Raw genomic sequence first — 56,269 nt, forward strand, 5'->3', positions numbered from 1 at the left:
CTGAGCAGTGGCAAGCCCAGCGGGTGGCTGGAGGGACACTGGGCAGCAAGGGGCGTCAGCAGCGGCAGGACACCGGGTGGTGAAGGCCTGGGGAGTGGCAGGACGCTGGGCAGTGACAGGATGGATGGACAGCAGGGACCCCGGTGGTCTAAGTAGGTAACAGGACACTGGGCACCGGCAGACAGGCAGACGGGTGACATGCTTCGTGGGGATAACAGGGACAAGAGCAGCCCGGGCGGGCAGCAGGAGAGGCACAGGGCACAGGTCCGGAGAGTGACCGGGCAGTGACAGACACCGAAGGTGACCTCAAACAGGGCACCGCCAGCGCGCGAAGTCCCAAAGCGGCGGCAGACGCCGACCGTTAACGGCCTCCACTAGGGGGCGGCTGCCGGCAGCCCCGGGAGGGCGTGACCGCCACTCCCACGTGACGCAGCCTTTTGTCGTAGTGCGCTGGGTCACGTGAGGCGCGGGTGGGCGCGGCGAGGCCGTTTGCGCCTGCGCAGTGCGGGGCTGGCGGCGGCCCGTGCGGTTGGCGGCCGGGAAACCCCTCGGCGGAGCGCGGACGCAAGGGCGGCCGCGTCGCCATAGCGAGTGAGCCGGGCCTGGGAGCGCTGCGTGCGGGTGAGAGGCAGCGAGCCGAGCCGGGGGTTGCGGGGGACGCCTCCCGTCGTCCGCTAGGGCCGTGAGGAGGAGCCGGGCGGCCGCGACCTAGTTCAGTCGCTGGGGGCCGCGAGCCGGAGCCGTTGCGGGGCGGCCCCGGGGCCTCGTAGCGCTGCCGCGATGGAGCCCTGAGGCCTCCGCCAGTGAGTCTGCCTGAGGCCTCGGGGCCTGACCATGGCGGAGCGCCGCGGCCTCTGAGCGCCGCCCGAGCTCAGCCCGCGCTGCTCGCACCGGCCCTCCCCCGAGCGCTGCGCGGCGTGGAGGCCGCGACGCCGTCCAGCCGCGGAGCAGGCAGCGCCTGGGCCCGACCATGTCGTGCGTGCATTACAAGTTCTCCTCGAAGCTCAATTATGATACGGTCACCTTCGACGGCCTCCATATCTCCCTGTGCGACCTCAAGCGCCAGATCATGGGCCGAGAAAAGCTGAAGGCGGCCGACTGCGACCTGCAGATAACCAACGCGCAGACCAAAGAAGGTGCGTGCGGGCGGCGGGGCCGGCGGTGGCACAGGCCGCTTCCTCGCGGCCTGCTCTTTGTGGCTCGACCCCGCGTAGCGTGAGTCAGCCCGGGGCCCATCCCGCCGGCGGAGCGGGGCTCCGGCAGGGCAAGCGGCGGCGGGAATCGGGCCGGGTGGGAAGCGATAACGCGCTCGGGCTGCGATCGTTAGCAGCGAGATGTGCTGCGGGCCCGGCGGAGCGGCTCTTTTGTAGTTTGTGCTGCTGACAACCGCTTTCCTGTGGGTGTTGTGGACGCAGAGCTAGGCGTAGAGCAGTGCGTGGTCAATGTACGACGCAGGGTGCTTACGAAAGTTTGTGTTTCCTGGAATTTACCTAACACAAGAAGCCGGTGTGGGAGGAAATCTTATCGCTACAAACTTCGCAGATTTCTGTGGAATCTGGCGGCGAAAGCTGAACGTGATAGAAGTAGAGCAGATGGCCGATTTGAAAACAGTGGTTTGGGAGGCTTAATTGTCCTCGACTACTTTTACCTCACTTCATCGAAAAAAAACCTGCCTTTGTGCCCGTTGTGGGAATTATTCCCTAGCAACATTTTGTCCCGAGTCACAATTTATGCAGACCTTTTAAAGCCATTTCGCAGGGCTGTTCTCGGTCTCTCTTTCCAGCTTTGGAATTTTTTTGTAGTGTAACTCCCTTAAGGTGCTACTGAGCATCATTTCATCGTTCATTTCTAACCGTGGTTGGAGGTTTGGTTTTTTTTTTCTTCCTGAATCTGTCTCTCAACCAGATCAGGGCAGTACTGAAGTTTTCTGGCAGAACATTTTTGGTGATCTTCTATTAAAAAAAAAATGCCCTGGGTGAAATCATAAATCCCTTTCAATCTCATCGGTGGTGCTTGATTCTCAGAGATGATTGTGCGGTTGAGGTACTTTCTACAGTATTACAGTTTGATACTCTGACCTCTTGAGAAGTCTGAATGTGCTTGAAGCCTTTGGGGTGTGAGCTTTTAATAATAAAAAGAGTTGTGAAGTAGTTTCATTCCTATAAACACACAAATTTTGTTTTTCTGGTGCTTCTGTGACCCCAGCAGTCTTTTCTTTAGAATGTGTGCTAGTGTTTGGTTTTGTTTCCTCTCTGATGTATTTAAACTTAAACAGAATGATCTGTGACCTTCAGCCTTTCAAGTGGTTGGATCTAAAGCTCTCTGTTTATCTGCAGATACTGAAATTTTCAGGGGAAGAAACTTAACAGCCTGAGCTTAGAGGGGTCATTGGGGTGCCATTGAATTGTTTGACCTGTGTAGATGGAGATACAGTTCAGAATTCTTGACTTTTTTTCTGGTACTATTGGCTAAAATGAGCATTTGTAAAATGATCAATTTTGCTTTAAGGGCTTTGCTGGAGAAGGGACTCTTGAGTCTTCACCTGCTGATGCGTTTTCAGCTCCATGGATGCTAGCAGGCAGCAAGGCCAGCTGGCTGATGTCACTCCTGTAACAGCCAGGTCTGGGTAAAAGGGCCTTAAAACCATCATGTTGGGTGGTTGGAAGGTGTGATGGAACCCAGCTATTATCACCAGGAGAGAAAATGTTTTGAAATGGGCCAGACAGGTGGCTTCTGTTACAGCACAGCCAGTGAGGAAATAAATGAGGATGATCAGAGTGCTGGAGCACCTCTCTTATGAGGGCAGACTGATAGAGTTGGGGCTATTCAGTCTGGAGAAGAGAAGGCTCCAAGGAAACCTTATTGTGGCCTTCCAGTAACTGAAGAGGGCCTACAAGAAAGCTGGAGAGAGACTTTTTAGGGTGTCAGGTAATGATAGGGCTAGGGGGGATGGAGCAAAAATAGAGATGGGTAGATTCAGATTGGGTGTTAGGAAGAAGTTCTTCCCCATGAGGGTGGTGAGACACTGGCACAGATTGCCCAGGGAGGTGGTGGAAGCCCTATCCCTGGAGGTTTTTAAGGCCAGGCTGGATGTGGCTGTGAGCAACCTGCTGTGGTGTGAGGTGTTCCTTGCCATGGTAGGGGGGTTGGAACTGGTTGATCCTTGAGGTCCCTTCCAACCCTGAGAATTCTATGAAATCCAGGCAAAGTTTTAGTAGAAAAAAATACAAACCTGTTACCTCATGAAGTGTAATTTGAATCATACCAATTTTACCAAGTGTATTGCATCATTTTCATTCCTAATCAGAATCCAGGGAGGCAAAGTATCTGCTTCACTAGGTTAAGTGTGGTGTTGCCTAAAGGTTAAAGAAGGAATATTCTCTATACTCTAAAGAGCATTGCTCTTGTTTAGCAGGGACAGGACCCTCCTCTGTAAGTTTAGTTGCACTTCGCCCTTTGTAGAATGAGTATAACATTTTCAATTGTGACACAGAAACCTTACTGAAGGCTTCCTAAGGGTGTTTTCCATGTGAAAACACAAAAATTGAGACATTTGGAATTCTTAGGTGTGTACACAGGGGTTTGTAGCTCTTTGGAGGAGTCTTGACTGAATTTGGAAAGTCTCTTGGAAAGAACAAAATGAACCTGGAGCTTGTGCAGATGTTTCTGGGTGTTCTACACTCTTAAAGCTCAGGAACTATTACTCTTCAGAATGGAAATCTAGTAGTAGAGGTGGGGGGGGTTAGGCTATGCCTTTAAAATCTATTTACAGATTTTGAGCAGAAAAGTAGAAAAATAGAAACAAGCCACTATTGGGTGTAAAAAGGAAAACAAAAGATGATTGTAAACAAATTCATTGGGTAAATATCCAGAATAAGAGGAGCTGTTCCATAACAGTTCTTCCCTCTTCTGATCTCAGCTGGTTTTGCTTCATTTGGGAGAGACAATGTGCTCTGGCTGGCCTTGGCTAAGCCTAACTTCTCTATTCCTTTCTCTTGTTCTTTTTATACAGGGGGGGTGAGGGGAAGGCAGGCAGGGAGAAGCTAGTAGCTTCCCCTGGTCCTTGGCCAGGGGGGTCCTTGGGCCGTTCATTAACTGTAAATATCTGTGTAATATTGTAGACACTGTGTATTTTGTACATATTCATTGCATCCCTTTGTAGAGTGTAGATTTTGCTTGTAAATACAGCTTCTAACTGAGTTGGTCTGGCAAAAGTTAATGCTGGGGAGAAACTTCAACCCCCAACAAGAGGCAATGCTGATACAAAGAAACACCCAGGATTTGAAATTCCAGTGGGCTCTTCCTAAGATGCTCTGAAGGCAAAATGGATGGTTTGGGCCTGTTTAAAAAAGAGGTGGTGTCTTGTGTCCCCTCTTCCATGCCTGCTCTAGAGGCATGTTCTGTAAAAGCAGAATTCCCTTCCAAAAGCCTTTGCTCAAGAGTGATACATTTAAACTTCCCTCCTTTTAATTGGATCTGAACTTCTGGACCTGGCTTTCCTAATGGATATTCTCAAAATACCTGGTAGAGCTGCAAAGTCCAGAGCTGAGGTCTCTTAAGTGCTTTTCCCTGCCCTGGAACATTCTGACTTGAAACACTTGTAGAATGTGCAGTTCTGCATATCAAACAAAGCACACAAAAAAGGAAGACCAGAAAGGGATCTCTGAACAGCTCTAAGAGTGTAAGACTGAACTCAGACCTTGCTGGAGTTGAGTGAGCAGCATGCACTTGACAGTTTCAGTGTGTCTTTGGCCTTCAAACCAAGCTTGTACCAACCCAGTGGAGTCCTGAGGCCTGGCAGCTGGTGTATGTGTGCAGGGAGGTCGGGAAGCAGATGTAGCCTTTTGGAGCAGACACTTCAGCAGCATCGAAAGCCTGCTGTTGGCTGAGCCAGTTTGTGCTGCAGTGGTCATGTGGGGGTTACTGTGCACCTCAGTGCAATTCATTCTTGGGCTGAGTTCCACATTTCTTAGGTTGAGGTGAGGGTACGTGGTACCCTTTCAAAATCATGATGGTCCAGTGGGGCTCCAGCACTGCCTGTCTGGGGTTCAGCTCTTCTGCCTCTGCCACAGTGGGTGTGGGACCTCAACTTGGTTAATACCCTTTGATTAGGTCCTTAGGGCAGACTCTGTTAGGTTCATGACCATGGTGTCTCCAGCATTGCTTCAGCTTTCCCAGACAGGCTGAAACACCCAGCAGTGCCAGTAAGGCATCAAGGCATTGGGTGGTCTGTGTAGGATCAGATTATTGATTGAAAGCGTGATAGATGTATTGACTGATCCTTTCTAAGCAGTAGAGATGCTCTTTTGGAGCACAGCTCTGTCTGAGCTCCATGAACAGTCTGCCCTACCAAAGTAGCTCATTCCAGAAATGAGGAGAGACCGGTTGTAAAAGAGATGATTGATTCATCTTGTGTTGGAAGCTGCAGATCCAGAAAGCAGAACGTCCAAGCTGTTAATCAGGATGTTTTGAGGCAGTGCTTTCAGTGCCAGCTACAGCGATGGTTTGTTTGTCACAAAGTGTGCACGTGGTGGTGATTAGAACAGAGCTAAAAAAGCACAGAATGAGAAAGCATATTTTTAGGCACTAGGGAGAAAATGTGTTCTTGGGAGTTACTCTGTGTTCTGGTAGAGACAGTCTGGCATGTTAGGAGCCATTCTCATCCCTTAACTCTACACAGTCTGCTCCCAGTTGTATAAAAGCCTAATAGAGTGGGGGGGGAGGAGGTGTGTGGGGGAGGGCCATTTCATATAGGTTTTTGTTCTGATGAGCTTCTGAACGTGCTCTGGGTGAAGAGACTTCTTCAGCTACTGCTCAGAGAGATGCTTCTGCTGTCAGACTCAAAATGGTGGATTAAAGCAGGCCATCAAATAAAGTAGGGGCTTCTTTCAGGGACTCATTGCATACATGTGACACAAGTGATTAAAACTAGCAAGTTTTCACAGTTACAGGTGAATTTAGACATGGGGTTTTTAAGTTATCTGTTGACTGTGAATCAGTACAAACTGCAGAGCACAACCTGAGCTCTTAGTACTTTCTGCAGGAAGAAGGTTCTGGACATTAAATCAACTAATGCAGTTGTTGATTTAAGCTTCCTAAGCCCATGTGAGGCAGCAGTCAAAGTAGCTGTTGTTTAACTTGTCTGCTTCCACTTGTTCCTTGAAATCCTCCTTTCCCTTGACTCTTAAGTGTGGTATTTTCTTGTAGAAGAGATACCAAGTTCTAGACTGCTGTATCTTTTGCAATCTTGGCTTTATACAATATCCAAATCCTCCTTTGCTTTTGCAGGCTTTCTGAGTTACAATCATAGAATGGTTTGGGTTGGAAAGGACCTCCAAAGGTCATGCAGTCCACCCCACCCTGTAGTCAGCAGGGACATCCTCCACTAGATCAGGTTGCTCAGAGCCTTGTCCATACTCACTCCAGGGATGGGGCCTCAACTGTCTCCCTGGGCAACCTGTTGCAGTGTTCCAGCACCCTCATGGTACAGAAGTTGTTCTTTACATCCCATCTAAATCTGCCCCTCGTCCTATCACTGCAGGCCTTTGCAATCAGTCCCTCTGCAGCCTTATTGTAGCCCTCTTCAGGTACTGGAATGCTGCTCTGAGGCCTCCATGGAGCTTTCACTTCTGCAAACTGAACAACTCCAGCTCCCTCAGCCTGTTGTCTCGGCAGAGGTGCTCCCAGCCCTTTGGACCTGCTCCATCAGGTCCATGTCCTTCCTGTGTTGAAGGCTGCAGTGTTGGACACAGTTGATTGACTCTTTGTTTTTAATCCTAGATTGGTTTGTCAAAAGCCCAGCAGCCATTCACTGGTCATCACCAACAGTAAAACAAGTTTAGTGCTGTAAGGGACTAGGGATCCATGGTGTTGCTTCTGCCTTTAATGTCGCTGTTAGAGCTCTGCACGTGTGACAGGCTGCCTGGTTGAGTGTGCTGTCATGGCTCCCTTTGCAGATGTGGAGTCATGTGGTGACACAATGACAGTGCTTCACAGGTCCTGGCTGCCAAGTCTCTGCTGGGGGATGTTGCTGCCCTCAGGGAGTTGCTTTCTGCTGCAAGATGCCAGTTTATTCTCAGAGCTGTTAGGCTAAGCTGGCATCTGTTAGAAGTCCAAGTGTGCCAAGAAACGTTTTCAGGGATCTCAGGAGTAGCACTCCAGCTCTAGTCCCTCAGTGTATTGTTTGACTTCAGCTTTAACAAAATAGGGCAGTCAAGCTGGCAAAGCATCTGGAGAACAGGGCTGGTGAGGAGCAGCTGAGGGAACTGGTGGTGTTTCACCTGGAGAAAAGGAGGCTGAAGTGAGACCTCATTGCTCTCTACAACTCACTGAAAAGAGGTTGCAGTGAGGTGAGGGATGGTCTCTTCTCCCTAGTCGCGGGTGATAGAAGGAGAGGAAATGAACTGAAATTGTGCCAGGGAAGCTTTAGGTTGGAGATGAGGAAAAATTTCTTTGCTGCAAGAGTGGTCAGGGATTGGCACAGACTGCCCAGGGTGGTGGAGTCACCATCCCTGGAGAGATTCAATAAACATGTGGCCACGGCAGTGGTGGGTTGATGGTTGGACTGGATGATCCTAGGGGACTTTTTCAACCCAAAGAGTTCTATGATTCTGTTAAAACTTCCTTAACCAAAATTTATTCAGTTCATTGCATTGAAGGAAGAATAAATGCCTCAAGCCAGGTGGGTGTCAGGTCCCTCAGAGCTAGCTGTGCAGTGTGGTCAGCTGTGTGTAAATACCCTTCTACCTGTTCTCTGACCCAGGGACCCAGAGAGTGGCATGGCTCTGGTACCAAGTATGACCACATGCTGTGTTAAGTGTCCTGTACAAATGAAGCCTTTACCAAGCTGTTGTCCCTGTTCAGTTGATCCATTTAAATGTGGGAAGACCAAGGATTAGTTTCAGCTAAATGACTTCTCAGTTTTCTGCAAAAGCATCCAGTCAGTTGGAAAGAGAAGGGACCTGTTCATTGTGGTGGTGAAATTACTTCTTCTGGTAGGTTTTGGTCTGAGGGAGCTTGCTGCCTCTAGGAATAATACACTGAAAAAGAGAGATAAATTGGGACATACTCATATTGTGTGTGTATCATCACTGGGCAAAACCACCCTGACAGAGCTTCTTTAGTTTGCAGAGCATCTTTCTGATCTGCTCTGCAGATGTCAGGGCTTTCCATCTTTAAGTCTGTAGGCAGATTACAAAGCATGACCCTGGAAGTGCCTCAGAATACATAGTCACATCCAGCTTGTGGCAGTACAGTATAAAAATCATTCTCATGGAGAGATTTTTAAGCTCTTTAAGCTCACTCAGTCCAAGTCTCTCAGGTAGTTGTGTTTTTTGTTTGGGCCTTACATAAAAGGTCAGATTTTCCTTCTCTTCAGAAAGCTACCGTGGTGTAAGCCAAGGCAGAGTGTGGATAGCTTCAGGCACACACCACTTTCAAAAGGCTTTTCATGGCTGTCTCCATAAGTAATGTTGTTTGAGTCTCCGCTGTGCAGTGAGTGCATCCAAAGGATTCATGTCCCTTTGGTTAACTCAGACTAGCTGATTAGCTTGAGGGGGGAGATACCACTGCAGCTTGAGCCAGTTCTGCCCTACTTGTGAAGACAAGCTCAGAGAAAAACCCCTAAATTTCTGTGATCCACATTCTAGCACTGCCAGTTTCAGTTCCACTTCACTGTAAAGCACTGAGTGGTGTGTGGGTGGTGAGGGATGAAGCTTCTCTCTGTCCTATCAGCTTTGGGCATGGGCAGCAGAAGGGCATCGATTTTAGGTGGCAGTGGTGAAAATGCTGGCACAGAGTTTGCAGGCAGTCATTAAGTACCTGTTCTGTTGCAGGACAATGTAGCTGGAAGCTGATTTAGGCAGATGAGACTCTGCTGTGGTTTGGGTTGCTCCAAAGATCCCTTGGTTTTATAGCCTAATAGTAGCAAAAGCAACTCCATGTAGGTCATGAACGAACCTCCTGCATTAGCAAATTGTCCTTCAGCGAGCTTTGAGACCATTTTCACCTATGGCCTGAAGTTGTGCCAAGGGGAGGTTTAGGTCAGATACTAGGAAAACTTTCCTTCCTGCAAGAGTGGTCAGGAATTCAAACAGACTGCTCAGGGAGGTGGTGGAGTCGCTGTCCCTGGAGGTGTTCAAGAAATGTGTGGTCATGGCACTTTGAAATGTGATTTAGTGGCTGTGGTGGTGTTGGGTTGATGGTTGGACTCGATGATCTCAGAGGGCTTTTCCAACTCAAACAGTTCTGTGATTTTATGGTTTTGCTGTTAGCATTGGAATGATTTAAAAAGAACTAAAAAATATCTTTAAAATACAAAATAAAGAACTATATGATAAGAAGAAAACTTTTTGCTGCTTGTGTTTGGTTATCAAACCTGAAGGTGTTTTGAGGTACGCTGTTGGTGTGTTGGGACGAGAGAGGCACAACGCTACCTGTGGAATTTGCTTTCCTCTCCACCCAAGGGGCTGTGAAGGGCTGTGTGATTGTGCATAAGTACCCAGTTTTCCCAGCTGCCTGATTGTGGTAGTTGGAAAAGTTCAATTCTCCCCCCACACTTAAAACTGTCACACTGATGTTCTGCTGTGCTTCTGGTGTTTGCAGAGTACACGGACGATAATGCTTTGATTCCCAAGAACTCATCAGTGATCGTGAGGAGAATCCCCATTGGAGGAGTCAAAGCCACCAGCAAAACATACGTCATGTGAGTACCCCCAGAGCATCCCAGGCTTTGCCAGAGGGCTGGCAGTCTCTGCACTTTGTCATGGATGTTGATGTACAGAGGCATTCAGATTGTGTCTGTCACATTAAAGCTGCTGCAAGTTTTTGTTGGCATGGGGTAGATTTTCACCTGTCTACCCCAAAGTAGTCTGACATAATGTCTCATCCCAGCAAGTGTTGTAAGGCAGGGCTGGATGAGGCTTACTTTGAGCAACCTGGTGTGGCGGAAGGTGTCCCTGCCCATGGCAGGGGGTTGGAAATAGATGATCTTTAAGGTCCCTTCCAACTCAAGCCATTCTGTGTTCAGGCCTGCTGGGACAGGGGGTTCAGACTCAAGCAGAGGTCACTTACTAGATGATTCTGTTGAGTTTGCTCTTGGGGTTTATGTTTATAGAGACCCAAGTTGTAGATTCTTTCCTCTGTGTGGGGATATTACTTGCTGGATGTGTTTGCTTTTGTAGCACAGACACATTGTAGTCTAAATTCCCCATCTGAGAGGAGTCCTAGTCTCACTGTTTGGCTGTGTCTTGCATTTGAGGGTGGGCAGCACATGGCAGGTGTTGATTACATCCCAAACCCAGAGGTTTTGTGTAACTACAGAGGCAAGACTGAGGGTTTCCAGCTGTTGAATCACCCACACAAGAAGTTTCATTCCTGAGGGATTTCTCTTAGCTTCTTAAAAGCAAAGTGTGATTCAGGCAGGAGAAAAGGACCAATATCCTACAGTTTATTGCCTTTGTGTGAGTACTCTGAAGGAATAGTTAATGCTTTCCAGACTCAAAGCACAGGAGATGCTTGAGCATATGACAAATATTGTGGCTACTTTTCTCTAAGTCTGGTTTGCCCTAAGCTGATAACCTCTGCTCCAGGTTGCAATTCTGGGTTCTTAAGATTTCTAGAGGACAGAGTATCAGATGTATTAAGGGAACAGATCTGCAATCCTGACCACAGTGTTATTGCTGACCGGTTCATCCAGCCCAGTTCTGTCAGCTACATTCACATTGGTTAGTGGCCATGTTCTCCAGCCTTCTTGGAGATGCCTCTCCCCCACAATCAGACATTCTTAGCATGTGGTTTAGCCATGTCTTTCTCTTGTTGGTTGTCAATCAATAAAGTATTCTAATGAGTTAATGTGTCTGGAACAAGCAGTGCAGCAGCATCCTGGTACCCATGAAGCATTTGCAAATACAAATCCCTGAACTGATATGGCTCTGTTTGTAAACTTTGGACATACTACTGCAGCAGTTGTGGCAGCGCTTACCTACTCATTGTGGATGCCACAGCTCTGTGGCCTTGTTTGGGGCTTAATTGCAGTACCTCTGCTTAGTGCTGTCTTGTCAGTGTCCTCCATGGCTGGCTGGCACCTTCCCCCAGTATGGTAAAGCTGCTTTAAAACATGGGGAGAGATGCTGATAGCACCAGAGATCAAATAAACCCCTCCACCTGGGGACAAGGAAAGCATGGCACTACTATTCTAGTGCTGAACATCAGCCAGGCTGATGAGCTTTCTTTCAGCTAGAAACACTGCAGAAACCACTGCTAGAGTGGGTGGTGTTTGGGGGAGATGTGTGCTGTAGTGGTGGAGAGGCCTTCAAAGACACCTTGTCACTCGCCCTAGAGCATGTTCCTCCACGGTAAACGGATGAGGAAAGCATTGTTTGGTAATCTGAAGGATTTCCTTGCACTTCCTCATCCTCAGGAGGTCCATGTGAGCCTGGTGGTATGCTGGCAGTGGCAGGAAGCACGAGCCTTAACTATTCATACATAAATTCCACACCAGCCTTTTGAGTTCCTCTCTGCTCATGGGACACTTGGGATGATGCGTGGATTGTTTGTTCCCTGCACTAGCAGTTGCATGTGCGAGGTGTGCTGAGTAGCATGCAGATACAGCTCCCTGAGTATGTGGAATCTCAGCAAGGTTTCAAATGTCATAAATATTTCCTAAAAGACTGTTAGCATTTTCAAGATTATCTGCAAGCAAATTCTGGCAATTAAGACCTTTTTTTTTGTCACAGGACTCCTAAATCGCACAAAACCCTAGAAACTTCCTTCAGGTGACATTTCTACTACTATTTTTAGTCAATATAGCATTTGTAACAAGTTTGGTGTATTCTGGCACTTGATGGTTAAATGCAGTAGATATCTGAACACAGTGCTTGGGCTTCCACAGAGAACCTCTGTTCTGAGACGATGCTGCTGACCTTTTGATGTTACTCCTGTGTCAGATGGCTGAGTTCCGTTTCACTTAAGTGAACTTGCACTTGAGAGTGTCTCAACTGTCACTTTTCTTGGAAACTTTCTTAGTGATTAAAGTGCTTGTAGTAGAGACACAGGTTAGCTAAAGCTGCCTTTGCATTTGCTGGTGGAGTATTTAAGAGCACAAACCTGCAGTGCAGGCTTCGTCTCTTTGGTACTTACGTAGCAGAGACGAAATAGCTGAGGGCTTCCTCTTGCACTGTTGTGTTCTCTTTTGTAAGTCCTCATCTGTGTCAAAGCAGAAATGGGATACTGGGGGGGGTGGGGGTGGTTGGTTGAGTTGCACTAAATGTACCAAGAGAACAACTTTATGTATGCAAATGAATCTCCACGCTCCCTAGAGGATGGGAAGGTGATGAGAGTGCGGGTTGTGTGGTGTGCTTTCACTGCTGTGTGCTGTGCAGCCGGGTGCTGGCCTTGCCACGCTAACCGCCTCTGTTTCTTCTTCTAGAAGCCGAACTGAGCCAGTGAGTGGAACATCAAAAGCAGTATGTAAAAACACAATCTCACACTTTTTTCTACACACTGCACTTAATTCTAAGCAACGTAGCCTTTCATTAATAATTCCCCAAGCCTTAACTTAAAAATCTACTTTTCCAGTCAAACCTAGTGTATGTTGTCAATACTATGTATTTGATCCAGCCATAGTGAACAACTGAGTAACTTGCACAGTTCTGATGTGAATATTGGTTGTATTTCATATTGAATCTGCTAGAACATCTCCTGTATGACTCGGGGTTGTACAGCTAATGTATGGTCTGGTTTAGACCCTGTAGGCTGAAGGTTTGCACCACAGGACGTGGTGCCATGTTCTACATCTGTCTGTCTCTAGCTTAGTAATATGTATGTTTGTATAGGTTGTTGTGTGCTTTTTGTTTCTTGCAATAAAATTGTTTGGAGTGTATTTTTTGCCATTCTCACATTGTATCACTTAGCTTTTGGTTTTAAAGAACTCTTTTTTTTTTTTAATTACTATTATTATTATTTATTTATTTATTTCAATATCTTTTTTTTTTTTTTTGGCCTAATGGTTTTTGAGACTGTTATCAAAAACCACTGAGAAACCATTGTCAAACCTGGGACTGTTTCTTACTTTTGCCTTGGGGATTCCGAAAAATACCAAACCCAGCGTATCCCACGCATTTTGAGGACAGCTCTGTGCAGCTCAAACCATCCCTTGCCATTGTCCTTAACTCCTTGAGTATTTGTTCCTAAAGCTGTTGTAACCAAAGTGCTATTGTTTGGGCCCCTCCGAGTACATGAATGTCTTGCACAGGTTGCCGGGGGTTTGAGTATCGTTGCTACACAAAGTGGTATTCTAAAGTTCTGCCTTTCAATCTTTTCCACTTCCACCTGCTGAAGTTTAGTCTCCTAGTTTTGTCTGCAAATGAAAATCTGGAGTACAAATTTTGGCATAAGGTTAAAGCCTGGTGCCTTTGTGGGTGAAAGCCCCCTGCCATTTTTCTCCTCCCTGCACTACATTTTTGGTTTTGGGTGACCTGGGGGTCGGATGCTGCTTTAACTTCCCCAATTCAGCCTTTCTTTAGTATACCACCACTTTGAATTGACACTTGGGCAAGGGGCAGCATTTTTCTGTAGGCTTGAAAACGTTGCTGTTGTGCTGCTACAACCTAAATAACACGAAAATACTTGACTGGTGATGGTCTAGATCTCGATTTGCCACTCGGGTCGAACGCTGTGTGTAACTCCGCCTTTCAAAAAAGTCCTTAGAGTATAAAAAACAACTGTGTGCTTTTTGATTTTTCATCTTTATTTTAAGTATAACTGCTTTTTCCTTCACTAGAATGGTGTGAGGCATTACACTAACCCTGGATCATTGGATCTGATCACTCAATAAGCTGTTAGGAGAACTTGATCTAGAAATTCCTGAACTCTGGGTCTGTGTTCTGTGAAGAATGCAGCCTCTGATTCCCATGGAATGCTTTACAGCTCCAAATTCAACACTCTGTGTGTGTAGGTCTAAAACCACCAAGTCTAAATTCTGCATCCTTATTCTATTGCTGAACAATTTGAATTCCTTTTTGGACATGAATGCCTCTCATTGTGAGTTTGAGTTAGTTTTAACTGGCCCAGTGACCCTAGCAGTTAATGTAATGCATTGATGTGAACCACGTTGATAGTATTTGATCTAACTCAGATGGGTTTTAATTTCTTGAAAACAGTTCTTTTTTTCTTTTTGTTTACTAGCATGTGTATAAACACCAATCACATGTTCATAAATAAAGTTAACATTCTTTTAGCCTCCTGTGTTCCCTGGCATGTCTGTATTATGTTTCTAAGTAGCATCTTACCACAAGCTAACATAGGTGTCTGAAGGAAGAATCCTGGAGTGGGAGGGAAGACTTAGTGCTAGTTACAGATAACTAAAGGAAAAGAAAGGCAAAAGCAAACCCCTTCCCTGGTGTGCCCTGGCTGGAACTTGATTTGGGTTGTGGGTAGCCATAGAGAGGAATCTTTGCATCAATCTTTCCAAGTCCTGTCTCTCACTGTAACAGCAGAGCAGCCTCAGGCTCTTCTAGTGTGGGAGAAGCTTTATTCTTAAAGCTACCTCAGGTCTTGGCCTAAAGTGTGGGGGTTGTGTTTGGTTTTTGGTGGTTTTTGTTTTGTTTTTCATACACATTCCTGTCTGGGTTTTTAAGCAGAGCCTGGATCTTAGTGTGGTAGGAATAAATCCCTGGAGAGTTTGCCAATTTTTGTTTGACAGTGAAGCAGCAAAATGAAAATCAGTGAAGATTTTTTTCCCTCTTTTTTTTTTTAACCAAGGGCACACAAAGCTTCTCCTTTGGCTCTCTTCACTTTCTTGCTCTTCTGTTAGCTGGCAGCCTCCACTTGCAGATCTGTGCTGCTGTCCTCCTGTTACTACAGCCAAAGCAAGGAGGTGGATCCTTTTTTGGGTTAGTGTTGCTATTTGAGTCACTGCAAGGATCACTGGCTGGTATTTGTCCTTGGAGGCTGCCAAAGTACAGAGAGTCATGACCATTGTTTCAGTGCCTTCAAGCCTAACCTTGGAGTGATCCTTCTTGGCTGCATCTGTAGCTTAGCCAAGCTGATGGATTCTAAGAAGTTGCTCTTATTCAGGTGTAGCACTTCAGCATTGAGATCAGCCTCTTCCTTCTCTGTCCCCTTTCCCACTTGATTTCTGTTAGTTCTTGCTTAGTCTTCTGCAGAAATGGGAGTTAATACATTGTTGATGCTGGGGCTTAGGGTTTTCTGGGCTGTTTTCAGTTCTTCTGCAGTATTAGGGCTGTATACAAGTTTCATGGAGATGGTGTTTGTGCTTGACTGATTGGAAGGAGTGGCTGGAGATACTTGAGCAGAAATTTAACAGCAGAAAGAAAGATGCAGGGATGTAGGATGACTGGAAGATGGCCATTGGGCAAACATACTAACTAGTACATTAATTCTATTTGCTTTTATAAGTCTTCAGTAGAAAGGAGTGCTAGCACCTCCTTTAAGAAATGAGACTGTTGCCTGCAGGCCATGCAGTAGCTGCTTCCTAAAAAAAATGCAAGAGCTCATTAATAGTTGATTAACTGTTATGTTTGAGTTACAGTCAGTACTGGACTGCTTAACTCCAGTGGAGAGCTTCCCTAACCTCTCCTTTGCTCCTGCCAAACCACAGAATGGTGGTGGCTGTGCCTGCCCTGAGAGGGCACAGGTCTGTTCCTCCACCTGTGACAAGAGTGGCACACGGAGCTGCAAAACACTTGTCAGGCTTTCTTTTTACAGAATGAGGTACAAAATGTTCTGGCAAGAAGGAAAGCTGAGTGTTCTGGTAAGGCTTGCAGTGGGCAGCAGGTCTGCCCTTCCAGAACTGGGCATTCCTCTCCCAAGGCATACTTCCAAGCACTGCTTAGTTAGTAGTACAGTGATGATGTGTGTGCTTCCCTGCACATGCAGAGAAGTAATGATTAACTGGAGTGAGGAATCATCATCTCCATGTAGATTTATTACCTTTTTCTGTCTTCCTGGAGTCTGGTAAAACAGCTCCCATGAATTCTTCCACTTCATCAGGTAGTAAAGGACAAGAGCTTTTGCCAAGGAAGGCTTTTAATCTCTCTTCTGAGCCATTCAGTGACCTCTTGAGGAGAGCTCTTCAGTTTATCCTGTGAAACTCTGGTCTACATTTTTGAGCACCTGAAGACATAAGCAGTGATTTTAAATGGCTTTCTGATGATGTTTTGGTTTTGGGTTGGTTTTTTTTTTTTTTGCTATTGGCAGCTCCACTGCTGCTTGTGGTATAATACAAGTTAGTATATTGGGAAGAGAGCTAGGGAAGAGTTACCCTGCACTCCAGTCACATCCTCTCTGAACACTGCACTGCTAACTGCTGCCTGGGGGTTCCACTCCTGCAGCTGGGAGGAAGGAGTGGGGTTGCAATGGAGAGAGAAAAAAAGAAAGACAGGACTGTGCTCTGAATCCATGTTTTCCTCATCAACAGGATGCTTTACACCTCCTTGCCTTTGTTCCTTTAATACTGGGCTGCTGTTAAAAAATGGGTTTGGTCAATAGTAAGTTCCACAGCAAATTGTCCCGCTTCCCAAAGCAATCTGGACAGTGTGGGCTGTGCTCTAAGACCATAGAAGCAATCCATTTTCTAGACTACTCCAAACACCTCCATTCCAATGGTTTGATCTGGTTTGGGTTTTTCTACATGAAGTGGTGGGGTAGCTTTATGGCTGATGTTTTAAGATTGGTGGTTGTTATTTGGGGGTTGTGGGTATGGGGAGCTTGACATTTTTAACCTTGCTGCAGGAGGGGCACAGATCCAGTTTCAGGGCTGAGGTGCCTGTGCTTTATTCTGCCAGGCAGCTGCTGCCTTCCTAAAAGCAAAGCCATGTGCATGGTGAGACATGAACTAATTCAGTTACAAACCACCCTGAAGTGTCCTGTAGTGATGCTTCCTTCTCAAAGAAATACTGGGGTTTAAATCCTCCTCAGCTGAAAATTGACAGCTTCTTACCCCTTTGACTCGTAAGCAGCTGTCAGCTTTTGACAGAGGTCCCTCTCAGAGATATTCTGGGGCAATAAGTTGATCTTGAGAGGGCTTGGTTATTTCAGTTCCTCCTCGTTAGCCACATCCAGGCTCCCTTAAGCTGCCTTAGCCTTTAAATACAAACGACCTGGGGTTGGAAATGCCTCTTGCAATGACACTCAGAGGGTATAGTGCAGATTTACAGACTACTAGAGGTTAACTGTTGCTATGTTTTGACTGTAGAACTTGAATATGTGTTTAATTTTTTGTGAACAGATTGATGACTCTTCTGCATCTATTTCTCTGGCCCAGCTTACTAAGGTATATATATATATATATATATTCTTGTCAAATACTTTAAACAACCACCCCAAAAAAACTGTTTGCTATCCTATTTTTTAAATTGATTCTGTGATCTCTAGCTGGATAATTGTTGTAATTTGAACAGAGCTTTAATTTAATCCTTTAACCACTTAAAAGTATTTATCTCCTTTAAACTTGCTCAAAAGACAAATGTGTGTATATTTGGATAACTATCCTGTAAAGAGTAGTTCCCAGTTTGGGAAGATAGAAGGGGAGTACCTTATCAGCCTCAACATAATGTTGCAGTATTACTCATCCTCAAGACCCACAGAAGAAGCTCTTCAGAAGCTGTTTACCGTTTTTTTTTTCCATACCTTTGGTTAATTTTCCCGTTGGAAACTAACACAATTTTTACAGAAGAATTTAATTGGCTGTAAGTTATGGACATTGCATTGGAGGGGAGGGGCGGGGTGGGGTTTGCAACAGCCAAACTAGAAGCCTTTTCTGTAACATGGACAATTGCATGGCTCTCTCTGAATTGCTAGTCATTACAGTTGCAGATCCACCCTTTGAATGCTGCACAAGCTCGCCCATTGTAGTAGGTTTGCAGTGGACACCCCCAGCTAATTTGTTTGAACGCAGACCGTGTAAATTGTGTAACTGTACCTCATTGTTTATAGGAATATACCAATGTGTGTGTGTGGCATATTAGCAGCTGTGACCTTCTGAAACTGTTGTAATGCCATGTTTTGCTCTGGAACTGCTTGCATTTTTTTGCTCACCGATGTGTAACTTTGTCTGGGAAAGCACTAGTGACTACTCCTGGGGAGAAGGCGTAGGGCTAGCCAGCTGCATTCCTAGGCTGTACAGCTGCAGAGAGCAGAGAAGGCAGGGCCCGGTGCAGAAGAGCTAGTTCTTATTTCTGAAAATCAAAGCTGGGAGTCCCATTTCCAAGAGAGAAATCTCTTCCCACTGGTAACTTCTTCCCTATCTCACCGCAGCAATGCAAATTTGGCACAACCCCCAAACCCAGTTTGGAAGGGAAGCCACCAAAAGAACTTGGTCTCCATTAGTGCTGTCCCTAAACGTGTCCTCGGCTCTGTAAACTCATGTGAAGTTTTACTCTCAAATGTGACAACTTGTGGTGTGCACAGTTCAGCTTTTGAGACTTATTTTAACTCTTTCAGAACAACTCAGGAAGGTAAATAACTTTCCAGCAGCTCAAACCTGTGCCTTACTCTGACCTCTTTAGTGCAGAGCGGCTTAGCACGGGGGCAATGTGTGGAGAGTTCTCTGGTTTATGATTACTATGTATGAAATGCCATCTTCTGAATTTTGGTCTATTCCTACTAATGTTTTTGTGGGTTTTTGGAGATGTTTTTTTTTATTATTATTACTATTATTATTATTATTTTTTTTGTAAACTGTTTGGGTTCAAACAAATTAGTCAAGAATCTGTAAAGCTTTCTGTACCTGTCAATGGAAATGATTTCGCAGCTGTCGATCTGGATTATGTTTTGACTGTCAAGCAAATAACTGTGTATTTGAAACAACCATGTTAAATAAAATGTTGAAACTAGTTGGTTGCTTTTGTGAATGAATGCATCTAAAGCCAGAAGAGAGAAAAGAGAAAGGAAAGCAAAACAAAACAAACAAAAAAAAAAGAGTGGTTGATTTGAATGCTAGGTGCTTGAAGGTCCAAATCATTTGCCAGTCACTCCCTTAGACCCTGCTTGTATCTGGACTAGTGTGTAATAAAAACATTGCTGCAAATGCTACTTTGGAAAAGCCAAAAACCAACCAAACCAAACCAAAAAAATCAATAATTTGAAGATCTAGCTCTGCAGAAGGTTTATGTTACAGTTTGTGTGTTAAAAGGACACAGTCAACTGGGGGGGAAATAAATAAAGAGGTGGCAGGTTTTGCTTCCTGTGGTTAAATCACTTAACCAGAGTGAGCAGGGGAAGGAACGTGCAGCTTGGGCGGCCTGCAGCCACGCCACGGGCGAATTTCTGCTCACCAGAATCTCGTGCTGAGGGAGTTGTGAAAAGCTTGATGGCTTTTAATGCCTCTGTGTCTGAAGCTGTGCATTTCAGCAAGCAGAAACGACTGCCCCCGCTCTCGAGTTGTGTGTCCTTTTAATGCTGCAAAATGTAAACAACAACGCTCGCATACCTCTGAATTAAATGGACAGCGGATGGCTTCTCCTTCAAATAGTCTGGAGCTTAACAATCAGGTTCAAAATCCTGGATAGTGCCTGTTTTTGTCTACACGTAGCTTCAGCCCACTTGGAAGAAAATTGGATTGGTTACACAAGTCTTGATGTAAGGTACAAACAGAGCCTAAGGTTTTGAGTGCCCAAGAATGCTCTTTTCAAGTAGGTTGGCAGGCACGTAAACATCATGTAATGGCATAAGGACTCCCCAGAACATCTTCAGGACAAACAGATTTTATATAAAGCAGCTGTGTTCATGCAACCTCAGCTAGAGTTGTGCTGCTCTTTACAGGATTGGATGAGTGGTGTTGTCTTTGGCTGTGTGGGCTTAAATGTGTTTCTAATGTGTGTGTCAAATAATTACCTGTTAAACAGACTGCCAATCTGGCTGAAGCCAATGCTTCCGAGGAAGATAAAATTAAAGCTATGATGACACAGTCTGGCCATGAATATGATCCAGTCAAGTAAGTGTCAATTCTTTCCTCTGAAGATGATGAAAAAATTGTAGAGCTGTTTGTTTCAACAAGAGGCACACACTCATGCCTTCTTTGTCTTTTTCTTTCCCTTCTCCCAAAACTTAGTTACATGAAGAAACCCTTGGGTCCACCTCCACCATCGTATACTTGCTTCCGCTGTGGGAAACCTGGCCACTACATAAAGAACTGCCCAACAAATGGGGTAAGAAGTTGGAGGGGGGACACACTTTGGGTGTTGCTTGGCTTTTAATCTTTATTACCTGGGCAGTTAAGAGTTGTTCCTCTTGGGGTGAAATGCAGAGGGTTTTGGCATGGCACCTGGGGATGTGGTTTAATGGCCACGGTGGCGTTGGGTTGATGGTTGGACTTGATCTTGGAGGTCTGTTGCAACCAAAACAATGATTCTGGAAGGGTAAGGTTTTTCTCTTTTTCTGGGTTTTGTGCATTAAGTATGTCTGTAGCTCTTCCATGTGTGTTTTGTTTTTTTTTTCCATATATACTTAATATTATTCAGTCTTACTGGGGAGAAGCCTCGAGCACAAGCCCTATGAGGAGAGGCTAAGGGAGCTGGGATGGTTTAGCCTGGGGAAGAGGAGGCTCAGGGGAGACCTTATTGCTGTCTACAACTACCTGAAGGGAGGTTGTAGCCAGGAGGGGGTTGGTCTCTTCTCTCAGGCAACCAGCACCAGAACAAGAGGACACAGTCTCAGGCTGTGCCAGGGGAAGTTTAGGCTGGAGGTGAGGAGAAAGTTCTTCATAGAGAGAGAGATTGGCCATTGGAATGTGCTGCCCAGGGAGGTGGTGAAGTCGCCATCCCTGGAGGTGTTCAGGAGGGGATTGGACGTGCCACTTGGTGCCATGGTTTAGTAGTCATGAATTGTTGGGTGACAGGTTGGACTTGATGATCTTTGAGGTCTTTTCCAACCTTACTGAATCTATGATTCTGTGATTACTGGAAAGCTTTCTGGGTTTTGGGCGGGGTTAACTCTTTTCATGAGAGTTGACCGGTTTTAGTGTTTGCTCTAGAAAGCTGATGCTGCTGTTGACCCCAGCCATTGAATATTTGCATGCAGTAATTGCACAAGTCTCTGCTTGAATATTAATACTATTCAGTGGTAGTGACTGCATGGCTGTGCATGAGGTGTGGATTGAACCTTTACATAGAGATGAGGAACGTTTCAGAGCTCAGAATTAATTTTCCCCTCTGAATTGTGTTTTGGAGGAGGAGCTGATTTGTGATTCTTCTCTGGTGAGCTGAGGGATGTTTCACCCTGGAGGAACCTGATGTTAAGCCAAAGAGTGTTGAGTTCAAACCACTGCTGAAGCCTTTAGAACATCCTGGCTGTCCTCAGTCAGGGAAACAAAACATTTTAATTGAGGATCCCTTACACTGAGTACCAGGAGAGGTTTTGCAGCTTGAAATCACCATTGAAACGGCGTTTGAAGCGTCAGCCATGAGATGTGTCTGCATTTCTTTTCTCAACAGGACAAAAATTTTGAGTCTGTTCCTAGAATTAAAAAGAGCACAGGGATTCCCAGGAGCTTCATGATGGAGGTTAAAGATCCAAACACCAAGGGTGCTATGCTGACCAACACCGGCAAATATGCGATCCCGACCATCGACGCGTAAGTGCGGGGAGCCTTGGGCTGGCCAAGAGTGAGTGATGCCCTTGTGGCACTGCAACCAAGCAGCCCAGCAGCTCTCATTAAGGAGAGGAATTGCTGTACCTCACAGTGCTGGTTGACAGCAGCTGAACATGAGCCAGTGTGTGGTCAGGTGGCCAAGAAGGCCACCAAGCATCCTGGCCTGGATCTGCAATGGTGTGGAGAGCAGGAGCAGGGCAGGGATTGTCTCCCTGTACCAGGCACTGGTGAGGCCAGACCTCAAATACTGGCTTCACTTTTGGGCACTTCACTCACAGGAAGGACATTGAGGGGCTGGAGCAGCTCCAGAGAAGGGCAGTGAAGCTGGAGAACAGGGCTGGTGAGGAGCAACTGAGGGAACTGGAGTTGTTTAGCTTGGAGAAGAGGCAGCTGAGGGGAGACCTCATTATTCTCTGTAACTCCCTAAAATGAGGTGGGAGCCAGGTGGGAGTTGGTCTCCCTAGTCTGAGGTGATAGAAGGAGAGGAGAAGGCCTGAAGCTGTGCCAGGGGAGGGTTAGGTTGGAGAGAAGGAAAAATTTCATTGTTGCAGGAGTGATCAGGGATTAGAACAGTCTAACCAGGGGGGTGGTAGAGTCACCATCCCTGGAGAGGTTCAAGCAATGCGTGGCCATAACACCTGGGGACATGGTTTAGTGGCCATGCTGGTGTTGGGTTGAAGGTTGGACTCTTCTCTTGGAGGTCTTTTCCAACCAAAACAATTTTGTGATTTAACCTTAAAATGTGTGATGCCTTCTAATGAAAATAGAATAGTGCTGCTACCCCTGGAGGGTGGCTGCAGAATCTCTGGTGTTTATATGTGGAGTCACTCTCATTGAAAGCTCCTTTTGCTTGTGGTTTTTAACAAAGAGCAGACCATCATCATGTGTCAAACCAGCTGAAATTTGCCCTAACTGGGAGAGTTCTGCAAAAGGAAAATTGTTGCCTCTTCTAGTCTAGAAAAGTAGCTGTAATTAAATGTCTGCAGTTTAGAAGGCTGATGTGGAATGAGAGGAGTCCCAGCACTTAACCTTCCTTTGCTAAAATCCAATCCTTGGAAAAGTTTCCCTTTGCCCACCTCTAACTTCTTCCTTTTTTTCCACCCTCCCTCTAGGGAAGCTTATGCTATAGGCAAGAAGGAAAAACCTCCCTTTTTACCAGAGGATCCATCATCCTCCTCAGAAGAAGATGATCCTATTCCAGATGAGTTGCTGTGTCTCATCTGTAAGGACATCATGACAGATGCGGTTGTTATTCCCTGCTGTGGAAACAGCTACTGCGATGAGTGTGAGTGTCACTGCCATCCTTGAGAGCTGAAAACATCCCATCTGAGCTGCTGAAGGCAGAAACAGGAGATAAGAGCAGTGCTTTGGTCCTACCAGCTCTCTTCAGGACTTATATATAGCCAGAATAGAAAAGGACTCTTCCTCTATAACAGGGAACACAAAAGCTTCTTTCCCGTCTTCCCTTTCTACTTAAATACTCATTGCAGGTAGATGGATGAGTGAGTGCAAAGTTGTGGGGTGGCTACAGTGTCAGCTAGTTTAAATCCCTGGTTTGAAGCTGAGAGGGAGTAGGTTTTGACTGGATTTTCAGAGGAAGTTCCTTCAGTAGAAGGGTGGTGAGACTTTTAACAGGCTGCCCAGGGAGGTTGTGCATGCCCCCTCCCTGAGGGATGTTCAGGACCACCTTGGTTGAAGCCTGGAGTACCTGAGTCTAGCTGAGAGGCATCCCTGCCCATGGTGGGGGAGGTTGGAGTAGGTATCTTTTAGGTCCCTTCCAACCTGAACCATTCTAGGTTTCTGTGAATGCACTGTCCTTTCTCTCACACAAGTACACTTCCACCTATGGGGACTTCCTGTGAACTGGACCAAACAGGGTTTGGCCTTTAATCCACGTTCCTCTCCAGGGGAGAGTTGGTTAAAACCGGAACTCCAACCCTGCTAATGGGGTTTTGCAGTGGTTTAGTTATTGACTTCTTTCTGTGCTAGACAATGGAAAAAGGATTACTTAAAACATCAAGGCCAGCCTGCTCCTCATCTTCAAATGGTACAATAGTTTGTGTGTCAGTAGCAAATCTGTAGTGATTTTGCTGCCTGCTAGGAACTGAACATTTCTAGCTTCATACTCTCAGTTCCAGACCCTGTTCACCTATCAATTGTATAGATGTTATTAGGATTGATGAGAACCCCCAGATTTCCTCAGCTTGCCTAACCAAACCCATCTGGCTCATTCTGATGACAGGTATTAGAACAGCACTGCTGGAATCGGAGGAGCACACGTGTCCAACGTGTCATCAGACAGATGTCTCTCCAGATGCTCTCATTGCCAACAAGTTCCTACGCCAGGTAAGCGAATGGGCTGTCACGGCAAATGGGGGTGAGAAAAGGCTCTCTGGGAAAAGCTGGAAGGGAAGAAAATACTCAATTAGCTTTCCTTAAGCAAGGTGAAATTGCTAAGTTAGCTTTCCAGGCTGTTTACCTGTTGTTACGGGGGCTTGGAACTCCTGAGAGTCTGGCAAATTCAGGTCATGTTTCTGTTGAGCATGGTTTGCTTTGCCTCCCTTCAGATTCAGTGTTAACACAGAAATGCACACACTCTGAGTTCCCAGTCCCTGCTGTCAGTGTTCAATGTGATGTGTTGATGCATCTATGTCCTGATCTGTTTCAGGGTTAATAGCGTTTGCAGCGATCCACCAGCAGCTTCCCTCTCTGGAGCCTTTTGTTTGTGTCTCTGCTGAAGCTTCACCTTAGCTTTCTGTAAATGTTTTTCTGCCTCTAGGCTGTGAACAACTTCAAAAATGAAACTGGCTACACGAAGAGGCTCCGTAAGCAGATTCAGCAGCAACACCAACAACAACAACAGCAGCAGCAGCAGCAACAGCAGCCACCACCTCCACCACCACCTCCACCTCCACCGCCCCTGATGAGACAAACGATAACGCGCAACCTGCAGCCGCTGATGCGGCCAGCCATGGCCAGGCAGCAGGATCCCCTCATGATCCCGCTGGCTTCTCTGGCCTCTCGTTCAGCTGCTTTGTCATCCCTGGGCCCTGGTCAGGCACCTGGGCTGCCAGTAAATCCCAATTCCGTCCTTGTCTCTGATCTCCCTCCAGCAGTGTCCCTCCTCCGTGGTGAAAAGCCTGATGGACCTTTTCGGTGAGTAAATCTGTGCCTGAACGTGAGAGACACTAGCAAGCTGAAGGTGGATTCTTGAGCTTCTCAGCTTGTGATTTCTCTATGATGAGTCAGAGTTGCAGATCATTTGGGAATCTGTGCTTTTTGCTTTCATTTGGAGTAAGGACACTTTGATCAAATCTCTGTGCCTTGGGCCAGAATTGTCCCAGAAGCATTTCTCAGTCATTCAGTGTAGATTTACCCTGAACCTTTGCTCCCTAGGAGCCTGCTGAGCCTTTTGTTAAGGACATGGCTTAACATGGACTGTTCATTGCTGGGTCAAAGCTTGGACTGGATGATCTTGGAGTTCTTTTCCAACCAAAGATATCCTGTAATTTTTTTGTGATTGTAAGTGGCTGAAAACTCCTACAGCAACCACTTAGTGATGTCAGACCTTGAGTGTGTTCACTCCTCTGTAGTACTGAGGAGGTCTTCTCAGGAAAAGTGGGAAAGCACAATTGCAGGTAAAGCTGACCAGGTGTTTGGTGCAGTGATTTTTTGCCATGGTATTTCCATTCTCTATATTTCTGAATCCCACTATGGGTTTAAAAGACATTCTGATAAGTCAGAGTCATCCTCAGAAACACACAGTGCAGTCAGGTTTTGTAGAGAGTATTGTGCAGGTCTTTACAATAATTCCTCTTTCCACCTGCAATGTAGACAGCTGCTCTGTCCAGAAGGCTCAGGCTCAGCTTTACCATGAATACAAAGGATCACAATCCAAAAGAGCAGCCTCTAAAGGAGCAGATAAACATTTCCTGGTGGAATCTGAGTTCTTTCACCTTCCACACCTGACATTCAGTGTGTCAGGTTTACATTCTCCAGCCCATTCACGTGCTACTGACTTCAAAGGATATTTTTCCAGTGAGCTTCCTCTTCAAGTGCTGGCAGTGTGAAGTGACTCCTAGTCAGTGCTTCCTTTAGAATCAGCCAACTTCACACTTGTACATCTAGTGGAGAGTGGGGGCTTAATTGTTTTTCCATTTATAGTAGTCAGTCTTTTCTCACCTTGGGCTTAATATTTCAAGCAACCCTTCAAAACAAGGTGAGAAGAATTAAAGTGGGTTTTGTTTTGTTGCAGTGATCCTGATACTGTTTTACCTCCTGCTCTGATGTCTGCTGACCTTTCTAAAACTTCCTCTCTGTCAATCAGCAGTTTGTTGGAAGAGAAGGTAAGTTTTATGTCAACAGCTGCAGTGATTCTTGCCCTGTAGCAGAGCTTGTTGCTAACTCTTTGCATTTATTCACAAGGGTTATCAGGTTCCCGTGCTACGACAGCCAGCAATACCAAGTCTTCTGGGCCCTCAAGGACAATCCATACCCACAACTGGTAAGTAACTGTAACCTTAGGATTTCTTCTCTGAAAAATCACTCTTCAGATAAAGTAAATGTTGGTATTTTTGTTCTTTCTCCTCTCCCTGCTCCCACAGGTCACCCCATGAGAGCGGGCACCCTTCGCTCGGCAGGTGGCAGACCAGGCTGGGAGCTGTAAGTATCCTCCAGAAATTCCGTGTATTGCTGCTTGTAAGCTGTGAAATGAGGCTGTAGCACAGAATTTAGCCCACAGCCTGTTTCTAAGGAAATGAGTATGCACAGGTAGTTGTGGAGAATACAAGTGGTAATTAATTTTTAAACAGCTTAATGTGAGTTGGCTTTAACAAAGGAGATCTGTGCTTGCAGTGAGATTATTGAGAATAAAACTCAGTATCTAATTGAAAAGAGGACTCTGAAACATGACCATTTTTGAGGAAACCATAATGATACACAAAAATTAAGTCCAATTAAAAGATCAGATGGAAAGCACTCTTTGATTACTGGCTCAATAGGGCCAAAGAAATTGATTTCCCAATAGAAATCAGGCTCCAACATTCTTTAACAACTTTGGTGATGAATGAGCAAATTATTGGAGCTGTTCTTGTATGACAGCTTTCAGTTCCTTCAGATGAGTCCTCTCAAAGAGCCAGGCTGCTTTCTCTCAGTTGGAGGGAGAGGAGTCTGTCTTACCTGTTACTGTGGTGGCAAGTTAGGCCTCCCTGTTGGTGTCTGTGTGTTACAGACAGATCATAAGGGCTCCTTGTGTCTATCAAGTCTTAAAGCACAAGCCAAGATCCATCCCACAGGTTGTCTAAAATTTCAGATTCCATAAGTAGGAAGATAACAATTCAGGGATGAGAACAGGCCAAACACATCATCACAAGGCAACAACACAGGAAACCTGCATGGGAGAAGTTAAAACCAGTTGAGAGAAGTGCTGTCTGTACTGTGCTTTGAAGGTCAGGAGTGAGAAGGAGTGGCAGAGGGGCAGTGGGTCTGTGGCCCATGGGAGACGGGAGTCTGGTGTACACCCAAGCAGCCTCTATGCAGAGTCACAAAGCTGAGTGTGAGAGGAGGAGGCTGAGGTAACGGTTGGGGTTAACGATGTGGAAGGCAAGTCTGAGGATGAAGAGTTGGGTGTAGGCTGAAGTGAAGAGAAAGCAGGGAGGAGATGGCTTAAGCTGAGAACCAGAAGTGCTGGGCACCGTGCTGCTGCTTCATTCGCTGGCCTCCCCAGAGGCGGGGCAGAGTGCCAAACAGTGACACGTGTTTCTGGGTTTCTTTAAAGTTCAAATCGAGGACGCCTGCACAGTGAACGTTCCCAAAGGACTCAGGCCCCAGCACTACCAGCATCATCACCAGTCTTTGTGCCTGTGCCTCCACCTCCCTTGTATCCTCCACCACCCCACGCACTTCCTCTTCCACCCGGGGTACCACCACCACAGTTTCCTCCTCAGTTTCCACCTGGCCAACCTCCGTCTGCTGGGTACTCTGTCCCCCCTCCAGGATACCCCCCAGCTCCTGCAAACATATCATCAGCTTGGGTCCCAGCAGCAGTACCAACGGGGCACTCAAACACCATCCCAACGACACAAGCACCTCCCCTCTCTAGGGAGGAGTTTTACAGAGAGCAGCGGAGACTGAAAGAGGAGTAAGTATCGGCTGGGCGAAGCGGCCTTTTGTCGTGTCTGTGTTTCGGGAGCACCTGACATAAGCCAAAAAAAAAACCACCCCACCACTCTCTGGGGGGTTCTCTTTGCCCCCAGCTATTTTTCCCCCCCCCTTGGCAGCCAGTAACCCGTGCAAAACTAAACCCAAAGAGAGATGTAAACCTAAAACTCGCCCTGAAAAACCTCTCCTCAGGAATTCCACCTCGGTTTTGCTGAGCTAGGATTTGTGCACCCGCGGCGTTTGCATGCGATAAACATTTTCTCATGTTGGCCTTGGTTCTTTCTTTCTTTTTTTTTGTTTCTTGATGTCTTTTTTTTCTCTCTCTCTGTTGTTCCTTTTATATTTTTTGTCTTTTTTTTTTTCTTTTCTTTTTCTTTTCTTTTTCTTTTCTTTTTCTTTCTTTTTATTTTTTTGTTTTTTGTAATAAAGGTCAAACTATCATTGTAATAAAGGTCAAACTTATTTTAACAGGGAAAAGAAAAAGTCCAAACTTGATGAGTTTACAAATGATTTTGCTAAGGAATTGATGGAATATAAAAAGATTCAAAAGGAGCGTAGGCGTTCGTTTTCCAGGTAACTGCTTTACATGTCCGTAATGGAGAAGCAGATTGGCTAGAAGAGGCAGGAGGAGTCCTACTCCACCTCCCTGTTTAGATGCATTGGAGCACTGCAGGGATTAGCAGTGACAGGAGTTTGAAATCTAGGTTACTAGCTCGGCTACGGCAGGGATTACGGTTGATTGTTACCATTTGGCAGGAGTTAAGGAGCAGGTGCCTCTTACTAAAGCTTCCTGGTAATCCCTCACCTCCTGCCAGCTGGGAGGAGACTGGAAGTTCAGTAGGGGTAGTTGTTGGATTTTGTGTGTCCCCCTACTCTGATTGTAACCATTGATGGTTGGACTTGATCTTAGAGGTCTTGTCCAACTAAAATGATTCTATCATTCTATGATTACCTCAGAACACTTTGGAGGAGATTGAGAGACACTGTCTTCATGTCCTCGTCTGTTTATCTCACGTGGACACATGGAGAGATTTTAACCTGGACTGCAGACTGGTGGCTTTCACTGGTTTGGTTTTTGTTGACACTGTTAAATTCTCCTTAGGACTTCAAAGACCAGACCTGTTTGTTAAATTTCCCTTAGGAGTTCAAAGATCAGACATGTTTGTAAGGAAATCTTACCTTGGTGAAGGGCATGGAGAGGAGGAATGATTCTAATGAACATTCATGGAATCATCTGCAGTGGTTCTTTACACAAAACTGTGAGAAAGAACTCAGAGTAGCAGATGTTTTCTGTCCCCCAAAATGACTTAGGCAGGAGTCTGAGTAGCTCTCTACTTGTAATGCTGGCAGTAGCTTTCCTAGAGTAGTGGCATTGAGCTGTATTATTACTAGAGGCTGAGATTAGAAGCTTTTAGAGACAATTTTCCTTGAAGTGGTCCCTAGCCTTGGTTAGAGCTAGAGCTGTGTGCAGACCCTTGCTAGAAGCATTGCTGAAATAGCCTTGTGCGTAGGGTTGTAGTCAAGCGTCGCAGGTCCTCTACAAATGAGCGAAGCTGAATAGTCCAAGCTGGCTTTTTTGAGTTGAGCTGCACTGTCTTCAGGCTGAGTGGTGGGTTTGGATGTTTGGTGGTGCACTGGAGCTGTGAGGACTTGCTCTTTCTGCATCTTATGCAACAAGAATGATCTGCATGCGTGTAGGTGCTGCGCAGTGAAAACCCGCGGGTTCCCGTACCAGTAGAGGCCAGTATAGACCACCCCAGAGCAATCAGTAGCTGTGGTAGCTGGTGGGCTAGAAGCGAGTGGAAGCAGACTCACCCTTCCTGTGTGTTTTTCCCCCACTAACAAAGCAGCAGCTGTTCTGTCTTGTAAGCAGAAACTCTGTGCTCTCAGGTTTTTCAGTTTGCAGTAGCTTTATGTCAGCAGCTGAAAGAAGCTTTGACATGAGCATATGGAGAGGAGAAAAGAAACCAAACCAGATTTGAGAGGCAAAAAAAAAGCAAAAGGAAAAAAAAGCCCTGTGCAGAGTGACTGTTGTGAATTAACTGCAGCTCTTCTTCTGTTGTGCTTGCTTTGAAGGTCCAAGTCTCCCTATAGCGCCTCGTCCTACTCCAGAAGCTCCTACACCTACTCCAAGTCGCGCTCGGGCTCCTCGCGCTCGCGCTCCTACTCACGCTCCTTCAGCCGCTCCCACTCTCGCTCCTACTCCCGCTCCCCCCCGTACCCCCGCAGAGGCAAAGGCAAGAGCCGCAACTACCGCTCCCGCTCTCGCTCCCACGGCTACCACCGCTCCCGCTCCAGGTCCCCCCCCTACAGGAGGTACCACTCGCGCTCCAGGTCGCCAGCCTTCAGAGGCCAGTCTCCCACCAAGCGGACTCTGCCGCAAGGGGAAGGGGAGCGGGAGTACTTCAACAGATACAGGGAAGTACCCCCCTACGATATGAAGGCTTACTATGGCAGATCCGTTGACTTCAGAGACCCCTTTGAGAAGGAGAGATACCGAGAGTGGGAACGGAACTACAGAGAGTGGTACGAGAAGTTCTACAAGGGCTATGCGGTCGGCGCCCAGCCTCGGCCTCCAGTAAGCAGAGAGAACTTTTCTCCAGATAGGTTTGGTCCGCCTGGGACCAGACGAGAGAACTCCCCCTACGCTCGCGGGCGCAGGGAGGATTATCCTGGTGGGCAGAGCCACAGAACTCGTAACATAGCTGGGAATTACCCTGAAAAACCTGGGAGAGAGAGCCATGGCATCAAAGATCCTACAAAATCAAAGGAGAAGGAGGTGGAAAATCCCCTGGGAGACAGCAAAGGAAATAAGCATAAAAAGCACAGGAAGAGGAGAAAAGGGGATGAGAACGAGGGGTTCCCCAGTGCTGAGCTGTTAGAAGGCGCCAGAAAGCCAAGAGAGACGGTTCCAGCAGAGGATGTGAAAACAGACTCCCTGTTCATGCTGCCCAGCAGAGATGATGCCACCCCCGTGAGGGATGAGCCTATGGAAGCAGATTCTATTGCTTTCAAACCAGTGTCTGAAAAGGAGAAGAAGGAGAAGGACAAGCCAAAAGCAAAGGTTGAGAAGACAAAGCGAAAAGCAGAAGTGGCTGCTCCTCCTAAGAAGGACACTGTGGTAAAACCAGCAAAAGCTTCCCAGGAGAAGGTGGACACCGACCGTGAGAAATCTCCTCGAGCAGAACCTCCTGCCAAAAAAACCAAGGAGGAGCTGCCAAAGACAGACAGTGTTAAGACATCTTCCTCTCAGAAGGACGAGAAGGCTCTTGGTACCCCGCGCAAAGTTCACCCAAAAGCCACGAAAGATCACCCGGAAACCAGACCAGCCAAGGAGGAGAAGGCCAAGAAGGACCATCCGAAGGAAACCAAGTCAGAGAAGCCCGCCAGCAAGGAGGACAAGTCAAAGAAACCTGCTGAGAAAAGCAAACCTTCAGATGCCAAACCTGAGAAAAGGAAAAGGAAGGCAGATGAAAAAGTGGATAAAGAGCATGAGGCCACTTCTGCCAAGACCTCGAAACCAGAAAGCGCAGAGTCAAAGACATCGCCGAAGGGGAAGCTTGAACCCGACGGTGACAAAGGTGAGCGGACTCCGGAGAAGGATAAATCTGCTTTTCTCAACAACCCTGCAAAAAAGATTAAACTGAACAGAGAAACTGGCAAAAAGATTGTGAGTACAGAGAACCTGCCGCCGGGGAAAGAACCTGCTGAGAAACCTGAGCCCAGCAGCAGCAAAGTTAAACAAGAGAAGACCAAGGGGAAAGCCAGAAGAAAAGTAACTGCGGCTGATGGAACCAGTTCAACCCTTGTGGATTACACCAGGTACCTTCTCCTCCTCTTTCTTTCCTCTCCCCAAAAATGGTGTGTCTAATAGAAGGAGCAGCTAAGTCTGTGCTGAATGAGTGAGGAGTCATTGAGCTTTCCTGTACTTAGATCACCACCACATCTTCTTTAAGGAGAGTCCATGTTGCACAGGGAACTGAGGAGATTAGCTCATTTCACATTGTTTCACCAACCTGAAACCTTACTGATGAGACCTTTTTTCCCCCTTTTATTCATTACCTGTTGCCTCTAAGGTGCCCTTGTGTCTTCTTCAAAGCCATCTTATTGCTGAAGGCCAGGATACAGCCATGGCCATGCCATGGAAGAATCTGCATTTACTGTACTGATGCACTTTTGGCAGGGTGATGTGGCATTAGACTTGGCATGAACAGCACCGTGCTTCCAATACATTGTAGTGGCCTTAGCTTTGAGCATAGTGCACAGCTTGCCTTTCCTTCCTTCCTTCTTCCTAGCTTACTTTTCCTTCTTGGCTTCCCTCCGTGCCTCCCTTGGCTTCCTTCCTCAGGACTAAGCAAACTGAAACCATTTCAGGCATCCCTGGAGACTTAGGATAGTATCTTGATATTCTAAAAAGCTTTAAAAGGTGCAGTTTGTGAAGAAGAGCAGTAGGGCACAAGGAGCAGACCTGCCTTGTGCATCCCTCTCCATAATTGCTTGCTTCCATGTTGAAAGAACAGGGATCTAATTTCTCTGCCGTTGGTGGAAATAGGACATGAAGGAGTTAGCAGATCAGACAGTCCCCAATCTGATCATCTCATGCCTGTTAATTAAATACATAGTAGCTAGATAATTAATTGATTGCTCATAATCTTGGCTGGTGGACTCGGCCTTTCTCATGTCTGCGCCCTTAATTGAACATCTGAAGGCACTGAAGATTTAGCCCTGAATCATCCCCCAGTTGCTGAAGGCTGCAGAAGCAGTGGGTCTGTGTCTCACCCATTACTAACCCCTTGTTTTCTCCCCCAGCACCAGCTCCACTGGAGGAAGCCCTGTCAGAAAGGCTGAAGAGAAGCCAGATACCAAACGAACTGTCATCAAGACCATGGAGGAGTATAACAATGACATCACAGCCCCTGCTGAGGATGTCATCATCATGATCCAGGTCCCTCAGTCCAAGTGGGATAAAGATGACTTTGAGTCTGAAGAGGAGGACATTAAAACTACCCAGGTGCCCACAAGCATAGGGAAACCCGCCAGCGTGATCAAAAACGTTAGTGCAAAGGCACCAAACCCTATCAAACACAGTGAAAAGGAGCTGGAGCCCCTGGAGAAGCTGCAGAAAGCTGTGAAGGAGGCGAGCTACGAAAGCTCCCAGCACGAGGCCAAAAGCTCCAAAAGCTCTGCCTCGACCGAGAAGGGCAAAGCCAAAGACCGAGATCATCCTTTGCCGGACAAGGACACCTCTGAGAAGAGGAAGAGCGGTACTCAGCCAGAGAAGGACCACTCGGAACGGGCAGCTGAGCAGGGCAACGGGAAAAGCGTTTCTCAGTCCTCCAAAGACGGCAGATCCTCGGAGAAGCACGACGCCAGCCGCGGGGCCACCACCAAAGACTTCACCCCCAACCGCGACAAGAAGTCTGAGCACGACGGCAGCAGGGAGCACTCCAGCTCCAAGCGCAGGGAGGAGAAGAGCGAATCGGCCAGGAGGAAAGAGTCCCCCTCTCGAACCAGGGACTCTGGAGCGGCGCAGAAGAGCAAGCCGAGGGAGGAGCGGGCAGAGCCCTCCAAGAAAGGTGCTGGAGATGCCAAGAGGAGCAGCTACAGCCCCTCACGTGAGCGCAAGCAGGCCGAGCACAAGGCAGCTCACGACTCCAAACGCGCGGTGGAGGAGCACAAACCTCCGGAGAAGAACCCGGCAAAAGAGAAGGAGAAGCACGTCCCTGAGGTGAAGAGCAACAAAGAGAAGGAGAAGGAGAAAGAAAAAGAAAAAGAGAAAGAAAAGGAAAAAGAGAAGGAGAAAGAGAAGGAGCCCAGTGGTAATAAGCCCCCTGTGAAGCAGGAGTCACCTGACATCAAGAGCGAGAAGGAGAACGTGCCTGGGCAGAACGACAAAAGCGTGGTGAAGCCCAAGCCTCAGGTCAGCAGCTCCTCACGGCTCTCCTCAGACCTCACCAGAGAGACTGACGAGGCTGCCTTTGTGCCAGACTACAACGAGAGCGACAGCGAGAGCAACCTGTCAGCCAAAGAGGAGGAGGCTGCGGGAAAGGCTCCGAAGGAGCCCAAGGAGAAGGCTGTGGAGAAGGCCAAGGAGGAGCCGGCCGCGCCTGCTGCGGTGGAGCAGCCCGAAGCAGCCCCGAGCCAGAGCAGCCCCAGCATCAGCCGCAGCCGCAGTCAGAGCCCGTCCGAGAGCCAGACCCGGAGCCACAGCAGCAGCGCCAGCTCCGGGGAGAGCCAGGACAGCAAGAAGAAGAAGAAGAAGAAAGAGAAGAAGAAGCACAAGAAGCACAAGAAACACAAGAAGCATAAGAAACACCTGGGCAATGAAACGGAGCTGGAAAAGAGCCAAAAACACAAACACAAGAAGAAGAAATCCAAGAAGAGCAAAGATAAAGAGAAGGACGACCAAAAAGTGAAATCTGTCCCCACGTAGAGCGACAGAGCGGTGCAAAAAGTGACTTAATTCCTAAGTCATCTGTATTAAATTTTGTTTAAAATGTAAAACCAATTGGAGCATTGTAAATAATGAGATGGGAGAAACAAAACACAAACAAACAAAAGACCCTGTGCTGCACTTAAACTATTGCTGCTTGATTCTTTGATTTTTACATCAGAGCTTTATAAAGGTGAACATTTTTGTACAGAATTGTGACTTGTGACCGTGTACCATGGCAAAGGGGTTTTGCTGGGGGCCCTCTTTTTAACCACCGTGGATGGATTGGGGGTGGGCTTTAACTGTACTGTGAAGGTTTTCACATTTGAGGTTGGCTGGGGGTTTGTTTGGGGTTTTTTTTTTGTTTGTTTGTTCGGTTTTGGTTCGGTTTATTTTGGGGCTTTTTGTTTTGTTTTGGGGGGGTTTTGGTTTTGTTTTGGTTGGTTTTGTTTTGGTTGTTTGTTTTTTCAATCGCCTGGCAGAAAGCGGCTGGCCTCGGGGAGGCAAGGCCAGCAGGCTGAGTTGCAGAGTCCATTGCAGCCCTCTGTTAATGTCACTTTTTTGATTACAATAAAAGGTTTTCAGTAAACGAGCCCAAATGTGACGAGATTTGCGGTGCCAGCAGGGACAGGAAAATTCCCCCTCGGAGAAGCCCGCTGGCAGCTGACCCCAGTGGAAAGCAGACAGCAGCAGCTGGAGTTTGGAGAAGCCTGGTAGGAGTAGAATAGAATAAACCAGGTTGGAAAAGACCTTTGAGATCATTGAGTCCAACCTATCACCCAACACCATCTGATCGACTGAACCATGGCACCAAGCACCCCATCCAGGCTCTTCCTAAACACCTCCAGGGATGGGGACTCCACCACCTCCCTGGGCAGCACATTCCAATGGCCAATCTCTCTTTCTATGAAGAACTTCTTCCTAACACCCAGCCTAAACCTCCCCTGGCACAGCTTGAGACTGTGTCCTCTTGTTCTGGTGCTGCTTGCCTGGGAGAAGAGACCAACCCCCACCTGGCTATGACCTCCCTTCAGGGAGTTGTAGAGAGCAAGAAGGTCTCCCCTGAGCCTCCTCCAGGCTAAGCAACCCCAGCTCCCTCAGCCTCTCCTCACAGGGCTGTGCTCCAGATCCCTCCCCAGCTTTGTTGCCCTTCTCTGGACACCTTCCAGCACCTCAACATCTTTCCTAACCTGAGGAGCCCAGAACTGGACACAGGACTCAAGGTGTGGCCTGACCAGTGCTGAGTCCAGAGGCAGTCACCACCAGGGGAGATGATTGTCCTTCTGGGGTGAGTGCTGGTGAGGCCACACCTCATACTGGGTTCATTTTGGGGCCTCTCACTCCAAGGAGGACATGGAGGAGCTGCAGCAGGTCCAGAGAAAGGCATTAAGCTGGGGAAGGGTGGTGACACCTTCAGTCCACCTCGATGGGTCACTACCCTGCTGGGTGTGCCACGAGGTGCCAGCGCCTCCACTTGCTCTGCCACATCGCAGCACTGCAGTAGGAGCTCCTGTGCTCGCCACACCGGCTGAGGATCGGTGTTTTGCCCATGGGCTCACACAGCTTCTTTCCTCCCAGGCTCTGTGTGTGCGGTGCAGAGGTTAGCAGTGCCTGACCTGGGGTGGGTGCAGGTGCCCAGTGAGCTGTGGTGCCCTTGCAGGCAGGCCTGGCTCTGCAGTGGGGGAGTGCTGGCACCCTTCCAGACAGGGCTCTGTCTGCTACAACAATGAAGCAGTGCCTGGCTGGCTCATGTCGAGCTCATTGGGGTGGGGGAGAGGGCAGGAGGGGTTTGAAGGAGGATGATGGTGGTGGTGAGGAAGATGATGCTGTGTGGAGGATGAAGTTCATGGCAGTGCTCCTGGGCATTGTGTGCTTTGCCGATGCTGAGCCGTAGGGGATGCCTGGCACCGGTGCTGCCCTGGCTCAGCAGGGCTGCTGTCACCGTGGGGCACAAGGGGCTGCATGCTGAGCCCATGACCCAATTTCCCTTCCCAGCAGCGAGGGGTTTGCTCACAAACACACAGCCCTAATCCAGTGCCAGGCTGCTGGCAGAGCCCACCCCAGTGGGACCCTGCAAACATCCTCTCCTCCTCTTCAGTGGAAACGTCTCTGCCAGGTCCATCAGCAGCTGCTGCATCGAGAGGTAAATGGGAGCTGGATAATGAGCAGGGATGCATCGGGGGGGAATGCCTCAGCTTTGATTGATGCCAGCTCTGCCAAGCTGGGCTGGGCTGGCAGTGAGGGTGGGCAGGATGGGGCAGCTCTGGCCAGGTTCTTTCCAGCCCCATCTTCCCTCTGGGGGCTGGGGCAGGACAAGGCTGTTGGAGGAGGTTTTCCTCCCGTTGCTTTCCTGGCCCTTTAGTGAGCAAGATGGTTGTAGCAAGGAGGGAGGGCTGCGTGCCAAGGGTGCCTCATTAAGACGGAGCAGATGCAGATGGGCCTCATCTGCAGCTAATGATGGCTGCAAACAGTTTTTGTCATGGTCCCTGAGTGTTGATTGGTAAAGGCCAGGACTGAAGGCTCTGCCCATGCATGGTGGCCGAGGCCATGGGTGTGAGCAGCAGTTGCCATCCTGGTGTCTGGTTGCTGCCAGTTCATGCCCTCCGTGGTCCCTGGCTCAATTGGTTAGTCCTCCGTGGTCCCCAGCTCTGGGCTCAGCTGATGCCTTTGGTGGTACCCAGCTGCTCAGGGCTCAAGCCACATCCTTGGTGATGACTGGCTCTGGGACTCAGCTCAGGTTCCTGGTGGGCGCTGGGGTCAGCTTCTTGTGCCCTTGGTGGTCCCTGTTTCCATGGCTCAGCCCTTCTCAAGGGCTGTGGGCAGCTGGCCATGGCATTGCCCCCACAGCTCCTTGGCTTGAGACCTCCTGGAGGTGAGATGTTTTTTTTCCCTGCTGTTCCATCAGCACAGACCTGATGCTGCTTTCCCAGGAGAACACCAGAGGTGCAGCTCAGGAAGCACCGTGGCACCTCTCCTAAATGCCTGGGCCCTTTAGGGGTGTTCTCAGAAAATGCTCATTTAATCTGGTGCTGCTGCTGCCTCTTCCACACAAGGATGCCCAGGCAGATGAAGTCCTTGGTGTCCCAGGTGAAAGCTCTCTGCTTTGAAGGCACAGAAATGAGGGCATGGTGGGGAAATGGTCCCTGCAGAGGTGTGTGTGTGTGTGTTCTGTTTGCCATCCATCCCCTCACTGATGTGTGCCACCCTCACAGCATCCCCGGTCCTGCTGTGCAGCCCTCAGCTGTGGGCACACAGAGCCCTTTTTTGGCGGCATTTGGATTCTTCCCTGGGTGATCTGGCCCCTTCCTATCAATCTCTGCAGGCTGGTTTTAGTCTGGGGTAAGGAGAGTACCCCTCCAGCCCTGGAGAATCGTGAGGGCAGCTCCTGCCCCACCCCATGGATGTGGGTTACCCAGGGCTGGGCTGTGCTGTGCCCCCTGAGCTGCTCATCTGCCGGGCACATTGAGTCTGTCTGTGCTGGGAGGTTCTGACCTTGGCTTTGAGGGCCATGCTTGGAAGCAGAGCAAAGGACACTTGGAAGATGTGCTGATGCGCAGGAGCCCCAGCATGGGGGTGAGGCTGGGACCCCCCATCCCACTGCACCTCAAACCCCAAGGCCCTGGCAGCCTTGCACCCCGTGCCCAGCTCAGTGCTTGGCCGCATCCCTGGCACACCGATGCCGGCGTTCCTCCTGCCAGGAAGCGAGGCAAGGGCTCAGGCACTGCTGGGGATCTCTTGGAGCGTTCCTGATTGTTAATTTGGTTTACTTAATTATTATTTACTCTGCCTGAAGAAACTGTTGTATTTAAATAAGGCTGCTCTTGCCAAAAGGCTGTCAGGGAGAAGCTGCTTTCCCTTCAGGAGCCCTCAAACATGGGCTTCCTTCCAAGCCCCTGGGCTGGGCGGCTCGTGGAGCAGCATCCCTGGGGCTCCCGCTCCTTCCTTTGTGCTCCTGCAGCCCGGGAGGTGAAACGGGAGCTCCGCTGCTGCCAGGCACCTCCAGCTTCTCTGTCCGGAGCTCCGCAGGGCTGAGGGTCCGGGCTGCGAGTGTCCTGCGGCTGGGCTGCCCCTAGCCAGGAGTTTGGGAGGGGGAAACAGACCCAAAGGGCATCTGCAGACACGGGAGGGGTGAGGGGCTGGACTGGGAAGGCAGATGGGAAGAAAGCTGAACCTTGAGGAATGAAGAGCAGCCTGAAATTAGAGTGACAGGAAGATGCCCATGGTGGTAGCAGGGGGGACAGCTGGACTTGACCTTCGAGGTCTTTTCCAGCTGAACCAAGTCTGTGGTTCTCTGAAGCAGGGCACGCACTGAGCCCCAGGCAGATACAGTCTCATTGCAGACCATTGTGTGGGGCGGGGGGTGGGCCCTTTATTCTTGTTTATCTCTTTTTGGGTGGGTGGGTTGGGATTTTGGGGGGGTTGGGGATGTTTTTTGTTTGGTTGTTGTTGGGTTTGGGGGTTTTTTTTTAATCACAGTTAAGACCTGATGATCTTTGAGGTCTCTTCCAACCTTGGTGATTCTGTGATTCTCCTTGGAGCTGGAAATACCAGCTCCTGAGAGCTGCAGTTCCCCACACACCTCTGCTGCTTTGCCATCCCATGGTTTGGGATAGAAGCAGGCAAATGATGCTCCATGGGGATCTGGAGCATCCTGACCCTCAGCACTGGGTGAGCAAAGGGCCTTGGGATTTCTCCACCGTGCCATGGGCAGGGCAGCAGGATGGTGCTGGGCAGATGAAGCCCTGACCCTGCTCAGTTCAGCACTCAAACTCCTGTTGAATGAGAGGGGCCAGGATTATGTTTGGATCCTTCTTTGACCATAGGGAGCCTTTCATGTCCCCGAGGCAGCTCAGGAAGAAGCAGGCAGGAAGGGATGGGGTATCCCAAAGGCTCAAGACCAGCAGCCTGGTACTGGGTCGCTGAAATGGAATCGTTGAAGGTAATCCGAACCGGGGGGCGGGGTGGGGGCAGCGGTTGCAGGGGTGGGGAGGGCTGGGAGCTGGTTCCACCCAGAGTGTGTTTCGGGGCTGGTGGTGGAAAACCTCACACCCCAGCCCTTACCTTGCCCTTCAGAGCAGTTTTCTCCAGGTTGCTCAGCTGCCTGTTTGCTTGCTTGTTTGTCTGCTTGCTTTGCTGGTTGCTTAGGGGCTTGGGGTATGCTTTGGGGTTTTTTCCTGTTATGGTTGTTTGGGGCTTGTTTGGTTTTTCCTGGTTTTCTTTTTCTTTTGTTGTTTGCTTTCTGGGTTTAGGGCTTTTGGGTTTGGTTTGTGGTTTTTGGAGGGGGAGGGATTGCTGGGTTTTGCTGGGGTTTGGATGGCTTTTTGTTATGTTGGGTTGCTTTTTTTCCTCCTTCCCTCCCTTCCCTTCCCTCCCCTCCTTCCCTTCCCTCCCCTCCTTCCCTTCTCTCCCCTCCTTCCCTTCCCTCCCCTCCTTCCCTTCCCTCCCCTCCTTCCCTTCCCTCCCCTCCTTCCCTTCCCTCCCCTCCTTCCCTTCTCTCCCTTCCCTCCCCTCCTTCCCTTCTCTCCCTTCCCTCCCCTCCTTCCCTTCTCTCCCTTCCCTCCCCTCCTTCCCTTCTCTCCCTTCCCTCCCCTCCTTCCCTTCTCTCCCTTCCCTCCCCTCCTTCCCTTCTCTCCCTTCCCTCCCCTCCTTCCCTTCTCTCCCTTCCCTCCCCTCCTTCCCTTCTCTCCCTTCCCTCCCCTCCTTTCCTTCTCTCCCTTCCCTCCCCTCCTTCCCTTCTCTCCCTTCCCTCCCTGTTTTTGCTTGAGGTTTTTGTCCCTTTTCTTTTGCTGAGCTTTGTGCTGGTTTTCTCCATGGCCAAGAGCATCACAGGCCCTCACAGCCCCTCAGGGCAGGGCTGGAAACGGGTCCGGGTTTAGGACTGGGCTGAGAGCTGTGCTGGTGCCTGTGCCCCGCTCTGCAGGGTTTGGGCTATCCAGCACCACAGCAGCTCTTCCCCCTGCCGTCACCACCCGCCCGGCACACACCCAAGGCTCTTGCCACCAGCAAGGTTGCTCCTGCAGCCTTTGGTCTCCTTATTTGGTGTTTCTTTAATAATTAGTGGCAGATTTCTGTACTTATGTTTGCAATTATCTCAGTGCCTCTGGGACATGTTCTGGCAGCTAATTGATTCTCCTTGGTCGGCGCTGCTGAGGATGCTGGCAGAGGGCGCGGGCTGGGGCTGGGCAGCGTCGTGTGCTGGGGTTTGGTGTCCAGGCAAATCAGGCTGCTCCCTGCTGCAGGACGGCTGGAAAGGAAGAGTTTGGCTTTGCTGTGCTCAGCGGAAGCTGTGCAGGGAGAGGGCGAGACAAGGCTGTCAGTAATTAACTGGCTGCACGTTTTAATTACCCGCGGTGGTTGCTTCCTGGGTTGCAGCGAATCCTCCCCGTGCCCAGCTCAGAGCTGCACCGACTCGGGAAGGGCAAGAGGTGGGGAGGAGCACTGGGGAGATGGGGGATGGGACAGAGGGGCTGCTGGCTGGACAGACAGACGCTGTGTGTGAAGCCTTGCTGGGGGAGGCAGGAGAGAGGGTCCTCATGCCCAGCATGGGAAGTGAGGAGGCTGAGGGGAGAACTCACTGCTTTCTACAAGGCCCTGAAAGGAGGTTGGAGCCAGGTGGGGCTTGGTCTGTTTGCAGTAGTCTCAGGTGGTAGGAGGAGAGGAAATGGCCTGGAATTGTGCTGGGGGGGTTTAGGTTGGAGATGAGGAAAAATTTGTTGGCTGCAAGAGTGATCAGGGATTGGAACAGGCTGCCCAGGGAGGTGATGGAGTCCCCATCCCTGGCAGTGTTTAAAAGACACCTGGATGTGGTCCTGAGAGGCCTTTGCTGGGCTCTGTTGGGGCAGGGGTGGTGGGTGTCACAGAGTCACAGACTGGTTTGGGTGGGAAGCTCATCCAGTCCACCCTGCTGCAGTCAGCAGGGTCAGCTGCAACCAGAGCCCCAAACAACCTGACCCAGGGATGGGGCAGCTCCCATCTCTCCGGGCACCCTGGGCCAGGCTCTCACCACCCGTAGTGTCAAACATTTCTCCCTCCTCTCCACTCCGAACCTCCCTCTTCTAGTTCAAACCATCACCCCTTGTCCTGTCACCACAGGCCCTGCTCAGGACTCTGTCCCCCACTCCTTCCGTGTCCCCCCTGTATGAGCTGTGACATGTTACAGCGGGGAGAGCCGCAGCCCCTGGCCCCCGAGGCCTCAGTGTGGGTATTAACGCAGGCAGAGATTCCAGCAGTGCTGGCAGGGCTCCAGGCAGCTCCCCAGGAGCGTGGAGGGGGGGTTCCAGCATTCTGTGATTGAATTCATCCACAGCTTGGCGTCTGGCTCCCGTCGCTCGCTCTCCCACCTCCCCCTCCCCAAAATGCTTTGGTTCAGAGGCTAGATGCCTGCCTCACAAACGAACAGGTTCATCAGCCCATGGCAAATGAGGTTTCCACAACCAAGTTGTGTGTAGGGTTGGTGCCAAGCGGGCATTGGTGGCACCTCCTCAGGTTTGCTCATCACGTGAGGCCTGACCCCGGGCACGTGACGGTGCCACCCGGTGCTGGCAGCAGCAGCATGTGACCCCAAATGCTGCCTGAGCTCCAGAGAGAGGAGAGCAGAGCGACCACCAGCTCAGCACCAAAATGTGAGCAGCTCGGGCTGCCGCCTTCCTCTGCCCTGCTGCCCGCCGGCCGGCCCTGCCAGCGGAGCGTGGCGGCGGGCACGGGAGCTCCGCAGCCCTGCCGCAGCATCGCCAAGCCCTGCCCTCCCCCCTGGCACCGAGGCTGCCGCTGGGTGAGTGAGCAGAGGCTTCCAGCAATTAATTGGTGCTGCTCATTAGCATGCGGGGCACGGGGCGGGCGCTCGCCGCGTGCCGCCTCGCCGTGCCAGGGGAAGGGCTCCCCGGCCCCGATGCCCGCACTGCTGCCCTCCGCGGGGGCCTGGCCCCGGGGGGTGGGCTTGCAGCGGTGTATGGAGTCGGCGGGCGGTGTTGGCATCTTCATCGTCGCACCTGGCGCGTCGCTGCCAACCGTCGCGATGTCCCACAAAGGGCTCCCTGCGGGCACGGGTGAGGGTGTGCCACGGCTGCCAGGCACTGCCGTGCCCACGTGAGGATGGAAAAGTGACGTGTCCTGAGTGGGGTGGGTCTGGGGGGTGGGGGGGGAGAGGGCTGCTCCCCTTTCCTTCTGCATCCGAGGGCTGGGCGGTGCTGGCAGTGCTGTAGGTCCGTGCCCGCCGTGCTGCCGGCAGCTCCCACACAATGCGGAGCTCACCCGTGCGGTGCCTCGGTGCCCCCTGGCACTGTGTCCACCGGGGTGGGGTCGGTGGAGCAGGGGCTGAATCCCTAATGCCGAGGTGGCCCGCGGCAGCCTGGAAGGGGCCGGATCGGTGGCCGCGGGCGCTGCCGGCCCCATCATTAAGATGCAGGTCCAGAGCCATCTCCCTGGAGACGCCGGCAGCGTGGGGCTGGGTGGCCGCTGGCTGGCACGGCTGGCAGCCACGCGGGGAAGAGAGCAGCTGAGCGCCGGCGCCCCGTGAGGGGCACGGGTGAATTACTGCCCCTGCTCGGGAGCCAGCCTTCGAGCCTTTGTTCTTGTCACTGTCACAGGGAACGGGACAGGGACGTGAAGCGGCCCGAGCACAGCCCATGGTGGGGGGACCACGGGCCCGGCCCCTCACCCGTGCCCCACCATGCCCCGTGTGCGGGCATCACCATCGAGTTCTTTTTGCCCATCCTGGAGCTAATCCTACACAAAGGCTCTTTGGAGCTGCCACCCAACATGTGCTGCCATCCAGAAAGGGACCTGGGGGTACTGATTGACAGCTGGCTGAACACGAGCCAGCAGTGTGCCCAGGTGGCCAAGAAGGCCAATGGCATCCTGGCCTGTATCAGGAGCAGTGTGGCCAGCAGGAGCAGGGAGGTCATTCTGCCCTGTACTCAGCACTGGTTAGGCCACACCTTGAGTCCTGTGTCCAGTTCTGGGCTCCTCACGTTAGGAAAGATGTTGAAGTGCTGGAAGGTGTCCAGAGAAGGGCAACAAAGCTGGGGAGGGGTCTGGAGCACAGCCCTGTGAGGAGAGGCTGAGGGAGCTGGGGTTGCTTAGCCTGGAGAAGAGGAGGCTCAGGGGAGACCTTCTTGCTGTCTACAACTACCTGAAGGGAGGTTGTAGCCAGGAGGGGGTTGGTCTCTTCTCCCATGCAACCAGCACTAGAACAAGAGGACACAGTCTCAAGCTGTGCCAGGAGAGGTTTAGGCTGGAGGTGAGGAGAAAGTTCTTCCCAGAGAGAGTTGTTGGCCATTGGAATGTGCTGCCCAGGGAGGTGGTGGAGTCCCCATCCCTGGAGGTGCTCAAGAGGGGATTGGATGTGGCACTTGGTGACATGGTTTAGTAGTCGTGAGATGTTGGGTGATAGGTTGGACTTGATGATCTTTGAGGCCTCTTCCAACCTTATTGTTTCCATGACCCCGGCACGGCAGGGTGCCCGCAGCGATCCCGCAGGGATGACCGGGGGCGGTACCGGGCGAGCTGCAGCCTCTTTGCGCTGCTGAAGGCAGCCACACGGCTCGCAGGCAGCTGTAAGACGCTTGCCGAAACGGCACCAAAAAAGGGCTTTGGAGCCGTGCGGCATGCAGCTGCCAACCACCCGGCGTCCCGCCCGGCTCCCCGGAGCTCGCCAGCAGCGCTCCGCGGCCGCAGCTTCGGGGCATCCAGGACGCTCTCTGTAGATTTGCTGGCTGGGGGAATGAGCTGCGCGGGCTTTTAATTGGCACCAAGGGGGCTGCCTCTTTCCTCCCCCTCTGCTGGCTCTCCCCAGCTCACCCAACGCCTCTTCAATTCCATGGCGGGGAGGTGGCCGCCCGGCTGGAGAGTGGCTTTGCTCTCCCGCTCCTGCAGGCTGCAGCCGGGTAGGGGCTGATCTCACATGCAACAAGGGAGAGGACAAGAGGAAGCGGCCTCAAGTTGTGGCAGGGCAGGTTTAGATTGGATCTTAGGCAAACATTGTTGTTGGGCACTGGAACAGGCTGCCCAGGGAGGTGGTGGAGTCACCATCCCTGGAGGGGTTCAAAAGATGCATGGATGTGGTGCTGGGGGATGTGGCTCAGCAGTAGTGGTGGGGGTGTGAGCTCAAGGTAAGTGGCTGGACTTGATGATCTCACAGGTGTCTTCCAGCCTCACCAGTTCCATGGGTTTGTTTTCTCTCTCTGCAGCAGCTGTGCAGAGGAAAGGGCAGGAAATGAGTGACCCAAACCCCGCAGTGCCAACCCCCAGCTCCCCCCACAGCAGTTTGCTCACACCCACCATCTCTCTTTGGCTTGATTGGCCATTTCCCTCTTCATCTCTCTCTTCAAGATGTCCTTCAGGGACACCTTGAGCTGGAGCAGGTTGCTCAGAACCCCACCAAGCCTGACCTAAGGAACACCGACAGAGCTCCTAGCTCCCACCAAAGGCTGCACACAGAGGGGTGAGAAGCCATGGGACAAGCCCAGGGTGTCCCATGCCTGCCCCCAGCGCTGGGGTGGTGGCTGTCATCCTGCTGCTGTCCACCTTGCCTTGGTGTAATCATCACTTCTGTGTTGGTGGTGCCTCTGGAAACCCAGTCTGGTGGGCATGGGCTGATGGATGACGTGTGAGGGCCAGGTCAGCACATCCAAGTGCTACTGCCTCATAATTTGCTGCACCACAGAGGCCAGCAGAGATGCCTTGTGTTATTAATTACACCAGTGGATTTTCATGAGCAGAGTGATTAATTAGCTGTGCACACAACGGTCACAGGCCAGCTCTGGGGCTGTTTGCTCTGGGATGGAGCTCAGGGAGCAGCAGTAGAAGCTATAGCTTGGGCTTGGTCTCATTTCTTCTCTTCCAGAGCACTCAGAGGGAAGCATAATTCCACGGCAGGAGTCCCTGGGTAGGCAGGAAGGGAGCTGGGGCTGCCCCCAGACATGGTTGAGCGTCCTAGGAAAGGCTGGACACTGCCTGGGCTGGCCCCAGGGATGCCACCAGGCTTCAGCATCAGCTTCCAGGACCAGGAAACTCCTTAGAATGATAGAATTGTTTGGGGTGCAAAATCTCTCTGAGGTCATTCAGTTCAACCTTCAACCCAACACCACCGTGGCCACTAAACCATGTCCCCAGGTGCCATGGCCACATGCTTCTTGAATGCCTCCAGGGATGGTGACTCCACCACTTCCCTGGGCAGCCTGTTCTAATCCCTGACCACTCCTGCAGCAAAGAAATTATTCCTGCTTTTTTTTCTTAGGAGGAGCAGGATGAGCAGGGAGATGCTGAACAGGCTGGAGCAGGGGTCCTGGTGGGATCCCTGCCCTGGGGCTGTGGGAGCAGGCTGGATCACACCCCCCACGGGATGCTCCCACCAGCACCTTGGAGCCTGGCACCATGCTGGCCTCACTTTTAGCACTGCAAGGTGGGTGACATCTCAAATGCACAGCAGAGGCTCCTCTGTTCTCCCTGAGCTTCTGAGATGTGAGCACCAAAGTCATCCCTCTGACTCCTTTCTATTTTCCCTTCCCAAGTTCCATGTGCAGGCTCTGAGGGGTGCTGAGCATGATCCCCCAACACCAGCAGGCTTCAGCTTCACAGCGCAGCCTTAGCTCTGGTGAGCTGCTCTCAACCTGCACAAAGTGTTTGCAGCTTTGCTGCCCTGTGAAAATCTTCACAGGAAAGCAGGTTTTGGACAAAAGCAGCAGCTCCCCACCTGCTGGCCGTGTCTGCTCCCTGGCAGGGCTTCAGCCTCCCTGGCAGGGCTTCAGCCTCCCTGGCACCACACAACACGTGTCCCTCTTGGCCACACTGGGACCTGGGAGGTCCAGGGTCCACCGGCTCAGCATTCTGAGAGCTCCACAAAGCTCACCCAAGCTCTGGCAGCGGGGTGAGAGGAGCCTGTGCCCCCCGGAGCTCTGCTCCCAGCACCGCAGCTGAGCTGAGCCCTCTTCTGTCTTTTGTTTCCATAAAGGTCAAGGAAGAGTCATTGTCCTTTAAGTGCCAAGAAGAGGCCTCCCACCCTCTGCTGCAAGAAGCCTCTGCACAGTAAGGCAGCTGCTTTTCTCCTGGTGCTTGCTGCTCAGTGCATGTTCATTGATCTGCCTCTGGCTGGCTCTACCTTCTTGTCACCACCTGCACTGCAGGAGGTTGGGTCTTTGCTTCTTGATGCAGTTTAGCCCTGGCAGCCCCAACCCCAAGCCTGTTGTTGATGAGGTCTTGTCCTCCCAGTGATGCTCCAAGATCTCCATTTGCAATGTTTCCATAGAGTTTTTCCTTCCATGGGAATGGCAGGAGCTGGGGGAGGGCAGTCCTGGTGTCTCTGGAGCCTTGCTGACCCCTCTGGGAGCAGTTCTGGCACAGGCAAGGGACAAATTGTAGCTCCATTGACCTGCAAGGACCCAGCCTGGTTCTTAGGGTGAGTTTCAGGCTGGGAGACCCCATCTCTGTCATCACCATCTCTGTGTGGCTTCACTGTCTCACTGGAAGGGGGAAACTGTGCAAGTCCCCACGTTGGGGGATGAGGGCAGCGAGTTGGCAGGGTGCAGGACCAAACCCAGTGAGATGGGGGTGGGCAGAAGCTGCTCCTGGTGGTCCCTATGCACCCCTGCCTGCAAAGGGATGCAGGTCTGTGATCCTGGTGAAGTCTCTGACATTACCAGAGTGCTCTTCTTGCACTCTGGGGTGAAGCCCAAAGACTCTGTGGTTCTTTAGTGGACCCTGGGGTGGGCAGAGCCTTGATCACTGCAGCCCAGCTGCTGCCCAGTGCAGCAGGGTGGCACAGCCCCATCACAGACTGGCTCAGAGCTGGAGCAGCAGCAGCAAAGGGGATGTTCATAGAAAGCAGAGAGCAGCACAGATACACCACGGGGTCAGCTGTGGCTGGCTGGCCGTGCAGGACCTTGGTTTAACTCTGCCAGTGGCTGCAGCTGGCAGCCAGCCTGACTGGTGCAGTCCCTGCCAGATTGCTGGCAGCTTTCCAGGAGCAACCTGCAGCCATCCAGCAGCCTGTGCTAGAGGATTGGCTTCCTCACGAGCTGTGCCATCAGCTAGGGTCTCTGATCCCATGTGGAGATGGGAAGAGGGCTGGAGCAGCACCTGCATCCTGCAGGCCAGGAAGGGTGTGCTCCTGTGTGCACCTAAGGGTGGCTGTGAGGAGATGGCAGAAAAGGGGCAGATGTGGGGTGCTGGGATCACCTGGCACTGCCAAAAGCTGCCCATGCTGAAGCCACACTGTGCCAACTGCACCCATGCCCCTGTACTGGGCAGGGGGTGCAGGAAGCCCAGGAGGAGCTTGGTGGCACAGCAGCACACAGCCCCCAGCAGCCATCAGTTCGGTGTGGTGAGGGCAGGCTGGGACAGGCTTGTGGCTGATGAGCTCTGGCCAGGCCCTGTGCTGGGGCAATGGGGAGTGTGACCTCCCCTGCCCAGCAGCCAGGGGCAGGCACTGCTGGGGTCACAGCCCAGGGAGCCTGGGGAAAAGCAGTGTTTATCTCTCTCAGCAGGCCTCTGAAGCAGCTCCTGTCCTGTCTCTGGGCTCCATCTGCACCTCCTGACACTGTGGGGCATCTCTGAATGAGTGACCCTCTGTGCAGGGACACCAGGATGGCCACCTGTGTGCCACGTGCTTCAGAAGGCTCCAAGGAGACCTTCTTGTGGCCTTCCAGTATCTGAAGGGGGCTACAAGAAAGCTGGGGAGGGACTTCTGAGGGTGTCAGGGAGTGATAGGACTGGGGGGAAAGGAACAAAAATAGTAATGGGTAGATTCAGATTGGATGTTAGGAAGAAGTTCTTCCCCATGAGGGTGGTGAGACACTGGCACAGGTTGCCCAGGGAGGTGGTGGAAGCCTCCTGCCTGGAGGTGTTTGCAGCCAGGCTGGATGTGGCTGTGAGCAACCTGCTGTAGTGTGAGGCAGGGGGCTTGGAACTGGCTGAGGCTTGAGGTCCCTTCCAACCCTGCCAACTCTATGATTGTGTGACTCAGGGAAGCAGTGCTCCTGGTGCTGGACCTGCCCCAGCAGCCCGGGGCAGCTCCCAGCCGGGGCAGCTCCCGCGGGGAGCTGTTTGCGCTCCCTGCCGCTCCTGTTTCCCCAGCAGCCCTGCGCCGGGGATTCGCTCCCTGAGGATCTTTTCTTCGGGCGTTTGTATCTTTCCTCCAGGAACCGTGCACCGAACCTGGTGTGAAGTCAAGCACAGACCCTCCTCCCAGTTCACCCAGCCACAAAAGGCCCCCTCATTATCCCCCCCTCCACGCGCTCCGACGCTGTAATTAGCTGCTTAGGCTGTGATTGCCCCATTGTCCGCCGGATGCCTTTAATCATTCTTTTCTCCTACAGTGGCAATTTTGTTCCAATTAATTATTTCAGTTTGAGCGGCAATAGCTGGTTGAGTTTAGAGAGAAATTAAAAGGGTAGAGGAGGATAATGAAGAGTGAGCTAACAGGGGAGGGACTGCAGCAGGGCTGTGCCACTGCCGCCTCGCTTCCAGGCTCTTGCTTGCTCTCCAGGGAGCTTCCCAGGGCTGGAAAATGTTCTCCCCGGAAACAGGGACCCTGCCTGGTTTCATCCCTGCCTGGAAGGGTCCTTACTGGCTGTGATGGAAACTAGAGGGTTTGCTCCCAGCCTGGATGGGAGAGCAAGTGTCACTCGTTCATGTGTTTCAGGCTGGTAGAGGCCAAGGGCAGGTTTGGGCTCACTGTGCTGTCCTCCTGGGGTGCTCTGAGCCAGCTCAGTCCCACCTGAACAGGACCTGCAGCTGCTTGCCATGGGAAGCAGCTGCACAGTGAGGTGATGGCCTGGGTGGGAAAGAGAAGAAAGCCAGGGTCTGGTCCAGCTCTCCATGGCAGCACCTCCCAAGGAAGAGGAGAAGCTTTCTGCAGGTGGCCAAGCAGGCCAACAGCATCCTGGCCTGCATCAGGAACAGTGTGGCCAGCAGGAGCAGGGAGCTCATTCTGCCCTGTACTCAGCACTGGTGAGGCCACACCTTGAGTCCTGTGTCCAGTTCTGGGCTCCTCAGTTTAGGAAAGATGTTGAGGTGCTGGAAGGTGTCCAGAGAAGGGCAACAAAGCTGGGGAGGGGTTTGGAGCACAGCCCTGTGAGGAGAGGCTGAGGGAGCTGGGGTTGCGTAGCCTGGAGGAGGCTCAGGGCAGACCTTAGTGCTGTCTACAACTCCCTGAAGGGAGGTTGTAGCCAGGTGGGGGTTGGTCTCTTCTCCCAGGCAAGCAGCACCAGAACAAGAGGACACAGTCTCAGGCTGTGTCAAGGGAGGTTTAGGCTGGATGTTAAGAAGAAGTTCTTCATAGAAAGAGAGATTGCCCATTGGAATGTGCTGCCCAGGGAGGTGGTGGAGTCCCCATCCCTGGAGGTGTTTAGGAAGAGCCTGGATGGGGTGCTTGGTGCCATGGTTGAGTTGATGAGATGGTGCTGGGTGATAGGTTGGACTTGATGATCTCAAAGGTCTTTTCCAGTCTGGTCTGGTCTGGTCTGGTCTGGTCTATTCTATTCTATTCTATTCTATTCTATTCTATTCTATTCTATTCTATTCTATTCTATTCGCTCTCCAGCCCCAGGTGGCTCTCAAGGCAGCATTGTTTTCTCCACCCAGGTGGATCCAGCTCTGGGCTGGAGCAGAAGCAGCAAGCTGGGACTTGCTGCTGCTGGGACCCTGTAGCTCTGCCAGCCCTGCAGCCCTCCCTGCCAGCTGAAGGTGGCAGACTGCTGGCAGCAGCACTCGTGGCCATGCCATGCCCACACTGTCAGCCATGCAGCCTGTCCACAGCACCTGCAGGGCAACATCTGGTGGTGTCCCTCCCCTGCCTGGCACATCTGGCCACTTGGCCAGTGAAGAGCTTCGAGCTGCCAGCCCAGGGCTCCTGCCCAGCGCAGGTTGCCATGGGGAGGCAGCAGCTGGCAGTGGGCACAGGGCTGGGCACGGCAGCCATGGCAGCAGTGATTGTGGATCCTTCCGTGGTTCCTGGAGCAGTGTGAGGAACCACCCAGAGCCACAGCCCACCTGTGAGCCCATCTGAAGTGCTGCTCCTCTTGATGACTTGTAGGCAGCTGTGGTTTTCATCCTGGTGTGGGCAGAAATGAACCCATGCCCAGCACTGGGCAGTTTACCCGGCTCAGGCATGGGAAGGGTTTTGCTTCAGGGCTCACTGGCTGAGACAGATGCTCCTTTGGTCTGGGGTCTGCTCCGTGGTCTTCTTGGCCAGCACAAGGGCTGAGCAGCACTGTGGATACCCAGCCCTGGTGCTCAGCCTCTCTGAGCTTTGTGCCCCAAAGCAAGCCCTAAGGTGGGGATCAGTGTGCCAGGGCACCCCAATGGGGGGTGAAGGGGGTCTGCAGCTGGGGGTGCTGCCCTGGCCAGTGCTGGGGGGCTCCCCCAACAGGGGGACAAGGCCCTGAGGAGCTTTCTCAGCATGCCAGACTGACCCTAAAACATGGCCCTGAAACCCATTACACTGCAGCCAGCAGCAAGCTGTGCTCACCAGATCACTGCCTCACCTGGGGTGCTTAGCAGGCAGGGCACCCTTCCCAGGGTCATTTGGAATGTGACTGATTTGGAGTTTTGAAAATTGAGGTTAGAGAAGGCTTGGAAGGGGGAGAGAGGGGAGGCGGGGGAGAGAAATCCCTGCCTTTGAGGAGCTGAGAAACGCTGCCTGTGCAGTTCATGTTTAATTCAGTGCATTCCAGAGCAGTCTGAATATTTAAATTATGAATGATCAAAGCAATTCAGAAATCTGCCTTTCCTCACCGTGAGCCCCCCCAGACACCACGCTCCCAGGTGTCCCCTCCCCAGCAGGCATCTCCTGCCTCGCACACCCCCAGCTCCTCCGAGCCTCAGCGCTCGGCGGGGCCGGAGCGGGGCCGGAGCGGGGCCGGAGCGGGGCCGGAGCGGGGCCGGAGGAGCGCAGCCGCCGCTCCTCCCGCGGCCCCTGCTGCATCCCAGCTCCCGCCAGCGCCGTTGCCAGGGTGATGGCCACTGCCACCGCCACAGGGCGGGCCTGGGCAGGGGTGGTGGGCACAGTGTGGGGGCTAAGGAGCCCCCAGCACAGGCAGCTTCCTGCTCTTGCTGGGGAGGGTGGTGAAAGGCAGCTGGGCTCCTGCTGGCGCAGGAGGGTGGAGGGGGTCTTGTCCTTTCCAGCCTCACTGTGCAGCCTCCTTGCTCCCTTCCTCCAAGCTCCCCTAGGTGTTCTTTATAGAGCTGGAAACCTCCTCACATTTTTGTCTGTAAGAGAGTATCTATCCACAAACTGAGCAGGTGTTGTTCTGAGCACTGGTTGGTTTCCACACCTCCCCCTCCTGTGCCCTTTTGAGGTGCTGGGCACCATAAACTCAACTTACTGCTGTTCCCAGGTGCCTCCAATGGCACTTTGTCTACCCAGCTCCTACCTCCTCCACAGAGTGGTGGAGCACAGGGACAGACACCTGCAGAGTTTAGCCAAGGAAAAGGCCAGCTCCAGTGCCAAGGAGTGCCAGGGACATTTCTCACCTCCTGAAACTTATCACAGAGTTTGAAGAATCATAGAATCATGGAATCAATAAGGTTGGAAAAGACCTCAGAGATCATCAAGTCCAACCTGTCATCCAACACCTCATGACTACTAAACCATGGCACCAAGTGCCACATCCAATCCACTCCTGAACACCTCCAGGGATGGGGACTCCACCACCTCCCTGGGCAGCACATTCCAATGGCCAACAACTCTCTCTGGGAAGAACTTTCTCCTCACCTCCAGCCTAAACTTCCCCTGCTGCAGTTTGAGACTGTGTCCTCTTGTTCTGGTGCTGCTTGCCTGGGAGAAGAGACCAACCAGGGGCAGTGAATCTCCTTCTGTGCTTTGACAGCCACCACTTGATGTTGATTTGTATCTCCTGGATGCCCACACCTCCTTCTCTGGAGACTTTCAAGACCCATCCAGATGTGTTCCTGTGCCACTGCCCTAGGAGGCCCTGCTTTGGCAGTGGGGTTGGACTGGGTGATCTCCAGAGCTCCCTTACAACCTCTAACATTCTGTGATTCTATGATTCTGGCTCCTGGGGGCCAGGAGGCAGCAGTTCACCTCCTCCAGCTGCAGCCTTGACCAGTCAGGCCAGGAAAGAGAAAAACCAAGAGGGACAGACCAAACAAAATGCTCCTCCTGCCCCTTCCCCCCCCAGCCCTTTTCCAGCTGCTGCAGGTTTTCATTAGTGTTCTGTAATTTAATGATCTATTCACCAGAGAAAATTAGGTTTCCATTAACAACAACAAATCCCCATTAGCTGAAGCAAAATAGTTGGAGAGCAATGAGTGTGGAAGCTCCTCCCCTCTAAGGCTGAGTCCAGCCCTCAACCCAACACCACCATGGCCATCCAACCCTGTCCCCAAGTGCCATGGCCACAGCTTTCTGGGACGCCTCCAGGGGTGGGGACTGCTCTCTACAGCTACCTGAAGGGAGGTTGTAGCCAGGTGGGAGTTGGTCTCTTCTCCCAGGCAAGCAGCACCAGAACAAGAGGACACAGTCTCAGGCTGTGCCAGGGGAGGTTTAGGCTGGGTGTTAGGAAGAAGTTCTTCATAGAGAGAGAGATTGGCCATGGGAATGTGCTGCCCAGGGAGGTGGTGGAGTCCCCATCCCTGGAGGTGTTCAGGAAGAGACTGGATGGGGTGCTTGGTGCCATGGGTTAGTTGATTAGGTGGTGTTGGGTGATAGATTGAACTTGATGATCTCAAAGGTCCCTTCTAACCTGGTTTATCCTATCCTATCCTATCCTATCCTATCCTATCCTATCCTATCCTATCCTATCCTATCCTATCCTATCCTATCCCATCCCATCCCATTCCCCACCACCTCCCTGGGCAGCCTGTGCCAATCTCTGACCACTCTTGCAGGGAAGGATTTTTTCCTCCTCTCCAAGCTAAAGCTCCCCTGGCACCATTTCAGGCCACTTCCTCTTGTTCTATCACCTGAGGGTCGGGAGAAGAGACCAACCCCCACCTCACTGTAGCCTCCTTTGCAGAGCTGTGCTGGGCAGCACACCCTTCCACCAGCCACAGTGCAGTCCCTGGGATAGAGAGGCACCAGGGCAGCTTGTCCCTGGGTGCCAGCTCAGTCTGGAGAGCCTGCAGCTCCCAGAGCCAAGGCTCCAGGCTCACCCTGCCAGCACTGCCCACCATGGGACGAGGTCAAGGGCATCTCCTGCCCACCCCAGCCCCATGCTGCTCATGCCAAGGTTGGCAGGGAAGTGCTGGGTGTCAGAGGGAAGCCAGCTCCTCTGCAGATATTGAGATAGATGGTGGAGGCTTTGCTCATTAGAGGCTGTGGCAAAGGGTAGGTGCTGGGAGTCTCTGCTCTGGGGAAGAGCTGCACAGGGAGCTCATTAAGTTGAGGGATTGGGTCCAGAGGCTCATTTGTCTGCTGGCAGCTCACTGCTCTTCCTACTAATGTGGAAAATGAGGGAGGGGGATCTGAGCAGCTCCTCAGTGCCCTACTCTTTGATTTACCCTCTTCACATCCCTCAGTGCTGTTTATTTTCCATAGAGCTGAAGCCTACCCAGGTGGAACACCACCCATGGGATGCTGCTTACTGGGCAGATCAGACACAGGTTTTCACCCTGGCACCACGGAGGTGCTTCTCAGGGGCACAGGAGATTGTCCTGGTCAGGCCAGGGGGGGTGCAAGAGCAAAGCCTGGGCAGGGGTGGAGGAGGCTTTCAGCTCTTAGCAAGCAAAGCCTTGGCTGGGCCAGGGAAGGGAGAGTTCTGGGTTGGAACATCCTTGTCTCACCATGGTGGATGTCAACCTACACCATGGGCTTGGCACAGCACCGACTGCCAGGTGCTGCTGCACAGACCTGAACCCTGGGTTTGTGAAGGAGCCTGACCTCTGTGTCCCCTGCTTCCTCTCCTCCTTTCCTGGCCTTGTGGCAGGTGGGCAGAACCTGCTCCAGAATGCAGAATTAACCAGGTTGGAGAAGACCTTTGAGATCATCAAGTCCAACCTATCACCCAACACCGTCAGAAGATCAGCCACAGCTGACCCTAGAGCTCCAGCAGGACCCCTCTTTATGGGGAGGGGCTGTAAGGTCAGCTGAACCCTCACCTGCTGCCTTCTCTTGGTTTTCTGAGGGAATTTACAGCAGAGGTGGCTGAAGGACACCTGCCCAGCACCCCTGAGCTGTGTAGATGCGGAATTCCCCATGGACACAACAGCTGCCTTCCAAGGCTCCCCTCAGGCAGTTGTTTGCTGCCAGCCCCATCCACGGAGCACCCTGTGCATGGGAAGCTGAGCTGGCAGCCAGCCTGCTGCCCCTGTGCCACCTCCCCATCACCCCACACCTGCTTGGGGGTCAGGCTCTTCTCCCAAGGAACAAATGATAGGACAAGAGGAAAGGGCTTCAGGTTGCCCCAGGGTAGGCTTAGGGTGGACAAGAGGAACAATTTCTTCTCTTTGAGGGTTGTCAAGGCCTGGCCCAGGCTGCCCAGGGCAGTGGTGGAGTCCCCATCCCTGGAGGGGTTTCAAAGCCCTGGAGATGTGGTGCTGAGGGCCATGGTCTAGTGGTGACCTGGCAGTGCTGGGGTAAGGGTTGGACTCCCTGATCTTAAAGGTTCTTTCCACTCAAAACTGTGATTCTGTGATTGTCTGAACCCATCCCAGATCCAGCTGAACCCCTCCTTCCTGGTCAGCCCTCCCTGGCTCCCTGCAGAGGCAGGAGCTGCTGTGACCCTCCCTGAGCCCCACAGCTGTGGCTGGGTCCAGCTCATCATCCACAGGAGGGTTTGGAGCCCAGGGGATGCAGATGCCCTCCCCTCACCCACCCCCTGCAAGACACCCAATTAACTGGAGCTGTTAACAGCAAGCACGGTAATTGATGGAGCCATTCACCACGGCAGAGCTGTCAATCCACAGCCAACACCGGAGGGGAAGGCTGCAGCCAGCCCCTGCCAAGGTGCTGCCCTGGCCTGCAGTGGGGAGGGCGATGGGGTGGGGAGGGATGGATAGGGGGGAGAGAGGTGATGGGGGGATGGGTTGGGTGATGGGGTGGGCAGCGGATTGGTTGATGGAATGGGCAGGGGGGTAGGGGATGGGTTGGGTGGTAGGATGGGCAACGGAGTGGGCAGTGGAATGTCTGATGGTGGGTGAGTGATGATGTGGGTGATGGGGTGGGCAGTGGGGTGGGTGATAGGATGTGCAATGGGGTGGGCAGTGGGGTGGGTGATAGGATGTGCAATGGGGTTGGGCAGTAGGGTGAGTGATGGGGTGGGTGATGGGCTGGGTGATGGGCTGGGTGGTAGGGTGGGCAATGGGGTGGGTGATGGGGTTGGGCAGTGGGATGAGTGGTGATGTGGGCGATGGGGTGGGTGGTAGGCTGGACAATGGGGTGGGCAGTGGGGTGAGTGATGATGTGGGTGATGGGCTGGGTGATGGGGTGGGCAGTGGATTGGTTGATGGAATGGGCAGTGGGGTGGGTGATGGGGTGGGCAGTGGGGTGGGTGATGATGTGGGTGATGGGGTGGGCAGTGGGGTGAGTGATGATGTGGGTGATGGGCTGAGTTTCTCTCGGGGCACACAGGAGCAGGACACACTTTTAGCTGAGCTCCCGTGGGGCAGGGGCAGGGCCAGGCTTGGCCACAGCTGCCAGCCCCAGGCAGCATGGCTGTGTCCCTGCTAAAGCCGTAGAGAGCTCAGGGCTGCTCTGCTCGCAGGCTGCAGGGCAATGGGAAAGGAAACCTCTTCCCTGGCTAACAAAAAAAAGTAGAAACAGCACACCAAAACAAGGCCAAGCAAGGCAGGCAGGCAGGCAAGCAGAGTCAGAGTTAAATATAGATATCTGCTGTGGAAGTGGAGCTGACAAGGGGGGGGATGAGAAATGAGGGTTTGAATTATTGAAGGGTAGGAGGAGATGGCGCATGCAAATAGCACTGCTGTGGAGAGAGGCAGCTCTCTGCAGGGCCCAGGGAGGGCTTGCAGCATAATTATTTCTTTTAAGGACAGGGCTATATTAAAGAGAAGCCAATAGAGCCAGCACATGTTTATTTCAAAGGCCCTTTCTTCCCATCCCGGCACTTCATTCTTCTGGCTGTTCTCTTTCTCTCCCTCCCCCTGCAAAGCGA

General features: G+C 51.2%; 1 protein-coding gene across 6 annotated transcripts; it reads left to right on the top strand.

Annotated features, from left to right (window-relative positions):
* The first annotated feature begins 530 nt into the window (after positions 1–530).
* Positions 531–34,794, top strand: RBBP6 (RB binding protein 6, ubiquitin ligase). Of its 6 annotated transcripts, XM_068147031.1 has the most exons (18): positions 531–1,136; positions 9,604–9,703; positions 11,736–11,774; positions 12,428–12,464; positions 17,249–17,293; positions 19,866–19,954; positions 20,072–20,168; positions 21,453–21,592; positions 22,723–22,895; positions 23,853–23,956; positions 24,390–24,766; positions 25,866–25,956; positions 26,036–26,114; positions 26,215–26,272; positions 27,387–27,749; positions 28,241–28,342; positions 29,846–31,591; positions 32,579–34,794. In XM_068147031.1, exons 1-18 carry the CDS (start codon positions 971–973, stop codon positions 34,200–34,202), a joined length of 5,430 nt encoding a protein of 1,809 aa, XP_068003132.1. In that variant the 5' UTR covers positions 531–970; the 3' UTR covers positions 34,203–34,794. The 6 variants fall into 6 exon arrangements, with proteins under 6 accessions (XP_068003132.1, XP_068003136.1, XP_068003134.1 ...); XM_068147035.1 differs by lacking the exon at positions 28,241–28,342; XM_068147033.1 differs by lacking the exon at positions 17,249–17,293.
* The last annotated feature ends 21,475 nt before the right edge of the window (positions 34,795–56,269 follow it).

Source organism: Melanerpes formicivorus, unplaced genomic scaffold (assembly GCF_026170545.1).
Source record: "Melanerpes formicivorus ecotype bairdi unplaced genomic scaffold, bMelFor1.0.p_v2 SCAF_14, whole genome shotgun sequence".
Classification (NCBI taxonomy): domain Eukaryota; kingdom Metazoa; phylum Chordata; class Aves; order Piciformes; family Picidae; genus Melanerpes; species Melanerpes formicivorus.

Bases quoted from the DNA above. Each gene is read 5' to 3' on its own strand.
- RBBP6 (XM_068147031.1), top strand. From the start codon at position 971: ATGTCGTGCGTGCATTACAAGTTCTCCTCGAAGCTCAATTATGATACG. The intron at 1,137-9,603 runs GTGCGTGCGGGC...TGGTGTTTGCAG, and splicing joins CAACGCGCAGACCAAAGAAG to AGTACACGGACGATAATGCT. The intron at 27,750-28,240 runs GTAAGTATCGGC...TTATTTTAACAG, and splicing joins CAGCGGAGACTGAAAGAGGA to GGAAAAGAAAAAGTCCAAAC.